Below are 72,089 nucleotides of genomic sequence, written 5' to 3'. Positions count from 1 at the left end.
TAAACTTGATTGAGGGCAACTGTATTCATCAAGCGAAATTCCTAAGATGGGATGCTCGGTTACCTTGCAAGATTCTCACAGACACATCATGATGTCGTGTTATTGTAGTTTTAATGAGAAAGATAACAACAATAACCATAGGAATAGCAAAACAAAAAAGAGAAAGAGAAAGCTGCACAGGTCAATCCTGCATTATGAAACAGATGAAAAATAAATATTTAGTGGAAAAATTAGCAAAGAAAATGGGATTCCATCGGGATTCGAACCCGAGACCTCCGGATGCTAGCCCCGTGCTCTACCGACTGAGCTATAGAAAGCCCTAGTTCCGTGTTCGTCCCAGAAACCCTAAATTCTCAATGCTCGGATGGCCAGAACCTATAGAAGTGTGTTTGTTTGTGACACACACGCACACACTTAACCCTGGCATATTCGAACCCGAAGGATAATTCAACTTGGTGATAAATGCGAGGAATCACCGAAGTGATGTAGCTTTTTGAGTATGTATCAAATGAAGACAGAATAAACTGACCAGAAAGAATAACATTTATTAGTGGAAAAATGAGCAAAGAAAATGGGATTCCATCGGGATTCGAACCCGAGACCTCCGGATGCCAGTCCAGTGCTCTACCGACTGAGCTATAGAAAGCCCTAGCTCAGTGTTCGTCCCAGAAACCCTAACGTCTCAATGCTCGGATGTTCAGAAGCTATATATAAAAAAAATAAATAATACACAGGGGCAGATCGATGTCGGGTGCATGAGGAAGGAACTTACTTCGTCTGGCGTAGGGGACATCATTTCGTATGTCACTCAAGTACTGCAGGTTGTCGTCTATGCACCGGGCGGATACCACGCCGAGGGGGCCGGTCTCCCCGTCCAGGATGTACGAACGGTCCCCAGTGGGTGACACTTGGGTCTTTGCCTTCTTAACCACATCTTTCAGACCTTTCGTCATAAACTTAGCCAAAAACGCGCAAAGAAACATGTAAATACAGAGAGAAAGAGGCCATAGTTTCATTCATTTATTCAATAATTTACGTTTGCATTTCAAACAGAAACATAGATATATTTGCAGATATTGAATGCATAGATTACATTGCCATGACATTGTAGGCCTACAATAAACGAAGTTTATAAGTTTGCACAATACTTTGGTAGAGAGGAATTCTAGAAATATGGTGGAATGCTAAACAGCAATGATTGTAGTGTAAACTGTCTGTAACAAGAAAAAAGTGCAAAGATTGAAGTCATAATAATCACGAGTTAAAATGGTATTCATCTCGTCACGTATGTTAAAAAGTGAACAAGTGAATGATGGCTGATAGTCATATGAAGGAAACAGCTAAAGAAACAAAAAATCCTGCATGATTGTTGTAAGAATTTTGAAAATACATTATCCAGAACCTCCATCTGGAATTTTCTATAAATTTCTCATTATAGTGACCTCGTTCAGTCTTACGCCTCAATCTCAGCACAACCTACATTCGCATGCATTCATGGCAATCTGTCGATGTAAACTTGTGCACATCGTCACATCACGTAGGGGCATGACCAATGAATGCATTGCACTCCAGATTTATATGGCGAAGACGGAAATAATGTCATTCTTGTTACAACGGGTCCCAATATTACCATCTATATATTTTCATATATTGATTTACTGTTGGACTGTATCGAAGTTTTGATATAACGAATGAAAAGTGTTGGTCTCCAGGACTTCTTTGAACTGCAGATTATTGATTTATCGACAAGGAATAGTTGTAGGTGAGAATTTGTCATGATTATAACAACTTCGGAACTCCATAAACTCACGTATAAGGACTTTCAAAAGAAAAAAAAAGTCATGCTCTTACCACGTGCTTACTGCGAATTAATATTCAGTATCATTCATCATATCACACTTTATAGTAATCGTAATCATAACATACAATAATAATATTTTAAATAATGCTTTAATATAAGTATCATTAAAATCATTTTAAGTGGTATAGTTTCACCGTCATCATAATCGTCAACTTTACCAATATTCCCATTGCAAATAACATCATCATGATCATTATCGGTACTAACAACACTTTTTTTTTAACTTTTTTTTTGGATGTTATAAGTGGGGCCGCTGGAAACCGTTCAATTTTACTGGAAAATGTTCCGAAATGTTGAATGCAACAATTATTCACGCTCTCGTCACAAGTCAATGTTGAAAAAAAAAAGAAGAAGAAAAAGAATGCAAATGGAAATTTCTGAAAGAACGTAAAAGGAATAATAAGCGTATGTAAAAACAGTGAACCTATCTGACAAAATGTTTGTGAACAAAAAAAAAAAAAGAAAATCAAAATTTCAAGTAAATCTTTGTCGTTTAATAATTACCACGATATCTGGCTGACAAAGATGTGGCTGTATAATCAACGATTTCTCCACAAATGGTCCAGTTTTAGATTCAGTTTACGTGTGTTAATGCCAATCCCGTTGCTGCATGATTGTCGTATTTTTTGTGTATTCCAATTCATCTTCAACACGATGCAAGAACCAGCAATTTTACCATTAAACAAATGCACATGTCTATCCATTCCACACAAATCTTATCAACAAGCGACAAAAATATATCTCATGGATAATTTGTTCTCGACTTACCTCTACAAATCGTACGTCATCGCTCATGAGCTCAACAACGCTGTCATAGTCCATTCCGTTCTCGGCGAAATGCTGCTTCAAAGCGGACATAGTTTCATAGCCATCTTGTGCTAAAGACATACATAAAGAATATACCATCAAATGTGATTCTTTCCGCATTGATTCTGCTAGGAGTATAGTAAGATTATTATTTTCGTCACAGGGGTGTTTTTTTTTTTTTTTAATTGAGAAACCACAAACACCTATCCTTTATTCTACCCACTTTGACTTTAATGGCACTTTGTCTTCAGTCGTTCTATTTACATGATTTCTGTTTCTGTCTTTTTCTGACGACCTACTTCGATTGTGTACATCACTTTTTCAGAGAGGCACGCCAATATACTATTCGATGCACTGAAAATGAGCGACCATTCAAACGAATCAATGTAACTTCCTTATCGATGAAATCTACTCTTTGTTTGTTGCATAGATTTAAGTTTATATTTTGTTTGCTACATAGATGTAAGTTTGCTCTGATTATTGTGTGATTATAATAGACCGTATAAAAAAAAACGAACAAAAAAAAAATAACACGGACATGATGATAATGCAAAGCAGTTTGAAACCAACCTCTTGGAATGCTTGAAAAAAACTTCTCCGCATGTGGATTCAGTTGTCCTACCACCACGTCCAGGTTACACGTTATCCCGAATATGACAATCAAAAGCAAAGGTAAGGAAAGTCCGGTCGTCGCTCTTGCAGCCATCTTGGAGTTTCCTGCACCGCTAACTAACTGTCGCATGACTGTGACAGAAGGAGAGACGCGGCTAGACCCGATACAGAATCTGACTCGCTCTGCTCAGAGAGCTCATTCACCTTCCTTCATCAATGCACCGACAGTTACTCTGGTCTTGTTATGTAATGCTGGGTAATCCTGGTTAACCATTTCTCTGCCAGGGACTTTGGACAGTGTGTACATCGCTCTTTTTTTTCTGTGCAAATCGGCACTCAAAGAACACAAAGGATTAACGAACTTATCCCTCCACAGTCTAGCGAGCAAAGGGGTGGTGGAAGCGCGGGCGGGGGGGGGGGGCGACAAGAAATAATTTCTCCTACCTTTGCTAAAGGTAACAAGTGACGAGTTATCGAAATCAGAGATGTAATACTGTACGTGTTTGAAAGGTGGTCTTCCTTCTGCATGTTTGTCAAGTTTTGAACTCAAGCGCTAACATGCTTTGCACGTTTGTCCGCTGCTTCTGATTTTGTCAGATTGGGGTACAGATTGGACAGATAATTAGGCCTATCATCTGCGATCGCACAAGCAAACAGTATTTCTTCTCCTTTAACTATACAAGATATCTTTGTTTTAACTTTGACGTAGGCATGCACTATATTTGTGAAGGCAAAATAAGGACAAAAGATAATAGTTTCGTTTGTCTGTTCCAATCAGAGTATCAATATTGCGCTCTGTCTTTGTGGGTGAGCACGTTCTTGTGTAATGTACAACACGTATAGGGCCTACATCTCTTGATTATCAATATTAAACATGTTCTACTTTGCCGTTTAATTAACAGGATTTCTACTGTCTAAAAGTTCATGAAGCAAGATATCCTTCTTCCACAGAATAATTATTTCATGGTCAAATAGGACAATCAATAGAAAAAAAAAAACCAATGTGAAGTATATGAAAGTTTCACCTTCAGTTGCTCTTTTAGCTCCTTTAAGATCAATCTATAATAAGACCTTTCTCATTATTTTTCTGATAGGAGCCTACAATTATAGAAGACAATGGGGAAGGGGTGGGATAGGAGTTACGATGAGAGACGGATGACGTCATCATCTCCTTATACAATGCTTTTTCCTCTCCTCTGATACGAGGATATGTCAAAATATCTGCCTTTAACCTTGTAACAATGACGAACAGCTAACGGTGTGCCAAATAGGTGCGTTCATTTGCTGATTGTTTTAAGTTGCGCTAGAGCAAATAGTAACCACGACAATCAACGTGCAGCAAATAGCCTGCTTCGATAAGAATGATAATCACTGTGTTCTCAAAGTGCAGAGCAGTCCGCAAAGAAAGATTGCGTCATTTTGAGGGTTGGTGAAATGAATGTTTTCATATAGCTGCAGTCCCTGTGACATTCGACATGTTCGACCTTCTTGATTCGGTTGAAGAAACTTTTGGTTCTGAATGCTGGCATGTCTGGTAATTCCTGAAGATGATGTTGGGTGTTTGTATGTCTTTCTCTTCATTTCGTCGTTTTAACCCTAACTAGGCCGGGCTATTTAGGTAGATCATAGAGCCGGGGGGGATCCCAGGCCCCCCCCCCCCCCTCCAGATCTCGGCCGTCGACCGCACGATCGCGACGAAAATTGGCACACACATTGCCTACGATGTAATCTAAAGTACTACGAAGTTAGATTTTTAAAAAAATATAATTTATGCTAAATTATGCTAATTTATGCATAATGATGCATGAAATCAGACAATTTGGTATAGATCACTAAATAAAGCTCAAAATGGGCACATTTTTGTGTAAATATTCTTTTTAGTGTCCTAAGCAAATATAAGAGAAAAAAATTGAGCCATCCGAAAAAATTTCTTAAGTATTTTATTGTTTTTTGAATTTCTTATGTATTTCCTTGTTTTTTCGACTTTATGTTTTTCATTGTTTTTTTTTATGAGACTTGTCCGCGACATTGTTCCGAACAAAAAAATATGTTATTAATTGATTTTAATCAATAAAACCCCAAAATAATCATGCTTTTATGAAATTTGACTGTAAGCACAGTTTCCATTGAAATTGTACACGAATTCACGTTTTTGAGCAATTTTTGGTCTGACATGCACGTACATATTTATGCGAAACGTCGGAACCGCGCGCCCGGGCATCGCAAATTTGGTGTCAAAAGATGCGGGAGACTCGCCAGAAAAAAGTCCTGAAACGTCGCGGCGATAGCTTTTCACGTTAGCGATATATCGCGCGGAACGTCGAGGGGGGGGGGGGGGCCTCGGAGGCCCCCCCCCCCCCCGGCGTAGTTAGGATTAAAGTAAACACGTTAAATGCGGAGTCAGTTAAATGCTTTTTAATCCACTGATTTACCAATGACAGAGTGTCAGTCATGACTGGTCATACGAATATAGGCCTGCATGCAGACCTATACAACTACTGCATCATTCCTCAATCACAACAAACCTTGCGAGGAGCAGTTCCCTGTTCTTTCATTTTTTTTTTTTTTTGCCGTAACTATTTTGTGTACAGAGAAAATAGTATTAGCGAACAAAAATGGGTGAATAAAACCTTAGTACTGCTCTAACTTTACTGTAAATGCCACTCAAGCATTCATAGGTATCCATTAGGTTATTTATAGGCCTACAAAATATCTAACATTTATTGCTAGCCGGCTCCAAGTGCTAAACAGAATTTTGCACAAATTATGTGCTCAAAATACTTTTTGTTGTTGAGATTTTAACATTTCCACTTTTCAGTCCTGGAGGATGGTGACAAGAAGATTTGAAAAAAACTAGAAATGTCGCTATGGCGACTGATGCCTCCGCCATAATGCATGATTCTCCCAATAGGTGTATAGTACAATGTCTTCACAATGTGTGATGACAGTTTCACATAACTGGCAAAGTATCGAAATAACAGGTTTGTCAGAAATATCTTGAATGTTCACTTTCCACGAACTGAGTTTGCTATAATTGTCTATTAAAGAGTGCAGGTACACATACTTGGGGAATTGAAAATTTTTACTTGACTTCTGACCGACCTTATTATAAGTTTATGCATTGAGTATAATTTTCAAGGTATGAAGAAAGAGTGTAATTACAGTACAAAATATATCTTTTTTTTTGCATTCAAACCTGACCTTTGACCCATAACCTTTGACCTTTGACCTTCTGGCTGGAAATTTCCAAGAGAATCTCCATTAAGTAATACATGTACATATATCAAATTTTAAAACTAATAATGCAATCATTGCATATACTAGTATATGAGGGAAATAGTAACATTTTGAGAAGTTGACCTTGACCTTTGCCCCCTGACTATTGACCCATGACCCCTAAATTCCCTAGATAATCCCTGCCAGTCAGTACATGCATATGTACCAAGTTCCATGAAGATACTATATGAACCATTTGCGAGAAAAGTGATATTGCAACATTTTCACCTAACCTTTGACCTTTTGACCTTTGACCTTATGACATGAAACTCTCTCTGGAGAATCTTTACGCAGTAGTACATGTCTACACTAAGTTTCAAGAAAACAACTGCGGGCATTGTATAGATATGTGGGAAATAGCAACATTTTTAGCATTTGACCTTGACCTTTTGACCTTTGACCTCTTGCCAATGTCACTAAAATCTACTCAACTAATTGTCCCATCATACATCATCCTTGGACCAAGTTTGGTGAAAGCTGCTTCATCCAGTTTTGAGTTATCACGTAAAAAGATAAATTTTAGGATTTGACCTTGATCTTTGACCTTTGACCTTTGTCCAATTTCAATGAAAAACTAATCAAGTAATTGTCCCATCATACATCATCCTCCAACAAAGTTTGGTGAAATTTGCTCCATCCAGTCTTGAGTAATCGCGTAAACAGATACAATTTCATGATTTGACCTTGACCTTTGACCTTTGACCTTTAGCCGATTTCACCCCAAATCTTATCAAATCATTGCCCCATCATACGTCATACTTGGACCAAGTTTGGTAAAATTCCAGTAAATATTACTGAAGTTATCGCGTAAACGAAAGCGGACGGACGTACGTACGGACGTACGAACGTACGGACGTACGGACGTACGGACGTACGGACTTAAGCCCCAGTCACATAATGCTCTGCGTCCGGCGTTACGTCCAAAAAAGTCATTTCTATTGCGGACTCCCGCGGATCCTTTGCCGTCACTAGAAAATTTATTCAAAACATACCGAGAAAAAGTGCGGGTGATACGGACAAATACGATCAGATGCGAATACTTGCGTCCATTTGCGGATATTCTTACGAATTGGCACATAATAGTTCTGAACACTTGCGGAGAGTTGCGGATATTTTCGTATAGTTAGGGATAGTTACAGATTGTTATAGATAATTATGGACAGTATTGTTTTCTGTGACGATCCCTGCTAAGTCAGTGTGTTATGACAGCAAGGTTATCACATAGTGGACTGTCTTACATTGTGCACTGGCATGACTGGGGAAAAGTGAAATTCAATTACGTACAATTTGTGAAAAAAAATCGTAATCCTTTAATTTGCTTTGCAATGATAAAAGATATATGAAATTTTGAACTTGAGGCTTAAATTTTATTTGTGCAACTCAAATATGAATAAACTTCATAAATGTAAAGAATACATAACATAATTATACCACAAATATAATACAATATAGATCGATAAGTTAAACATTAGAGTAAGAAAATTATTACTTACAGTCATGGAATAGACAAACTGTGGTTACGCTGTCGTTGTGCAGCGATATTCATGACTTATTGGGTTTTGTTAAGGAGATTTTTATAATAAAGTAATGCTTATTAAATTTCCAGAAAAAAAAAGACATCAAGACATTCAAACACCCCTCCCACACCCAAGCACAATATATATATATACAAAAATGTAATACACATTCCATGGAGCGTAAAGTGGGTAAGACTATAGAGAAATACCAAATTCGTTCTCATTTTTTCAAGTTGATTTACTTCCTTTCCATCAAACAAAACAATTAGAAATACAATGAAACACTCGAATACACAGATGTCATGAAATCAGTACCACAATGCGATGAACAGAATAACATTGTAAAAGAGATACAGGTAAATTATCAACAGAGATACAAATAACTGTTACGTCACTGTGGTGAATGCATAAACAATATTGCTGGAAATGGAGGGGACTGCTAAAAAACAGGGCTTGTAGAATGCAGTCCCCTCATACAGAAAAAAAAAATGTAATAGCAAAAAACAACAACAACAACAATTTCCCTTAACGGTAGTAAAAAAAAAGACAGACAGAGTAATACACACATACATGCACACATACCAACTCACATTAACAAACACAAAGAGGCTCTCTTGTAAGGAAAGATTGATGAGAGAATAGAAAGATAGTAAGGGAGGTAGGAAGTCCGAGGTGGACGGGGGGGGGGGGGGGAGAGGAGGAGAGGGAAATGGTGGGTCATAACCAGGGCACTGGAGGCAGAGGCTCGCTGATAAACAAAGAGTAGTGAGGTTACCGACGCACAGACGATTTTGAAAATCAAAAGTAAAAAAAAAAATAAATAAAAATAATTCATTTTGCTGCATACGATGTTTTTGAATAATTCTTTAACTTTAAAGAAAATGTATTAAGAATTAAAGCTTCTTTTACATTATTATCAAAAGAATTCCAGAATTTTGGTCCAGAAAAGGAGAATAAAGATTTTGCAAAAACCGTCCAAGTCAAAGGCAAATGATATTCATGGGATTGACGGGTTGGATATGCATGAACAGTTTCATTCTTTAAGAACATGGAATCAAACACAAGGGGGAGAGAATGGTTGGTGAGTTTATACATGAATTGTCCTAATTGCAAACGATAAAGGTCAAATTTTAAAAATATTATTTTCGTGAAATAAATTATAAGTATGACTTCTCCACGATTCGTGACAAATGATACGAAGAGCTTTTTTCTGTAATAATAGTATTCTTTCTGTATATTTAGAAAAAGTGTTTCCCCATGCGAGTATACCATAGTTTAAGTAAGGTAGTATCAAAGCAGAATATAACATAAAATGTAAATTTTTGGGAAGATAAAATTTAACTTTGTTTATAATATATATATTCCTTGAAATAACACGACAAACAGAATCAATATGCAAACCCCGGGTATAAGTTTATTGTCCAGAATCAAACCTAGAAATTTGATGGAAGAGACTTCGTCTATGACCGTGTCTTCCAGGAAAACGTTTCTCGGTAGATTTTCTAGCGAATTACTGAACAGCATGCATTTTTTCTTGCAGTTTTTTGCAAATTTATTGACAGTTTGTTCGCTCTTATCCAATGGAGTAACTTCGTTAATTCACAGTTTAAAGTATCATGTGTTAATCGATCAGAATCAGAATCAGATAAAACACATTATTATCATCCGCAAATAATAAGAAAGAGAGGATGTTTGAAGAATTTGACATATCATTGACATAGGGAATTTTGACATGGACATAGAGAATTTTATATAGTTATCGCTGTCACTCACCTTTCCCGGCCAGAAAAGTGAATGAAATGCTCTCACCCCATCCCCTACATAGAGAATTTTGACATACCATTGACATAGATAATTTTATATAGTTATCGCTGTCACTCACCTTTCCCGGCCAGAAAAGTGAATGAAATGCTCTCACCCCATCCCCTACATAGAGAATTTTGACATACCATTGACATAGAGAATTGGATATAGTTATCGCTGTCACACACCTTTCCCGGCCAGAAAAGTGAATGAAATGCTGTCACCCCTTCCCGTAATCAAAATATTGCCTTTTCGAAAAATATACATTCAAAGAGTGCATGAAAAAAAAAAAAAAGTTTAGCACCAAGGGTCAACCGATGTCATGAGTATATGGGTGCCACCTAAAATGACCATTTGTGGTAGAAATGTCATAATTTGACCATGCGGTTCTGCCTCTCCACTGCTCCGACTGTATTGTAGCATTCCTTCAGGTAAATGCGCTGCAGCTTGGCAACACGAGTTGTGTGGCTTCCAACGAGTCTCTGTGTTCCAATGCGAGTGGAAAACGGAAAACGTCGAAGGACGTAATCTTCCGCAGCATCCGTAACTGTCCGCAAATATACGTAAGCGGACGAAAGTGTCGATATACGTTAACTTGCGATTACTTTCGGATACTTACGGTGGACGTAAACGAACGCAAACGGACGGGAGGTAAAATTTTTTGCGGATGGTCTGCGTCCAGGCTACGGATAGTTACGTTCAGTTACGGATAATTACGTTTGTTTACGGTTACTTGCGAAAGTCTACATCCGTAGAATCCCTCTGCGAAATTTTGAACATTTCAAAATTTCGCAGGCTTGGCGCCGTCATTTTGCGTTTCTTTACGGATGAGTTACGGACAGTTACGTCTACATACGTCCCTGCGGATGCCTGCGTCCACGCTGCGTCCCCCTGCGTTCACTCATTCGTATCTATCCGCGGCGGACGTAACCCATCGCAAAGCACTGTGTGACTGGGGCATTACAGACGTACGGACGTACGGACGTACGGACGGACGGACGGACGGACAACCCGAAAACATAATGCCTCCGGCACCACTTCGTGGCGGAGGCATAAAAAAACAACCCACTGGAATATTCGAGTTAAAAATACACGTATGCCTACGCAATAAAATCAATGAGGATCTTTCAAATTGGCAACAAATATACACAAGTATTCAAAATCAGGGTCTAAATAATATTTTACCCAACATAAATAAAAAAAAAAAAATAATATTTTACCCAACCAAAGGGATTCTATATTTGATTTTTCATTTTGTACGCACACGTATGGCCAGTGCGTAGGGCCTGTAAAAATCTCTTAGTTTATCCAAGTTGCTAAAAATGTATTGTGTGGTACAATGAACTTCACTCTCTTTGTACCAGTTCTGTTGATTTATCATTTTCCGTCAGTTATGTGACATATCTGCTAGTTATTTGGATCTTATTTAGATATCGATATGAATATGAGCTACGTAAATAAATATGAGTCACACTCATCACATTTATCAGCTTGAAAAATCAATAGATGCAACTCACTAGAAGCTTTTGTTTCGATAAAGTTTTTAATGTGTTTTTTTTTTCTAAATCTTTTAAAGACAATTTACTCTCGAGGGGAAGGGAACTTTACTTACTGACCCCATTCATTCGATAGTGTGTCCTCAATCATATATCAACCAACAATTCATATAGCAATATGTATAAAGTTAGAAAGTGTAAAGGGATGTGTATAATTGCGTATTAATGACAGTTCAACCAAACCAACATGATAACTCCTAACATACTCTTTGGCCTCTTAAAGTTAGTGTTTCCTTTTTGTGTTCCTTTTTTTTCCGAAATAGTTTTAGTTCAAAAAGATCTAGACAAATGCGTTATCAGGACATTTTACATTTGTTTGTTGAGACATCGTATGGTATTAAAGGGATCGTATAGTTTTGGTTGAGACCTAATTTCAGGTTTTCAACATTTTTTTTTTTTTTTTTTTTTGGTGAGATCATGAGAAACCTCTTATGAAATATGAAAGAGCATGTAATTCTATGAGGAATTAAATGTTTATGTGATGAAAATTGGTTTTGAAACGGCTGAGATATCAAAAAAGAGCAATTCTAATAAAGTGTGGGACCCATACTTTATTACGATCGCTTTGTTTTACTTTTTTTTTGGATGTTCCAGTCATTCCAAACCCGATTTTCATCAAATAAATACCTCTTTAATAGAATGGTACGCATGTGTATTATTATCATAAGTGTTTTCTTGGTGTCCCGCATAAAACTAAAAGCCGTATTCTTATCTCCATCAATACTGTACCATCCCTTTAAGTACAAAAAAAAAAGAGAAAAAGGTCGAGTTGATTAGGAAGTCTTGAATTTTCCAAACATGACCTTCTCAAGACCCATTGTAGGGGCTTCGACCACCAGGGATAGTATGGCTGCTGAGATGTAGGAGAAGACGATGTTGCCAACGTATGTGTAGCTCTAAAGGGGAACAAATATGTCGAGCGAATGTTGGTGATACAGAGTTATGACTTCATATTGCAGTACAGAGGAGCTTGAGGCAGGATGGTGGGAAAATTTGAAAGGAAATCGACTTCTGAAAAATTTGGTTTATTGGGTATATTCTGCGGTCATTATTTACTCACAATCAATCTTCTTATATTATTGTCTGCTTAAAACATTAGGGAACCGAATTATGCATATAGTTTATATAATTGTTATGAGTATGTGTGTGTAAATCAAACACATTTGTTTCATTTTACTTCTTGACTGGCAGTGAATTGGACTGAAATTTCAAATACGTTTTCATTATAGTAAACATCCACCTAAATCCAATGACAGAGGGCATACACAAGCCTAAACTGTTGGGAGAAATCATTTAGATTTGCGCGACGAGCAGAATATCAAAAGACAGAAACAGTCAAATTATCAGCTAACATAATGGCTTGGGGAAATCTTGCTAAAACACAAATATAATGACCTTGTGATTACTGAGACTGTCGCGGAGAACTCCAAACGTAAAATCGATATTCGAAATTACTTTGCAATTTGGCATTTTGTTCCATTACATAAGATATATCTTAACATTCTCATTAAACGAGCAAAACTTCTAACAATCAGTAAGTGTCATCCGACAAGCTCGACACCCACGAGTCATACGGCCCATGAGCTCCACATTGGAAAAAAAAAGTCCAAAAGTCACTACAGCTAATGAATAAGACAGTCGATGTCGTGGACCTTAATTTTTCTTTCTAATGTCGAGCTGGTGGACTGCATTGCTCTGAAGCCTACTTAGGTTGAGCTCGTGGGTCTTGATCGCATAGGCCTGAATTCACGAAGGTGGTACAAATGAAACCATGGTTTAAACCATGGACAAAAACCATGGAGCGCTAAGTGTCGCATGGAATATTTCGTTACGAAATCAAGTAATTTCGTCGATGAAATGATTATTTTGTAACGATGTGACAACATTTTGTAATTAAATAAACATTTCGTCCACAAAATGATAATTTTGTTAACGAAACGGTCATTTTGACGACGAAATGACCAATTTCGTAACGAAATATTCTGTGCTACACTTGGCGCTCCGTGGTTTTTGTCCATGGTTTAAACGATGGTTTCATTTCGGGCCGTATAGTGTCCAAGTCGAAGGCCGTGTGACCCACGGGCTACTTGACTCATGGGCTTTCTTATATATGGGCTGCATTAATAACTCGTGGGTTGTATGACTCGTGGGCTGTATGACTCGTGGGTATCGAGCTCGTGACGAACACCCAAGAAAACAACCAAATGCTGAATGCATCATTTTGAAAAGTGGGCGCTCTCTATCTCATGGCTTGTGAATTTACATTCCCATAATCGGTCGTAAAAATTTATAATCCCTATACAGTGCACTCCCGTTAAAACGAAAACGGTTATAACGAAATTCCGGTTACAATAAAGTAAAATTTCTCGCCGCAACGTTATTCACTTTAAGTATTTTTAGTGTTTATTTGTTCAGCCATAATGGCATTTTGCTATAACGAAAGAAAACTACCGACATTTCTATAATCGGCGGTAGAAATCTATAATCCCTTTTCAGTGCACTCCCGTTAAAACGAACACGGTTATAACGAAATTCCGGTTACTATGGAGTAAAAATTCTGGCCGCAACGTTATTCACTCCATGTATTTTTAGTGTGTATTTGTTCAGTCATAATGACATTTTGCTATAAAGAGAAACAAAACTGCAGGTCCTGAGGACTTCGTTATAAGGGGAGGCCACTGTATCCCACTGGTAAGAAACATGAAATTTGAGGCGTCGGGGGAACTCACCAGTGACATGTAGTTGAAGTGGTAGAGGGTCTTATCAAAGACGACACCGCTGAAAATGATGACCGGATGGATCAGATAGGCGCAGTATGACATTTTTGCCAGGGGCACCCAGAATCCCCACTCTAAGAACACACCAATGAAACCTGGAAAGGCAAAAAAAATCGCGAATCAGTTGGACTTCTCAGAGTAGGCCTTATATGACGTGATACAGCCAAATGAATAGTCATTGAATTTATTTGAATTTGACTCAATTGATTTTTTTTTCTATCAGGCCAAATATGATACATTTCACTGAAATATTATGTAATATATATGAGTACAATATGCATACACATATAGATATAAGCATAGTACATTAAATAAACAAATATAACAATATAATTTAGAACAATTGAAACGTGTAGCTACAAAATTAAGTACAATAGTTCGAGAAAAAAAAAGGTATGATGAATATACATATAAATGATGGAATTAGGGCTTCGGCCCCTTTGCCCATTTTCTATAAGATCTAAGGGTGTAATAGTATGAAAAATGACGGAACCAACTATAAAAGCAATGCTTGTAAGTAGTAGTTGGTTCCTACAGTTGAATGCATGTGATATAGAAATGATAAAAGCAAAATTAGTAATTAGAATAAATCCCCCATACACTGCATTGTGTGAGCTACATAATTCCCAAATCAAAGAAAGAGTAGCAATCATGCATTGGAGTAGCAAGGATTTTGCAAATCCTGTGTACAGGTTGTTTGCGTAAAGAGAGACATACAATTCATTTAAGGTAGCATGATTCTTTATTTTTTTCCCCATACGATGTTAACTTTTCATGTTATCAACCTTTCCATTACTACAGTAATAATGGAAAGGTTGATAACATGAAAAGTTCTCGTACTGTAGTGCCTTTTCATAACTCACGCTGTTGCCTCATTATCATTGTTATATGACACAGGAATAGACAATACAGTACAATTTATTGAAAGTACGATACAAATGCTTTTACACATGAAAATGATATAAGCTGAACTGGGCTGCTAAAAACAGCTGCAGCAGGAACAACAACATCAGTATGGAATTTTTGTTGCTTTGAGTTGAAAGTATATCTGCCAAAGAACTAAAGACTTTACCTTCAAAGTACAAAAATCTGCCTTCTTCTTCTAAGCATATTGGATACAATTTTGAAAATCGATATATTCAAATTTATTCCATCATATAAATAGGGCAAAATATAATTTTTGCAGTGATACCTCATTTTTCTATATTATGACAAGGAATATTCTTAAAGTAACGGTCGAAAGTATCCAAGTTTTTAATTACTTTATTTGGTTTTTAAGCAGTCTTAATCACAAATGTATATCACAAACACACAAGACTGGAGTCAAATCATTTTGTCATCAAACTCTTTCATACTGTCGAGGAACCCACCTCCATATCCAGTCAGACAAGCAAAGATCATCCAGGCCACGCCCACACCCCAGGAAACTCGACTGAGCGTGAGGTAAAGAACCGACTCCCACTGCTCGATGTAACGGCTGGTACCACCCCAAACGCCGTAGATTACTCCGAACAGTGTTCCCAGTGCACAGAACCAGCCTAGAATGGCAACTGGCTGTTGTAAAAAAAATATATAGTTTCAAGTCGAATTGAGCAGAACACAAAGAGTAAATTGAAATATTGATGAATTGCAATGGGCCCTCTTGCACTGAAAAAAATAATGAAAAGTAAACGAGAATAAGTTAAATTAGGTATATAGGCCTATTGAATCATGCTATGCTATTGAATCTTTTCAAGAATTTATCGTTCGTTGCGCTTGATTTTCGCGTAAGTTCTTTTGAGTATAACGTGGTCGTATGAATTTATATCTGAACATTTAAAAGTTGATTCAAAAATTTTGTCATGCATATGAGTTTAGACTGACAGAAAAAAAAAATACACACGTTTTGATTTGATTTATTGGTTCCTGTATTATTGTTGTACATGCACATACATGTACATAATTATGTACACACACTATTGGTATCATATAGTCATATACATAGGTTGATTACAAAGTAGTTTTGTTTTCAATTGCTTTGCAATGTTTAACAAAACGTAGAAGCGAGGCAATCAAAAATACAAAAAGGTTATTTACTCGCAGTCCTTTTTAATACACAATACATTCGTGACTTTCAGAATGAAAAAAGAAGGGATGACATTGAAATTGCAATCTTCCATAAGTGCAAAGGTAAATAGAGGGGGGGGGGGTATCAAACCTCGTGCATGGATTTAGTGAAGTACGTAAATTAGACACATACTTCAGTAGAAGCCCGAGGAAAATAAAAAATACCTGCTCAATGCATTGTGCGATTGCATTTGGCGGTCGCTCAACGAAAAAAAATTCTACATTATTTGTGACTTCACAGTAGTATGAAGATACGGATAACAATACCCCCCCCCCCCTACCGCCTAACAAATCGTCAGTTTTTTTTTATAAAAGTTATCCGTTCCCTGCATCTGTTACTGATGAATTAAACTTTAAAATTATCGAACTTTGACTGCGACAAGTAATCTAATGGCATTTCGTTTCATTCAATGTAACACGACACCTTTTGTCTGTGCCTTATCTCGATATCTCCCTTTGTTTTTCCAGGAATGTACGGAGTATGTTAACTCGGACAAACGAAATTAGAGGAAAACATAGGCATAACTCGTCAATGTCAATCAACACGAGAAATGATGTTGAATGCTTACAATGGGCATCTTCACTCTTTTGTTTCGCAGAGAAAACAAGATGTATCCGGTTACCATGCCAACAAGGTAGGTTGGGATGCGGGTGTAGGGCTTGGCGTACGTCGTGTCCTTGAGTGGATTGTCACCGAGATTGTCGTTGTAAGGTCTGGCGTGAGAGTAAAAATGATTCCTGTTTGACTAACAGTTCGAGAAGATGCTTGAAAAGTGCTCGAATTTTGAAAAAAAAAACAACAACAACACATAAATATAAACATTGAATGGTCCCACATGTTCACAGTGTATTTGGTAGTGTATAAGTATAAAGCTGTGAAAGAAAGGAAAGTTCATAAAAGCTGAATGGTTTTGTGCCTATATTAAGTGAGTGAACAGTTTACCATTTTCACTATTTTCCCACATGCAATAGTTTTCGAATTAATCAATCAATAAATGGCGTGTCACCATGGTGATGTGTGTTAATGTACATCCTGGCAGTGAGAGTATGATTCTCAAAACTTCTATATGCCGGATTTTTTTAATGGATTCGAGCATCATCACGCAGGTCAGTTAAGTTTCTGAAAGTGAGCTATCGCAATGTTAAGCAATGCTATTATCATTTAAGGAGATCGATTACAGGCAAAACCGCAGGAACTCAGAGCATAATCCCTTCCGGGTTTGTTTTGTTTTTTTCAAACATTGTTTGCGCATGTAAGTTCTAATGACATAGCTTCACTGCGGCATACAATTGCAAACCGATTGACTACGTATACAGAAGTTTGGATATCTTTTTTCGCTTGTGATATTGCAGCTATGCAAAGGCTGCAATGTCCACAACTATCTTTGATCAGCTCCTTAAAATTATACCGGGGTTTAAGTTATTATTTACCATTTGCAGATGAAACAAAAACCTAGCATTAGTGCTTTAAAAATAGTTCTGAAATGTGTGTAATAGGGATAGACACAACCACTGCAAAAATTTGAATCCGTATAATTGTTAAATACACAAAATGTAAACAATAATTAAAGAAGTTATAATAAAAATGTTTCCAGACTAAAGTGTCTACAGTTATGGTTTATTGAGAGCAATAACTGATATCTCCTTACATTTTAGGCTTTATTGCGAAAGTTTTGGATGGTAGGATGTTTTGTCATAGAACAGACCTGCTCATATGCATAAAATGTGATATCTTGAACATGTTTTTAAATCCCTGCTCCCAAAGGTAAACAGGATCTTTAAAGAAATAACATTCGAGGGCTGCCCTGCGATATATAGAACTCTTGAAAAAACAGTTCAGGACTCTCAACGTGCTCTAGAGATGGCACCATTGCTTAAACTCTGATATCACCAAGCCGTCATAAATAGAAATGAAATAATTCGATGCTAGAAGGTTGCGTCCCCCACGCTGTCCCTTTCACGCAGTAACAGCACTTACGGTTGAGTGCCGTAAGGGTTGTAAGTGTATCCATAGTACCACGTCAGTGCAGCCAGTGACGACAGAGAGACTACCATCAATGAGGTGATTAGTGCGAGACCAGCTTTTCTGCTCCTGTAAATAACAACAAAGCAATTGCCAAATAGAGAAAGTACAGACACAGAGAAGTCGAGATAATTCCCCTTCCTCTCAACATCTCGGCTATGAGATATCGCCTTCTTGCTTTCGTGGATCGTAGAAGTTGAGAAGATGAGATCCAGGATCTCGTTTTCTCGCATCGCGGGACGAGGGTAGACGAGAAAACGATATCACACGACTTGTCTCTACGCCTTTTCGAACCCATACTCCCATTGTTCCTCTTTTCGTCTCCTTAGTCCAAGAAGTCCAGAAGACGAGATTTCACCACTCACCTTTTCGCCTCCTTGGTCCGAGAAGCCGAGAAGACAAGTTCTCTCTACTCCCCTTTTGGCCTGCTTGGTCAGGGAAGTCAGGAAGACGAGATTTCACTACTCGCATTTTCACTCCTTGGTCAGGGAAGTCAAGAAGACGAGATCTCACAACTCGCCTTTTTGACTCCTTGGTCCGAGAAGTCAAGAAGACGAGAACTCACTACTCGCCTTTTTTAATCCTTGGTCCAAGAAGTCAAGAAGACGAGATCTCATTACTTCACTTTTTGACTCCTTGGTCCCAGAAGTCAAGAAGAGGAGATCTCACCACTCTCCTTTTTGACTCCTTGGTCCAGGAAGTCAAGAAGACGAGATCTCCCTACCTTGTCTTTTCGACTCCTTGGTCAGGGAAGTCAAGAAGACGAGATCACACTACTTGCCTTTTTGACCACTTGGTCCGAGAAGTCGAGAAGACGTGATCTCACTACTCGCCTTTTTGAATCCTTGGTCCAAGAAGTCAAGAAGAGGAGATCTCACTATTTGTCTTTTTGACTCCTTGGTCCAAGAAGGCAAGAAGAGGAGATCTCACCACTCGCCTTTTTGATTCCTTGGTCAGGGAAGTCAAGAAGACGAGATCTCTCTACCTCGTCTTTTTGACTCCTTGGTCCGAGAAGTCAAGAAGACGAGATCTCACTACTTGCCTTTTTGACTCCTTGGTCAGGGAAGTCAAGAAGACGAGATCTCACTACTCGCCTTTTTGACTCCTTGGTCCAAGAAGTCAAGAAGACGAGATCTCACTACTTGCCTTTTTGACTCCTTGGTCAGGGAAGTCAAGAAGACGAGATCTCACTACTCGCCTTTTTGACTCCTTGCTCAGGGAAGTCAAGAAGACGAGATCTCACTACTTGCCTTTTTGACTCCTTGGTCAGGGAAGTCAAGAAGACGAGATCTCACTACTCGCCTTTTTGACTCCTTGGTCCAAGAAGTCAAGAAGACGAGATCTCACTACTTGCCTTTTTGACTCCTTGGTCAGGGAAGTCAAGAAGACGAGATCTCACTACTCGCCTTTTTGACTCCTTGCTCAGGGAAGTCAAGAAGACGAGATCTCACTACTTGCCTTTTTGACTCCTTGGTCAGGGAAGTCAAGAAGACGAGATCTCACTACTCGCCTTTTTGACTCCTTGGTCCAAGAAGTCAAGAAGACGAGATCTCACTACTTGCCTTTTTGACTCCTTGGTCAGGGAAGTCAAGAAGACGAGATCTCACTACTCACCTTTTTGACTCCTTGGTCCAAGAAGTCAAGAAGACGAGATCTCACTACTTGCCTTTTTGACTCCTTGCTCAGGGAAGTCAAGAAGACGAGATCTCACTACTTGCCTTTTTGACCCCTTGGTCAGGGAAGTCAAGAAGACGAGATCTCCCTTCTCGCCTTTTTGACTCCTTGGTCCAGGAAGTCAAGAAGAGGAGATCTCACTACTCGCATTTTTGACTCCTTGGTCAGGGAAGTCAAGAAGACGAGATCTCACAACTCGCCTTTTTGACTCCTTGGTCCGAAAAGTCAAGAAGACGAGATGTCAGTACCTCGTCTTTTTGACTCCTTGGTCAGGGAAGTCAAGACGACGAGATCTCACAACTCGCCTTTTTGACTCCTTGGGTCAAGAAGTCAAGAAGAGGAGATCTCACTACTCGCCTTTTTGACACCTTGGTCCAAGAAGTCAAGAAGACGAGATCTCACCACTCGCCTTTTTGACTCCTTGGGTCAAGAAGTCAAGAAGACGAGATCTCACTATTCGCCTTTTTGACTCCTTGGCCCAAGGAGTCAAGAAGACGAGATCTCACCACTCGTCTTTTTGACTCCTTGGTCAGGGAAATCAAGAAGACGAGATCTCACTACTTGCCTTTTCGACTCCTTGGTCAGGGAAGTCAAGAAGAGGAGATCTCACTATTTGCCTTTTTGACTCCTTGGTCCAAGAAGTCGAGAAGACGGGATCTCACTACTCGACTTTTCTCTTTCCCAGACTGCCTTGTAACAGAAGTGCGTTCCTTCACCACACTCACTAGAGGACAGGAAACGTTAATCGTATTTTGCTCGGGTACTCTATTTGTGTTTATGATTTACAGAGAATTACACTTATGTTACTTTTTACTAGTAAGTATTATGAAAGACAATAACAACTGTAAGTATTTTTGTATTTATAACGTATGATCACACATACACACACACACACACACACATTTTATTGATACTTAAATACCAGAAGGGTAAGGTTTCCATAGGAAATACCATGACGTACGCCATCATAAGCGATGTACTGCGTATTTAAAGGGATCATATAGTTTTGGTTGAGACCTAATTTCAGATTTCTAACATTTTTGGGTGAGATAATGCGAAACCTCTTATGAAACATGAAAGAGCATGTAATTCTATAAGGAATTCAAGGTTTATTTGATGCAAATTGGTTTTGAAATGGCTGAAATATCCAAAAAAGGGCGATTCTAATGAAGTGTGGGACCCACACTTTATTACGATCGCTTTGTTTTACTTTGTTTTTGGATGTTTCAGTCATTCCAAACCCAATTTTCATCAAATACACTTTGAATTCATCTTTAAATGGTATGCTCTGTACTATATCATACGTGTTTTCTTGGTATCTCGCAAAAAGTTAGAAGCCCAATTCTCACCTCCACCAATACTGTACTATCCCTTAAAAAACAAACAAACAAACAAACATAATTGCATGTGTGGGAATAGGGGAAACAGGGTGTTTATCCTGTCACTGGACTCACTTGTACAAGATGACGAGAATGATTGGGCTGATGATGAAGAACTGCATGTCATTGGCCAGGTACCAAGTCCATCCCATGCACTTTAGTCATCACGGCATGGCGAAACAAGAGAAGCAAAACAAAACAAACAAAACGTCTGACTGGCCGTTTGGGGAAGTAATAACGTCTGAATATACTTTGGTCTAAGATAACTGCAGTGCAGTGCAGTGCAGGCGGGACAAAATCTTGATCTCCTTTTTTCCTTCAGAAAGAAAACAAAATTGATTGTACACTTCAGCAAGATTTCAAGCAAATGTATAGTAACATTCGAAACAAAAATAATCGAATCAACAAGTAAACAAGCATAATAGGGTCATACCTTTGCTTTTCCTAAGAATTCAATATTACGGAGATGGACAATTGTGTATCACCTTCTTTAGCCAAGAACCTTGGAAAATGTTTAAAACACTTTGGGGCTTTCTTTGCCAATTGGGATTCAAAGCATTCTGAGGGTTACAAAGAGCGTTTATATAATATATTCAGACTTTGCGTAACATGTCGAGGTGTTAATGTTTATTCCACCAACAGTGACCAAATTCTCCTTCATTCTATTAATACGGTGACACTCAATCATAAATGAAAAGTAACTTGTAATTTATTAATTAAGTAATTTATTTCACTATGGCGAAAGTATATTAAACATTATCTGGTTCAAATTCCTGTTTAATATGCTCTCTGACATAATATTCCTTACACTGGATTAACTGTCAAATAATATGCCTATTTTGACAAGCCTCCAAGCAATCAACAACAAGCTCTCGATTCATGACTCTAATGATATTGACGCGCGTCCTCCCGGGTTGGATGACTTGAACTCTCAAGAATGAGAATAGTTGTGTCACGCAAGTGCAGAGCAGCATTTCATTTATTTTTTGAAATATTTGTTCATAAATAAGTATTGACATCGTAGTACCATGCGTGATGCGTCCTAAATCAGAAGCTCGCTTTTATGATCCGTACATTTATCAATCGTCATCAAACACCAGGACGGTCAAGAGCTTATACAATTATTGTTCAATCTCAAAGCTCGAAACTTAACAATTTCACACCTTCCTTGATCACATATTTCTATCTGATTTGATCAAATTTTAAATTTTGTGCTGGCAAAACCTTGCTTTTTCTACCACACTAATTTCTGATCGTTCCGGGATTCCCCCTTGTCATCGTAGGGTAAAACTTACGGCTATGTTCAGATCGTATGGCCAAGGATAAAAGTTGTTAATGTAGAGCGGGTGGGTCCACCACACGTTGACGCAGGCGTTTCTCATGTAGTCGTGAAATCCCTGGTTGTGGGGCCCTTCGGCGAAGTGAGGCATGAGCAGCACGAAAATGCCCATGGCAGCCATGTAGACAGGGGTCAGGCGCCACCAACGGTGGAAATAGAAGACGCCCCAGCTGAAGGTGCTCTGTAGTTTCTTACTGTCGATCGCTTTCAACGTGAAGAAGGTCACGAGGAACCCACTACGAAACGTCCATTTTAGAGAGGAAAGAGAACTCGATTTTAAAGCTTTGAGGAAAAGCACTTTTTGCAGAAAAATGACAGGTATATAACTTTCACACGATATCGACATCATTATTTTTTTTTCCTTTTTGGGGGGCTTTGTTTTTAGAGCAAGACCTCTTTTTAAAGGCTTTGTTTAATAACATTCCGTTTATTGTGTAACCAACACGTTCTGCTAGATTGCTCAAAGCGGTTTTTTTCCCCTTCATTTTTCTCCAATTTTCGGTAGTTTCCATTGGCAATCAATTAAAGACCAGATATTAGTGAAGGTGGTGACAAAAATGAAGATGGACCGATTGCTATTCATTCTCATCACCGGAGATTTGATGATTTCCATTCGATGCTTCTTCTGTAATTAATTTTGTGCAATCGACTTTCTGGTTGAATCTTCAAAGTCCATTTCCAATTTCAAAATTATTAGCAGTACGAGTTCATTGGAATCGTTGCATGTGCAAGACTGGAAAATAGCTGCAACTGAAAATTTATGAGCGTAAATAAATTCTCATTTTTAACAATTTTCGATGATATATTTTGTATAGAAAAATTATAATGTCGTTTTGAACAACATTGATGTAGTAAGCAAATTAATATCAAATAACGACAAATAAATAAATAGAGATATGCAAAGGTAGATGAATTGATGAATATAGATATTGGTCCATAATATGGCTATTGTTACCCTGCATCACAAAACCAACAAATAGTTACCAGACATTGGTTTTCAGTTAGGGGCAGAATCTAAAAGAACAGACTCTAAGCTTTATAATGATGCGTATCTCAATTGAAATGGACTCTCCTAACCTATCTAAATATTGGAAAGAAAGCACACACTCTCGCTGACTCTAGAAAAGTTTGAACCGAGAAAAGAGTCTCTCAAGTACAGGGTCTATCCAAGCGCTGTAACTCTTCACCAAACCGTGCTGTGCGATGAATGGGACAAAAAAAAAAAAAAAAAAAAAAAACAGGGTGTAAACCACGGGAGCAACAACAATGAAGAGATTATTAGATTAGGTTGAAATTAAAGACGCTCCATTAATACGTTCTGTCCATGATTAATGCCAAATATGAAAGCAGTAGCGTTATCCCTTCTAGAGTTACTAGACTTGAAAGTGAAAAGTGTTCAAAGGGTTTTAAAGAAAATAATGAAAATGGCCTCTAAGACATTACCTGATCTCACTACTCTCCATAATTTTTTTTTTTTTAAACAAACTGCTGGTAATGCACTTTCCCACTCATTTTCTGATCCGAAACTTAAGAACAATATACAATTGTAGAAGAAGGGTAGCTCTTTCAGAAAATATGAAAACCCCAATGTTGACTTGGGGTGCGACTTTTTGTTCGTTTTGTGATGCACGGTCATATATATTTAACCAAAAAATAATAATTTACAATATTCAAAGAACGATATATTTGCTTCACAATTACGATTGCGTTTTTTCTTGAATTTGCCTCTTTAGCTATAATATCAGTTACCAAGCATCTTCCAATAAACTGACGTGGAATCCAAGCTTAAAGTTATTCAAAGAATTCCGCTATTGATGCTTACAAGGTTCACACGTAGAAAAGTTATTGAATTGTAAATAATAATAATAATAATAATAATGTAAATAATAACAGTAATAATAGTGATAATATTATTACTAATAACAATAATAGTAATAATAATAATAATAATAATAATAATAATAATAGAAATAATAATCATAATAATAAAACGACCACATCAAAGAAAATAAAACTATACATACCTCAAAACGAAAAACGTGTCCACGGAGAAGGTTGAGTTTGTAATGGCCAAAAATCCGAAGCTGTATGCGATCTCATAAGTTTGGAGTGGGTTCGCTTTTAGTAGAATAAAAAAGAAAGAAAAAAATGCGATGGTTCTCATTCTCTACGCCATTTCACTTAGTGTCACAGTAATGATGTGGGATTTTGTATGAATTCACTATCTCAAATTCCCCTGACAATAGAACCAATTGAATTAGAATGAATTGGAAATAGGTTAAAACGATTATCATGACATGGGAAGATGTGTCTTTGCATCGCTGTCCTAAAGTTACCATTATTATTATTATTAAGTTATTCTCAGTCAAGTCATCATTTCTTTGAATATGAAACAATTATTATGAATTTATTTATTTTTTCTTTTTTTTTAACATAAGTCCTCCTTATAATTATGTTCCTGTCAGTGTTCCGCATATTTATATCGAAATGTCTATTCTCTCTTTCTCCTGCATTCTTATCAATATGATTATGTATAAAAATGTTTGCATTATGTTCAATCCTTTATGTTATGTCATGTTCAATCTCTTAATGTAAATAAAACTGTATATATGTTATTTAGTAGTTATGTTATCCATTTGCCTGGCGATATAAAAATGAATAATGATTGTTTGATTCAAGTTGAATCGTTTAAATTTTTAGGTCTTCATATTGACCATGAATTAACATGGAAACATCATATAGATTATTTATTTAAGATGCTTTCGAGAAATACTGGGATTTTGAAGCTAAAACATTTTTTTTCCCACGTATATTTTGAAAAATCTATATTCAAAGCTTATTTTACCCTATCTCTGTTACGGAATACTTGCCTGGGGAAACTGTGCCAAATTATACATTGATAAAATTTTCAAACTACAAAAACGGGCTATTCGTTCAGTTAATCTAGCCGATTATTATTGTCACACGAATTATTTCTTCTTTGAAAACAGACTCCTTAAGGTTGCTGACTTGTTTTTATACAACGTAGGCACATTTATGTTTCAGTTATCAGCCAACGACTTGCCTGACGTATTTACTCATACGTTGCCGTCCATGCAACCCCACAAGACAAAGAGATTCATTAACCTTCCACGTACTCGCACACTCCTTGCTCAAAAAACAATTGTTTTTACCGGACCTAAATTCTGGAATGATCTTCCCGCCGATTTAGTCAATTGTTCTAGTATGTTTACATAAAAAAAAATGAAATCAATGTTAATAAATGAATATAATCAGCCTGATTAGAATTTTTATAATATGTTATATGCGCGGTAACCTCGTTCACTGTATACTTCTGGTTTATGCTCTCATTGTCAATCACTGCATTCATACCTGTATTAACATTTTGAACTCATTATGAAGTTGATTATAGATAATGTGCACGTATATACTTGTGTATCTATATGCCATATTTTCACTCACTTGTTGTTCTTTGGGTTCTTGTTTGTTTGTTTTTTTCTTTTTCTTCTTTTTCTTCTGTTGTATTTCTTTTTCCCTTTGTACTTTCCCTTTGTACTTTGATATTTTAGCTTTCATATCGTTTCGTCATTATTACTTTGTGTCCTATCTCCATTGATTGCATAGCAAATTTACACCGGTATTTTTTCATGGAACCTGCGTTTACAAGCCCGATTTGTAACATCTTTTGTATCTCGCTTGGTTTGTATTCTTTTTTGGATGTATTTTGATGTCAAGTGAAATATGAAAATAAACGGGCTGGAACTGTTCAATGTGTCTCGAGTGCAAGACCAGTGCAGTTTCAGTTATTCAATTCAATTAAAAAAAATCCAGGTTGTATTTCATCACTTATTTTACATCATTGAATCCAGATTGCTTGAGTCCACGATGGCACATGCTGTAGTTTTTTCCCCCTTTTTTCTTTGTTTTTTTCTTCCTTTTCCCCTACCCAATTAGTTTGATGTCAGTTGAAATCGGTTCGTTGTTTTTTGTTTTATATTACTGTCTTGTGTGTTTTCTGAGGGTCCCATATCGTACAAGCTCTGCTTCTTAGTGGGACCCTCCACTTCCATCCTCATCATTAGTTGACGTTTTATTCACCAAGATATAATTGCGTTTTTTTTCTTCATCTGCTTTTCATTTCCATATGTACTTTGTCAAATCACATTTTGCAATTATTACAAATATCCTATACGTATGCAATGTATATAATTTCTTTGTTTATTTGATGGAACTGAAAATAAATTTGAATCTTGAATCTTGAATCTTGTCACTTTAAATTACTTTTGCTTTGTGATATCCTGGATTTACACTATAGCTCGACACTAACTTTTATTTTTGGTGGCCCGATCGGGCCACCAAAATCATTAATTTTTAATTTTTTGGTGGCCCGAAAGTAAAATCTGGTGGCCCCCCAAAAAAAAAATCAAGAAAAAAATAAGAAATACTAAATCGGTCCTACTGAACATAGAAAATTAACTATTAAGTATTACTAAAGTGATACATGTACCCATGTCTAAAATAAATGAAGAGAAAATTCAATCATCTTACCGTTATTCTGAGTTCTAAGATTTAGCAAATAGGCTTATAGATTATTATAAAAGTTGATGCCTATTTAGGTGGTAAAAACTTACGTTTGAAACGATAGAGTGGGAGCATTTGCAGACATTTGTGAACATCCGACATCTGTTTTGGCATTATAAAGAGCTGGAAGTTACCGTTATTCATTTCTGATTGTAAAAGCAATTATCCAACATTTACTAGTATTTTAACACCGTACGGAGCCGAATGTTACTATTAATTATTTTCTTTTCAAATGTAAAATCAAAGAACTGACATTCATTTTAGCATCTTACGGAGCTGAATGTTATCCTTATTCATTTCTGAACGTCAAAGCAAGCATCCCCAATTTATTTTAGCATCTAACTGAGCCGATTGATACCGTTAATCATTTCCAAATATAAAAGCAATAATCTGTTATTCATTTTAGCATCGTACGGAGCAGAATATTACCATTACTCATTTTAAAATTAAATAAGCAAATATCCAACATTTGTTTTATTATCGTACGGAGCCGAATGTTACTGCTGTCCACTTCCGAAAGTGAAATGAATTATCTGACAATTCAGCATTGTACGGAGCCGAATTTTACTGTTTTTCATTTTTGAACGTCATGGCAGACATCAGACATTAAATATTTTACCATCAAACGCAGCTGAAAGTTACTGTTATTCATTTTGAAATGTAATAGCAAATATCCGACATTCATTTTAGCATCGCATGGAGCAGAATATTACTGCTATTCACTTCCGAACGTAAAAGCAATCATCGGACATTTATTTTAGCATCTTCCTTAGCCGAATGTTATTGCTATTTAGTTTCGAAAGTAAAAGAAAACATCCGACATTTATTTAATCATCATTCGGGGTTGAATATCATCGTTATTCATTTCCGAACGTCAAAGGGCAAGGGATCATTCGACATTCATTTTAGCATCTTCCACAGCTGATCTGTTATTGCTATTTACTTCAAACCTTAACGTAAACATCTGGTATTTATTTTACTATCTATATGGAGTTGAATATTATTGTTGTTCATTTCTGAACGTCAGAGCAAAATTAATATCCGACATCTATTTTAGCATCTTCCGGAGCTGAATGTTGTTGCTATATATATTCGAACGTAAAAGCAAATATTCACCTGAACGTGAACATCCGGTAATTATTTTACTATTTATATAGAGTTGAATATCATGTTTATTCATTCCCGAACGTCAAAGGGATCATTCGACACTTACTTTAGTATCTTCTGGAGCTGAATGTTGTTGGTATTTACTTTCCAACGTAAAAGTAAACATCCGGCATTTATTTTCTCATCGTACGGAGTTGAATATTATTAGTATTCATTTCCGAACGTCAAAGCTAACATTCCACATTTATTTCAGCATCTTCTGGAGCTGAATGTTATCCTTATTCATTTCCGAACGCAAAACCAAACATCCGACACTTCTTTTAGTATCATACGGAACCGAATATTACCGTTATTCATTTCCAAAATAAAAAGCAAACATCTGGCATTTTGATTTTCTCATCGTACGGAGTTGAATGTTGTTAGTATTCATTTCCGAACGCAAAATCAAACATCCGACACTTATCTTAGTATCATACGGAGTCGAATATTACCGTTATTCATTTCGAAAATAAAAAAGCAAACATCTGACATTTATTTTAACATCTTACGGAGCCGATTGTTACCGCTGTCCATCTACAAAAGTAAAGGCAATTATCCGACTTTTTGGTGGCCCGATTGGGCCACCAAAATCTTCATTTCTGAAATTTGGGTGGCCCGACGCGCGTTTTTGGTGGCCCTGGGCCACCGGGTCACCGTTAGTGTCGAGCCTTTTTTTACAGTCTGAAACATACACGTTTGTATTCTCGTACATTTTGTTCACTTGGTGCACATTGGTGCATGTACAGTGATACCTTGTACCATGCAGCAGCAGGCATTCAGTATAGAGCGTATTATTGCACCAATTATTGTCATCATCATCAAGTTCGTTCGTTCGTTGGTTTTTATTCTGCTTCTCAAATCAAGTCAAACTAAATTACATGGGTTGTGACAAATTTAGACAAAACATAACCAAACGACAAAGGAGCAATGCAAAAGTGCATTGTATATCACATGCATGAAAATGCCATTGTTAAACATTTATGTTTCCTTATGTTTCCATATAGATATAGGTGCCTACAGAAAAGGCAGTAGTAACATTTGAAGCAGGAGACCATCTACAGCATCTAGGCATGGCTTGACTGGGCTGATGCCCTCATTGGAAATGCGACTAAGGTTTCCCTTCTTGGGAAATGTAGCTCATGTTTACCTCTTTGGGAACGTACGCGGGCTGAAGTTTGCCTGCAAGCAAAGAAACTGTAAGTAAACAAATTTTACGTTTAAACAAGAATGGAAATGAGCCAATTGAAATGCTCACCGAAGTATCCGTAGTAGAACTGACAGGTATGCCCGAGTATGACCCACCACATGCTCAAGACCCGAATACCGTTCAGGGCCGCCAGTGTGCTGGAGGATTTCTTGGCACTGAGCATCTTGGGAAGGTTTGTTAACGCCGAGAAGGACATCAGAATTCCATCAAGTATAGCTTGATTGGTATAGAAGAAAAAAAAAAAGACGTTTAAGCTGTTTAAAGGGATAGTATAGTTTTGGTGGAGATGAGAATTGGACTGGTAACTTTTTCGAGATACCCAAAAAACCACTTATGAAATAATACAGAGCATTATGTTATTCTATGAGGAATTCAAAGTTTATAGGATGAAAATCGGCGTCGGAATGGCTGAGACATACAAAAACAAATTAACAACAAAACGATCCTTTCAAAAGGTGGATCCTACCTTGTATTGGAATTGCTCTGTTTTGGATAGCTCAGCCATTTCAAAACCATTTTTCATCAAATAAACGATGCATCTCACTTGGAATTACATGTTCTTTCATATTTCATAGGAGGTTTCCCATTATCTCACAAAGAAAATAAGTAAAAACCTGAAGTTAGGTCTGAACAACAACTATACGTTCCCTTCAAGATCTCAATTCTGATATGGAACGTCATGGCTCTTATTTGCAAACCAGTATCTCTGACGCTTACCGAACTTTGTAGGCATTTGGGTGTTGGAATCACTGGGCCATAATGTGTCAAAGTATTATTATGCTCCTCTGATACCTTGAACCGGATTTGCAATGTTTTTTGTTTGTTTGATTGTTTGTCTGTTTGTTTGTTTTTTACACAGTTGGTATATTTCTGTTTTAGACCACCTCACCTCCCCGTTCTAAACCATTCATCTCCCAGCGTCCATAGCACTGTTTTCCAAATGTCAATATTCATTTTTAGTACTAAATACTACAAACAGACTTTCAACTTTCAACGTCATGGAATCAGAAGTAGAAGTTCGGCGCTTTTCTTCAAATATAACATATTATGTATCATTTTAGGAAATTGCATTTTCGCTGAATTAAGTGTACGATTCGGCATATGTAGCGGCAGTTATATCCTGGAAAAATCTAAAAAGTTTTCGAAGAGTACCCGAAGTACAATGTTTCCGCCATTTTTCCCCATATTTTTTCCTTGGGATACACACCAAAATATTTTCAGCCTACAGTCAGATTTCCATTCAAAGTGAAGTTGTTGTTGCTGTTAGGTTTTTTTTTTCGCATTACTGTCCGTTATGGACGCAATGGGATGCTATCAACTTTTACATTAATTGCTTTCTATTAATTTTACTTCAATGTTCAGAAATCATTGCATTAATTTGAACATTTCCTTTTTGCTATTCAGTCTGCACTGTTTATCTTGTGAAATAGGAACATTTACCCTTGCCTAGATTTCCAACGCAGATGGAAATGTAATGTTTATCCTAAAATTCAGCTCACCCCAACCAAGATTGACTTTTGGCTTTTTCTCCTGAACCTCTCCTCGTTCGGCGACCTCAAGGGATGCGGGTTTGTGAGATAGGTTCTTTTCGTCGTGGTGAAAGCCCCCGTTCACCAACCCGCCATTTTTCACCTCGGCTGCGTGTTTGATTGTTTCCGGGTCATCAACCGACGAATCGACTATCTTCTTCTCGTCCATCGTCTCTTCGTAGATGTTCTCCTCCACTCCTTTGATCGGCGTCCGGAGGACCTTGTTCTTGAGAACGCGCTTGTGAAAGAAGAACTCGTAGGAAGAGCCGACCATTACTAAAGCTACCATAAACGCCATGATTGAACTGTAGAATACGAGAGAACGTTCATGACATGACTCGATTATACATTTTTTTTTTGTTCAGTTTTCCGATATGTAAAAAGGGCAATTACCCCCCTTGGAAATTACCCCCTCCCCTTCTCCTTCCCCTTCCCCTAACCATAATCACTATCCTCAACCTAATCCTAAACCTAACCCAAACTCTAACCCTAAACTTGACCCTAGTCTTTATTCTAACCATTTAATTAAACCAGTATCTAACCGGGGGTGGGGGGGGGGAGGGGGGTAACTGCCCTGATACAATGTGAACATTATGTTACATTTCGTTGACTGGAAGTAGAATTCGTTGAGTTCAATAATTAATTATTGAATACTGTTGATATCAATACTCGTAAACAACGTGATTTCCTACTTAAAGTACAGTTCTCATTAGGGATAATGTCATTGTCTTCATTGTCACCAATATCAATGCACTAAAGTCTAGTCAAGAGGGCTCTAGGGAGAAAACGTATTTTTCGTGTGTGCGAAACTTGATTCGAACATTGCACTTCTCCTTGTCAAGACTTCAACTCGTCAGCCATCATGCCATGGTACAAATATACTTCATAAGATAAGTTTCTAGATATTTTTGCCATTGGATATGTTCGTCACGTTTCATCGATATCTCATCACAAACTCACTGTGTTGTGACTGCCACAGAGGTCATGAAAATCATGCAACGTGTAGCAAGCCGTTTTGGACAAGCAAGACCGATGGCAAGCTTTTCTCAAAGTCGATGAAATTACCGCTAGATTTCTATCTTTTTTATCATTGGTTTAAAAAAATCATCATTTTCCAAAAATTTAGGCTAAATGCTGTCTACATTCAGACTTGAATATTGCACTTATAACATTTCTATACGAATTCCTCATCAATCTAGTAAAGTACAGTGCACTCCCGTCATAAAGAACACGGTTATAACGAAATTCCAGTTTAATACAACGAAGTAAAACAATCACTCCGCACCATTACCCGCTCTGGGTTTTTTTAATCATTTAATTTGTTCGGGTACAACCAAATTTTATTTTAACGACAGAAAACTGCAGGTCCCGAGAACTTCGTTATATTGGGAGTCAACTGTATAAGGGAGACGGAGGCACGTGTATGACGGAGGCACGTGTATGAGTGACTGTAATACCCCATTCGAAATCAAACGGGTTGGGGGGGGGGGGGGCTTTTCTTACAGGAAAGCGATATCCCAGTCCCGCCAGGGCTGCGAATTAGGTGAGTTGCATTCGCTTACGACGAACATCGATTCTCTCGCTCCCAGCACAAACCACCCTGCGATGATCAAACGAAAAGAAAAATGGAAACTCAACATCAACAGCACAGTAGTATAACATAAGCAAGATATAGGACTTACTTTTTTCTTAGTATACAATGTGACATAGTCAATAATTCGCTTGGGCTGTTGGAGATTTGTGAAAGTTTCTCCGAAACATGGAGAAATTGCAATGTTTTAATTCCATATAAATCCTGTCGAATTTTCAGTTGGTTTGCTTTCTACATTTTGCTTTCTCATTTTATCAAAGGTAAGTGTTAAAATCAAAATGTCAAAATTTCGAATAATGCTGAATTTCTTACAGATATGTACATAATTCAGGCATGGAGCATGCACATCGATAGCCCTACAGCTCTTCTTGCAAAACTGTCTGTATTCATTGTAAGCAACCTATTAGGGAAAACTGGAATTGTTAGGAAGCTCGTTCTAATCAATCCGGACACAATGAATTGATTTCGACTTGGATTGCTGCGGACAAATATAAAATATGATGCAAGAGGCGCGAGTATAGAAAATCTCTGAATTCACAAAAGAGGATTTGCCAAAACCAAAAACAATGACAACTTACAGATATTCATGCAATATCATTTTCAGTTATTCATTTTGTCCAGAAAAAAAAAAAATGTCAAGAGGAAAATTTCCCCTTTTGCAATTAAGTCAGTATTAAACTCTACTTCCGTTTTTTTTTCTTCAAAATATCATTTGCATACGAAATTTTCTGAGGATGCTTGTCCATACTGACATTTTCCAAAGTGCACAGAAATTATTCTCTGTAAAATGGAATTACAGATATAATCGAGGGACACTGCTTGAAGAGATAATAAGATTGTAATTTGAAGTTTGCACAACTGAGTACTGACAAAAAAAAAATCAAGCAAGTATCTATTCAATTATGCGGACTGCAATGAAAATTCTGACACACAACTGTAAGTAATCAAACGTCTTTGTCAAGACAGTCACTTGCAATTGTTGTTTTATTGCATGTTGCATACATGCAGAGAAGTGATCTTTTACTCACAGATGGCATAGACAGCCTGTATTTCGTCTTGGGTACATGTACTCGGTGTGCATATACCCCACCCGACCATCTGTGAAAAACGAGACGATTATTGAACATGGTAGTACATTCATTAATTAATGCATACTTTATTTCGACCACTTTCGTTCTTAATCACAATGTAATATTACTTGAAGGTTTCTCAATTATTGTATATTCTTTTCATTCTACGGTGTTCTGTTTGCCTTTGTTCTCCGTTATGAAAGGAAGCGAAATGTTTTATGTTTCGCCGAAAAGAGAAATAAACTTTGAAATTTAAAAAAAGAATGAAGTGGCGATCACCATCAAATCATGTCAGATTTGTGTTTTTCTGTTCGGTTAATCACGTTTTCAACTGTTTTGATTTTGGCGGTATACATTACAAATCTTCACCATTGTTGTCAATTATACGACGATATCGTCGGTCTTCATCGCGTCCATTTAGGCGACACTTCAAATACCAAAGCTGATGGTTCTTCGCTCCTCCCTATTTGCCTATTCTGAGTAGTGTTGGCATACACCAGCGTAGTAGTCTTTGCAAAAGATATCACAGTATCTCAGAGAGATTTTTGTGGATTCCCGAACCCTACTGCTGCCGACAAATAATTGCGCTAAATAAGTCGATGTATATGTCTCATAGTTATTAGGGGGTCAAAAGGTCTAGGGAGCTCATCGTTCCTCCCCCACCTATCCCAGCGTTATAAAGAATATCTGGTTCCTTATCTTCATCTACTTATCGGTTCTGGAGGATTCGGTATTTTTGTCAAAGTATGACGCAATAATGTATTTCACCTGCCACAAAACAGTTGTGACAAACGGGTTAAGTTATACTGACCAAGCTTTATTTTTTTTCTATGCAAATAGCGTCACGTAATTACAGTCTGAAAAGTTATTTCTATACGCAAGTGAGCAAAATATGTCAGCCGGCAGCCGGCAGCTTTCAGTATAATGCGGATTCAGGCGGATTCAACAAATGCAGATAAATTGGAGATACACATCATCACACCAAGTGTTATGAAAATCGAATAAATCGTTCAAAGGCTATGAAACTTTGATCTAAGTAGCAGAAGACGTGGAATAAAAGTAAAAGCATGTGTGTGTGTGTGTGTGTTTGTGTATGTGTGTGTTTATTTATGTGTGTGTGTGTGTGTGTGTGTGTGTGTGTGTGCGTGTGCGTATGTGCGTGTGTGTGGTCAGTTTCCAACAAGGGAGGAGAGCAGTTGCAATCTTACACATTTCATTTGTAAGAGGGAGACAAATTGAAGAAAATTCAAAACCTCAAAGGAGTAGTGTGTTCATGAGTTTTGAAAAAGGAGCGCATTTTAACCCATTTAATATTGAATCATGTAATCTCCATAGACTTCATACACTAGCCACCAGGTTCCCATATGGAACGGTTTAAGTGGAATTTGCGATAACAATGATTATACGAGAAGTGTTAGCAATTGAAGGAATATTAGAAGAACAAATAAGAACTAAGAAAAAAGTTCTGCACTCGTGTATCGCATGTTTGGCGTCACAATCTTTCTCACCCAAAGCTTCATTTTAAATGAGCAAATGAAATGGATACGACATCTCATACCGTAATTCAGTATAAATGATTATTGAAAATGAATTGTATTGAATTGAATTGAATTGAATGGAATCGAAGTGAAATGATTTTAATTTAATTGAATTGAAATAAATTTGAAGAATTTGTTAGTTGTCATACCAAACTAGTCTTTTATCAGAGACGGAATCTCACACTAAGTACGCACTTAGTAATTCCAATGAATGAAAAATAAAAAATGTTATGTGTCCTTGTTGACTTCGGGAAGAAGAGTGAGGTCAAAGTTCAAAAGAATTTAAGTTGTTTTGATTAAAACAACCTAACAGTGGAGAGCTATGTATCTTCGCAGCACAAAAACTTTTTGTAAATATGGAAGTACACAAACTGAAATCTTTCCTGTGAATAAAGGCAAAGAAACTTTTAAGTCTTTTTCGACTTTTGCCCCCACCCTCCCCCCCCCCAGAAAAAAAAAAAAATCCGGAGGGGGAGGGGTTACCTCATAATTAAATCATGAGGTAACCCCTCCCCCTCCCCCTTAAATTTTAAGGTCTGTACTTAAATATGGAAAGAAATCGCCGTTACAATTATCTTTGTTTTACAGATAGACTGTAATAATTGAAGAGTTTGTTTGCAAAAACCGATAAGTCCATTTATGAAGATTTTGAAGTACTGTCTCAGTCATAAAGTGTTAATAATACCTTTTAAATGATATATTGGTCACTACATATAAAGTAGATATTTGAAGTTATGGTCAAAAGAAGCAAAAATTTTCTTATTATTCTCTTTATTTTTCTTGACCTTTAATCGCAAATATCTCCATTTGGCAAATATGGACTTATCGGTTTTTGCGAACAAACTCTTCGTATGTTTACAAGATGTAGGTAACATCGCCTAGCTCGGCGTGTACATACCGGTAAGCCATACGCGTAGATGTAACTGTAACAGTACTGGCCGTCGAAGGCGGGAACACCGGAAGTTTTGTTCTCCTTGTTTGACTCGCATAGCCACGAGTCCCCGAAGTCCTGGAAACCAAGTGTATACAGGCTCTGCTCTGAAGGCAGCTGTCCGCGAGACCTGTACACTAATGAGAGACAGAAAGAGGGTAGAACAGCAAAACACATAGGGATGATGGGGAAAGAGAGATGCATGGAAAGAGAGAGAGATAGATAGATAGATAGATAGATAGATAGATAGATAGATTAAATAGATAGATAGATACATACATACATACATACATACATACATTGACAGATAGATAGGATAGAATAGATACATAGATAGATAGGGAGATAGATATTTTGTCATTGAGAGATAGAGAGACAGAGAGAGAGAGAGAGAGAGAGAGAGAGGTACACACAGACACACAATAAAAACAAGAGACAGAGAAGAAAAGAGAGAGATAGAGAGAGAGAGACAGAAAGGAATCGTGGATGGGAGAGAAAGAGAAACGTTTTTGTATTTTTTTTCTAAACATGATTGAGGGTGTTTGTATTCATCAAGCGAAAGTCCTACGCTGGAATAGTTTTAATGAGAAAGATAACAACAATAACAATAGGAATAGCACAACAAATAAGAGAAAGAGAATATATATATACAGGTCAATCCTGCATTATAGAATAGATTAAAAAAATAACATAAAGAAAGGCAGATCGATGTCGGTGCAAGAGGAAGAAACTTACTTCTTCTGGCGTAGGGGACATTATTCCGTATGTCACTCAAGTACTGCAGGTTGTCGTCAATGCACCGGGCGGATACCACGCCCAGGGGACCGGTCTCCTCATCCAGGATGTACGAATGGTCTCCAGTGGGTGATACTTGGATCTTTGCTTTCTTTACCACATCTCTCAGGCCGTTCGTCATAAACTTAGACAAGAAAGCGCAAAGGAACACGTAAAAACAGAAGAAAAGAGACCATAGTTTTATTCATTTATTAATTAATTTACGTTTGCATTTCTAACAGAAACATGGATATCTTTGCAGAAGATATTTAACCCATAAATTACATTGCAATAAAGGCCATCAATAAAGGAAGTTCATAAGTTTGCAAAATGCTTTAAATTTGGTATAGATGAATTCTATACATACCGAGGAATGCTTAAAAACAATGATTGTAATGCGCATTCCCACCCCCACACGTAATACAGTTAAAATCCTTGATATACGTAAAGAGCGGATACCACGTCTTCTTTTTTAATGTAAACTGTCAGTAACACAAAATATGTAAAGACTGAAGTACAATCACGAGTTAAATGACATTCATCTCGTCGACATTTGTTTTAAAAGTGCACAATAATGATTACTGATAGCCATTTGAAGGAAACTGGCAAAAAAAAAGTAAACCTGTGTGATTATTGTAAGAATTTTGAGAGAACAGATATTCAGAAGTCCAGAGTCTGGAATTTTCGATAAATCTCTGTAGCACCTCGTCTAATCTCACACGTCTCAATCTCAGTATATCCTATAGTCACATGCATTCATAGCAATCTGGCTTAAGTGCACATCGTTACATTATGTAGGGGCAATACCAATGAATTCATTGCACTCCAGATTGTAGGACGAAGACTGAAATAATGACATTCTCGTAACAACGGAATATACTTTATTCAGGTCCCAAATATTACCATCTGTATATCAGTATATCTTCATAAATTGTTTCATTGTTGGACTATAACGAAATGTTGATATAACAAATGAAAAGTGTTGGTTCCCAGGACTTCTTTGAACAAGAGGATTATTATATTGGTTTATCGACATTGATAGGTGTTGGTAATAATTGGTCATGATTGAAACTTCGGAACTCCATTATGTGTGCTCACTTAAGGACTTCCAAAAGAAAGATTAACTTGTTATGTTCTAACTGCGAATTGATAATCATGATTATTCATCATGTCACACTAAATAGTAATCGTAATCACGACATGCAATAGTAATATCAAAAGATGCTAGATTAACGTATCATCATAATCATTTTAAGTGGTGCAGTATCACCGTCATCATAATCGTCAACTGTACCAATATAATCATTGCAAACAACATCATCATGATCATCATCGGTAGTAACAACACTTTTTTTTAATGCTAAAAGTGGAACCCTCCAGTTTTGCCGGAAAATGTTCCGAAATATTGGATGGAACAATATTATTCACTCTCTCGTAGCAAATCACTTTAGAAAAAAAAAAGGATAACGCAAATGAAAACTTCTGAAAGGACGTACAAGGAAAAATAAACGTATAATGCATAAAACCGTGAACCTATCTGAAAAAGGTTTTGTGAAAAAAAAAAACAAGTCTAATTTTCAAGTAAATCTTTGTCGTTTAATAATTACTTTCCACGATATCTGGCTGACAAAGATGCGGCTGTAATTAACGATTTCTCTACGAATGTTCCAGTTTTAGTTTTAATTAGTTTTGATGCCAATCCCGTTGCTGCATGATTGTCGATTTTTTTTTGTGTGTATTCCCATTCATCTTCAACACGATGCAAGAACCAACAATTTCATCATGAAACAAGTGCATATGTCCATCCATTCAAACTATTGTCGATTGTGCATTATCAACAAGCAACAAAATATGTCCCATGGATAATTTATTCCTGACTTACCTCTACAAATCGTACGTCATCGCTCATGAGCTCAGCAACGCTGTCATAGTCCATTCCGTTCTCGGCGAAATGCTGCTTCAGAGCGGACATAGTTTCATAGCCATCTTGCGCTAAAGACATACGTGAAGAATGTACCATCAAATTGTGATTCTTTCTGCATTGATGCTTGTTGAAGTATTGTAAGATTATTATTTTCGTCACATGGATGTTTTGTTGTTGTGTTTGTTGTTCTTGATGATGTTATTTAACCATCGATACCTATGCTTTATTTTACCCACGTTGGCTTTCATGGCATTTTGTCTTCAGTCGTTCTATTTACATGACTTCTGTTTCTGTCTTTTTCTGACGACATGCTTCGATATTGTACATTTTTTTTTTTCAGAGAGGCTTGCCAGTACTATTCGATGCATTGAAAACGAGCGACCATTCAAACGAATCAATGTAACTTCCTTATCGATGAATTTTACACTTTCATTTGCTGCATAGATGTAAGTTTGTGTTTTGTTTTCTGAATATAGATGTAAGTTTGCTCCAATTATTGTATGATTATGATAGATCCTGTAAAAAAAACAACAACAACAGCGACGAACAAACAAACAAACAAACAAAACTGAAAAAAAAAATACCGGACATGATAATAATTCAAAGCAGTTTGAAACCAACCTTTGGGAATACTTGAGAAAAACTTGTCCGCATGTGGATTCAGTTGTCCTACCACCACGTCCAGGTTACACGCTATCCCGAATATGACAATCAAAAGCAAAGGTAAGGAAAGTCCGGAAGTCGCTCTTGCAGCCATCTTGAAGTTTCCTGCACCGCCAACAGTTAAACTGTTGCATGACTGTTGCAGAAGGAGAGACGCGGCTAGACCCGATACAGAATCTGGCTCGCTCTGCTCAGAGAGCTTATTCACCTTCCTGTACATCAATGCAAATACGGCTACTCCGGTCTTTTTATGTAACGCTCGGTAATCCTGGTTAACCCTTTCTATGCCAGGGACTTTGGACAGTCAATCGCTCTAGGTTTTTCTGTGCTAATCGTCACTCAAAATACACAAAGGATTAAGGAACATCTCTCTACAGCATGGTGAGGGAAAAAGGTGGTGGAGGCGGGAGGGGGGGGGGGGGCAAGAAATGTTCTCTCCAACCATATCACAAAAGGTAACAAATGACAAGTTATCAAAATCAGAGGTATAATACTCTGTTTGAGAGGTTGTCTTCGTTCTCCATGTTTGTCAAGTTTTGAAGAGAAATACTCACATGCATTGCACGTTTGTCCGCTGCCTCCTTTTACCAGATATGGGGTAGAGATGGGACAGATAATTATCATTTGCGATCACACAAGCAAACAGTATTTCTCCTCCTTTAACCATACAAGATATCTTTGTTTTAACTTTGACGTAGGCATGCACTATATTTGTGAAGGCAAAATAATGACAAAGATAATAGTTTCGTTCGTCTTAACGTTCCAACCAGTGAGTCAATGTTGCTCTCCGTCTATGCGGATGAGCAGGTTATAGAACCCGTATAGAACCTACATCTCTTGTATACTCATGTTGAACATGTTCTACTTTTGCCGTTTAATTAACACTGAGGATTTCTACTGTCTAAAAGTTCATGAAGCAAGACATCATTCTTCCACGGAATATTCATTTCATTGTCGAATAGGATAATCAGTAGAGAGGAAAAAACATATGTGAAATACATGAAAGTTTCACCTTCAGTTGCTCTCTTCAGCTCCTTTCATATCCATCTATAGTAAGACCATTGTCGTTATTTTCCCCATAGACTTAATATCGAAGACCCATTTAAGGCATTATTTATCATTTGCAGATGAAACAAAAACCCAGCTTTAGTGCTTACAAATAGTACTAGGATGTGAGATAGGAATAGAAACAACGAATGTATCTTTCTTTAATTCATTATGATATGACTTGACAGGTGTAAAAAAATATGAACAAAACTGGAGACAAATGTTTCTACACAAAACTGTCTACAGTAATACTTTATTGAGAAAAATAGTGATATCCCGTTTTATTTTAGGCTTCATTGAATTCATTCAATTATTTTACATGAAAGGATATTTTGTGATACAATTACTGATACACACATCTGCATCAAAATAAATGTAACGTCTCTAACATTTTTTTTTTAAATCAATGCTCCAAATGGTAAACACTACCTTTAACGAGAGCGACGGGGAAAGGGTAGGAGTTACTATGAGAGATGGATGATATAAAATGCGTTTTCCTCTGCTTCAACTCTGATACGGCGATAATGAGTATGTCAAATCTACTATGCATGGTATCTGCCTTTAACCTTGTAACAATGTGAAGAACTAACAGTGTGCCAAATAGGTGCGTTCATTTGCTGATTGTCTTAAGTTGCACTCGAGCAAAATAGTAACCACGACAATCAACGTGCAGCAATTAGCCTGCTTCAATAAGAATGGTGATCACGTGTTCTCAAAGTGCAGTGGTCACATGAGCTTTAAGGGCTTAAAATCGTTTCATTGCGTAACTTCGAAACAAACCGTACACGGCAAGGAAAGATTGCGTCATTTTGAGGGTTGGTAGAAAGGGATGTTTTCCTAGCTCTCCTTGTGACATTCGACCTTCTTGAATCTGTTGAAGAAAATTTGGGCTCTGAATGCTGGCTTGGGTGGTCATTCCTGAAAATGATGTTGGGCGTGTGTATGTCTTTCTCTTCATTTCTTCGTTTAAAAGTAAACAGTTAAATGCGGAGTCAATAACTGCTTTAATCCATTGATAAAAAAAAAAATACAGTGTAGTGTCAAATTAATGTAGGGCCTACATGTAGGCCTATGCGTCATTCCTCATATTACAACAAACCTAGCAGGTCCCTGTTCTTTCAAATTTTTTTCAGCAACTATTTTGTGCATACAGAAAATAGTAAAGGCGAACGAAAACATTGATCAATAAAACCTTACTGCTCTAACGTTACTGTAAATGTCACTCAACACTTAAAGGTATCCATTAGGTGATTTATCTACTAGTGATAGGCCTAAAAAAAAAATATATATATCTAACATCTATTGCTAACCGGCCCCAACTGCTAAACAGAATTTTGCACAAATAGTGCGCAAAATGATTTTCTTACTTTATGAGATCTCAACGTTCCTTTTTTTTTTCAGTCCTCGAGCATTGTGACAAGAAAGATGTGAAGAAATACCAACTCACTGGAATACTGAGTCGAGTTTAAAATACAAGTAGACCTATGCAGTTAAAGCAATGAGGATCTTTCAAATTGGCAACAGACGTACGCGGTATTCAAAATCTAGGTCTTTAATTCTCCAACTAAAGGGATTTTATTTTGGATTTCTCATTTTGTACGCACGTGTATGGCCAGTGCGTAGGGCTTACAATTTTGTGCCTATGAAAATCTCTTTGAATCAAACTTACTGAAAATGTATTGCATTGTAACAGTGGGTTTCATCTTTTCTTTTCTTTTTTTTTTGTAGGCCTACCAGTCCTGTTGATGTCTAATTTTCTGGAAGTCATGTTACATTTCTGCTGGTTATATTTTTACCTATTTAAATATCAATAAACACATTGCACTGTGCACTCTTCCTCCCTTCCGTTTATGTTCCGAATTTCGATTTTTACCTTACGTGCACAGTTTTGTTTGAGCAGTTCCATTCCCACGTTTGTATATAACGTCAGCCCATTATTTTGTTTTGTTTTGTTTGTCTTGCTACATTTACATAATATAGTTCATTTGTTTGTTTGTTTTTATATCTGTTCTGAGTAGTATATACATGTACCCGTTCGCACCTCGTGGAGCAGTGGAGCTGTGGAGCGGTGGAGCTCCACAGCAAATGAATATTAATGAGCTCATGAATAGTAATGATCATGAATATGTATGAATATGTATTTATGTAAGTGTACATGCATTATGTATGAGTGTGAGATATAATGGGTGTGGCAATAGCAATAATGAATTGTGGAGCAGTGGAGCTCTATGACCTAGCATATCATATTGGTGAGCTTAATTTATGAATATGTATGATTATGCAATTATGTTAACATTGTATAAACTATGCGTACGCGGTGGAGCTATGGAGTTGTGGAGCGGGAGTGACTCTCTTGCAACATGGCTAGTGTGGAGTGTATGTTGTGGAGTCTATGATTTTTGCATGTATACAGTTGATGCGAATATAATTATGCAAATGCGTATGACAGTAAGGTGCGAAGAAATGAACATTATCAATAATAAATTGTGGAGCTGTGGAGCTTCAAGATGACCTAACGTATGAATATTAATGAGCTTAACCATGAATATGTATGATTATGTATTTATGTAAATACACATGAATTATGTATAAGCTGTGGAGCTATAGAGATGTGGAGCTGTGGATGTGTGGAGAGTGACTCTTTGCAACTGATGGTATGCCTGGTGTGGAGTGTAACTTTGTTGTGGAGTCGTATGATTTTACACGATGATATGAAAGGGTAAATTAAATCAGCATCATATGCAAAGATTAAATGTATGACACAGATACGTTTAGCTTGTGAATGGGCGTGACAGTAACGCAAGTGGGCTTAAGTACATTTCATACTACTGTGGAGATGTGGAGACTTACATTTTTTTTTTTTTTTTTGCAACGGATTGTATGGCTTACAGTGTGGAGTGCATATTGTGCAGTCTAGTTTTTTTTTTTTTTTTTTTTTTTTTTTTTGCTATGTTTTTTTTTTGTGTGTTTGTTTGTTTGGTTTTTTTTTATCTGGCACGATGATACGAAAGGTTGATACAAAGTAAATGCAAATGCATATACCGGTAACGTATGAAGGATTAGGCATCATCTATAGTGAATTGTGGAGTAGTGGAGCTCCAAGACGACTAATATATAAATACTGATAAGCTTTATTCATGAATATGTAAATATATAAATTATGTTTGGGCTAAGGGGCTGTGGAGCTGTGGAGCTCTGGAGCTATGGAGCTGTGAAGGGGTCTCTTTTTTTCCAATTGATTGTATGGCTGGTGTTGAGTGTATGTTGTGGAGTCGTATGATTTTTGAGCGATGATACGAAAGGTTGATATGAATATAGGTATGCAAATTCTTAGGATAAGGATAAGTCATCACCAAAAGCGAATTATGGAGCAGCGGAGCTCCAACAAGATGACCTAGCATATGGATATTAATGTATGCAATTGCTTATCAATAATGTATGATTGTAAGATTAAGCACGCTCAGGTGAGACTTGTGGAGCTGTGGAGAGCGAGCCTCTTGATACGATTTCTATGGTTATTGCGAAGTTAGGTTGTAGAGTCGTATGCTTGCACGATAATACATACAGAAAATTTCATATCATTACCGGTATTCGTGTAAATGTGTAAACACGACGTAGGATCATAAGTCGTGAAGCAGTGAAGTTCCAAGATGATGCAAAATGTATGAACATTCATGAGTTGACATCGCATGAACTTGAGGGCTTATGTGGAGTTTATGGTGTGATGGGGTTGTGCGCGTTTATATATGATGCAAGATTTTATATGAATTTGCATGACGTAATCTCATGGTGTGAATAAATGACATCAAAGGTGAGAATGGATTAGGATAGCAATATTCCTTTTTTCGTCGTTTCATCGTTTTATCGTTTCATCATTTCATCGTTTCATCTATTATTTCATCGTTTCATCATTTCATCATTTCATCATTTCATCATTTCATCGTTTCATCATTTCATCATTTCATCATTTCATCATTTCATCATTTCATCATTTCATCGTTTCATCATTTCATCATTTCATCATTTCATCGTTTCATCATTTCATCGTTTCATCATTTCATCGTTTCATCGTTTCATCATTCCATCGTTTCATCATTTCATCGTTTCATCATGTAATCATTTCATCATTTCATCATTTCATCGTTTCATCATTTCATCGTTTCATCATTATTCATCATTTCATCGTGTAATCATTAACATTTGTCATTTCATCATTTCGTTAGTTTATCACGTTCATCATTGTATCGTACTAAATTGTGAAAGAGATTTAAGTCAGTTTTCTACACAATGTTGGAAAAGCAAACATGTTGAAACACAAACTTGTATATAGTGTTTACAAGTGTGAAGTAACAGATAGTGTTTTGAACAATAATTACGGAGTCGTATGTTTACCCGATAATACGGAAATGTGATATCATTGAAGGTATATTCATGTTTAAATGTGTACACACGATTTTCGCAAGATAACGATCGAGTACCCCCTGAGCAGTGGAGTTCCATCATGGTGGATGACGCATGAAAGAGTGCTCATAGATGCGACTGTGACATGTGGGTTCTTTATCATGGTCACGACATCGTACATTGACCCAATGAGGTTTATATGCATGGTGTGATCAATAACTTATCTATTTCTTAATATAACGAATAGGGGTTCAAACAACTCGAAGTCTTTCAAATATATTCGTGAAAGAATACGCAGGAAAAAAATTACAAGAAAAAAAAATGAGTGATTGATGTAATCGACGTTTTGATATTTCCCATGTTCATGATACAATTTCTTTCTTTTGTTTCACTCTAATTAAAAGTCGCACCTAGCTTCAATAGCTTACAAAAAAAAAATGTATTTTTTAATATCGTGTTATGTATAGTTGAACTTGATGAACAAAAAGATATTTCACAACAACATTTTGACATCGTAGTGTTTTCTCTCATGCATAACAAGCTGGTACTTGTATTTTTTTTACAATTTTCTCTCTCCCTCTCCTGTTGTCTTTCTCTCTCTCTCTCTCTCTCAAAAAAAAAAGAAATCCGCAAACCATATGGTCATTAACATGCAATCATGTTTCGAGACGCAAGCATATCAGACGTTATACAATGATATTGAAGACATAAAAATTATTTGTTAATTTTGTTTAAGAATGTGTTGCACAACATTTTAACTTTTTTTTTCGGTTTCGTTAAAGTTCAGCATTTTGAATAAACAAGAACAAGAACAACAACAGAAGTCGCACACTAGTACATAGATTTAAACAAAATGGCGAAATGACAAAATGGCGAAATGACGAAACGGCGAAACGGAGAGTTGACGAATATGAGTACAATTATTCTTGCCTTTAGAGGACCACGATTGAATTTTACTCTTATAATCGTCCATACGCGCATACTCTACACAGCTACGCAAGGAGAAATAAATACACATTTAGTCTTTCGGTATCATATACACCTTCAATGCTTTGATAAACAAACAAACAAACAAAGTTAATACAAACTATTTACATATTGAATAGTAGAAATGTGGGAAATGAAGAATATTGATAAATAAGTAACATATTACGATGTTATACATACAAAGAACCATCGAAACTGTGTAAACTGTAGCTAAAGAACCTCCAAGGGAAAAGAAATACGCAAAACATAGTAGTCATGAAATGGTAACACGAACATATTAGTCTGGTTTTGGGCAGCATTATCGAATATTAGAATCGAGACACTAACCATGAACCGATAAACAGATTTCACCTGTTGAGACTCGTCTGCATGAGTCATAACTCTTACGTAAGAAAGGCCAATGCGGAATTCTCCAGTTGAATGACGTCATTATTATTAATTTAAGTATCGCTGGCGAGTGATTAGCTATTGCTTGCGTTATTCGGGCTAATATTCTTTGACAAAAAAAAAAAAAAATGTATAGTGAACTAACTATGTTGAGTAGACCAATAGTCAGAAACAATCGCGTTCAACGGACTTGTGTTGTTTTGTTTTGTTATTCATCTTGTCATTTTCTTGTTTTCTTCTCTTGTTGTTGTTGTTGTTTTCGCTGTTGAGACTGCGATTCTGCACGTAATTTAGTGTTGTTAAATTCAGTATTAGTTCATCACATCGAATAGAAAACAAATGTACAAAGCGATTGATATTCTACAGCAACACTCCACCAACTAAGGTCTGCGTTTGAATTTAGATATAAACTCAATATTTGCCCACTTCCAATCGAGGACTTTCAGTTTACACAATAGACAATGAAGAAAGCTGCTGAGTAGTTTGTTACATGATTTAGACCCTACCAACAATATTACTTGCGAAATCTAGTCGAATCCAAGTGAAATTGAAAAAAAAAAAATCTTAGAAAAAGATAAGGCCAATTTCTTACACACGTGCTCCGTATTAAACAGTTGAGAAAATCAAACATAAATTATATGCATATTATGCAACGCCCTGCTGTGTACATAAGTTTATGCAACTAACGTGGATATACACTGAATTGATAACACGGAATTATAAATATCTCTATTGCAAAGCTCAGTAAAAACACAGCACCATATCAAATAAAATGAAACCCATGTGTTGTTGTTGTTGGGTGTGTTTTTTTTTTTGACAAAATTCAAACCACTACCTAAATGTTTGTCAATCCATATTCATGATGTGTACGTTCATACAATAACGTGCATTGTACCAAGCATCTAAATCTAAATCAAAGGAGACCTCCGAAAGATTTTCTGAGTTTTACATTTGAACAACTATTAATCAGGTATACTGAGTACAGAGTTTCAAAATTTATAGTGACTGGGATGAAGAATAATATTGTTTTCAAAATTTACAACAAATGACAATGTACAAAGACGATGAAATGACAGCCTCACCATAAGAATACATGACTTGGGGCTCAAGGAAGCAGAAGAAAAGAAGAAGGCATGTATAGATTCTACACTTGTGAACTTGTTAATCAAGCGGTACTGGAATTACACTGCTACATTTCTGAAATATGTGAGGCTCCTATGATATCAACACTGTTCATTGTAATTTCTTTAAGATTTTAAGATTATTGGTTTCTCTCCTGCTCAAAGGCCACAATAAAGTCCAGAAGTTATACATGGAGCTGTTGATTTATGTACTACATGATGTAAAATTATGAATAACGTCTCGAATGCCCCTTCAAATTCAAACATTTTTAACATGTTGATGACTATACGCTCATTCCGCGGTGTATGTAATCTGATCCTGTGCAAGATTTATATGTACAATGAATAACAACTAGACCAGCAATAAACATATACAGGTAAACAGACATTCTCTAGTAACTCGCTTCAACCGTAGATACAAAAAAGCCAAAATCATAATCTTTTGAGATGCAAACAGTAATTTGCATGAAAATTACAACAATCTTTGCAGTATTACATTCATAATGATATCATAACTGAGTGTACGATGAAGGCATCTGTATCATTTTTTTTTTCTCTCGTTAGACTACCGGGAGGAAAACGTATGAATGGAAAATAATTGTATGCAATGACTGATGATACTGCGTATTTTCTACTCAGATATCTAAATACGTCGTGGAGATGTTGTCATCCAAGATTTTACGCTTTGGATAGAAATAAGTGAAGGCATTTCTTGTTTGCGAGTATGTAGAGACACCATTGTTCACAACACGAAATCCTAAATTGGTTCCACCGCCCGACACTCTTGAATGGAGAACCTCTAGGTAAGTGTTTTTGTTGATGTCATTTTGTCTCTTACTGACGCCTTTGCAACTGAATTTGTCTGTTGGGCCAAAACAGTAGTACGTCTTGCTACAAAGAGCAACTATTCCGTCACCCTCCCATTCCACTTTGAACAAACCCGGAGTTCGTTTATCATACATAGCATTTTCCACACAGTCTTTTCGAGGAAACCAGTTGCCTTTGTCTTCTTCGTATTGTTCTTTCATGTTCGGTTTTATCACATCCTCAAAATCTTTCGAAGAGATGGCGATATACGCAGAATCCGTATCCATTTCACACATCTGAAAATCAGAAGGATCAACATACTTCACGAGGAAATCATAATAAAACTGCAACATTCGAAGTTTTGCCATTTGGTACACGGCGTGTCCAATTTCAACCGGAAGATCCATTTTGATTTTTTTGTTTGGCCATGTCCACTTCATAGCAGTCTTTTCCGATAGGATTGAGATCCCGAAACAGAGTGCTATTGACTTGTTTTTGTGCCTTATTTTCATCGCACACATTCACATTGCGATGTTTTTCCTTGTTTGTAATTGTCTTCCCGTAGGAGGAGTTTCCGATCAGTTTCATTGTATCAGCAATGATGCTCTTGCACGGATCGCTATCCCCCGCACGACGTGCGTCTGACACAGCTTCCCCAAATGTTTTAAAGCAAGCATTTGGTTTGTATTCTACAAATTGTGAGATGTTGGTAACAATGAGACCGTGTTCAAGGTACCAACGAAGAAGAGGGGTATACAACAAAATGTTCTTCCCGAACATACTTCCAATGAGGCTACGTCGAGGTGTCTGCATAATGCCATGTTTTTCTCCGTAGTTCCGCATTACATCTCCGATATCCTCCCGCGATATGTTTGTATTCTTAAAGATAGGGCACATCTCTGAGAAATAGTCTTTAAACTTGTCTGGCACGTGTATGTCGCATACAACAAACCCAAAGAGGTGTCCTTCCTGCATAGCGGAGAGAAGTTGTGCTTGTGACGCTCCATGGCGAAGCTTGGTTTGGGGAAAATGTTCTGAGAGAAACGCACTGAGCGTAGAGTCGTGCTTGCGCATATCTCGATATTCACATTCCCAAATGGAAATGTACCGATATCCCATTTGTTGAATGTATTTCATTTTCTCCTCAGTCTTTTGACGTAATTCTTCCATAGGTTTCCCCAGTCTTTTGTTTAGTGTTTCCCCTTTGGTCAGATGACAAGAATGCCCGTGGAAATAGCACCCATTGAATTCAAAGACCTGATTAGTCTCCGCGCAGAAGCCATCTACGGGGAATTGGAGAGGGCCGATTCTTTTTTCGGAGTGATTGCCATTGTGTCGGATTTTAATGTCTCTTCTAAAACTTTCATACTGGAGCCATTCTTGCGCAATAGGATGTCTGCTCTCCGGTTTGAAATTGTTTTCCGCTCTTCGTCTCACATAGTGTCTAGCAACGGCGTAAATCCATACTGAGGAGTGGGGGGGATGGTCACCATCATCACGATTACAAGCCCATAACCGGACCGGCGCAGCCTTTTTTTTTTTTTTTTGGGGGGGGGGGGGGGGGGGAGAAGCTTTGTGCCCCCCTCCCCCCCCCCACACACACTTTACAGGGATCGGATGCCCCACTCTTTTGCATGAAATATAAAGTGGGAGAAAAGTGGCAGCAACAACATAAAGACTTTTTGTTCTTGTTGCTTTTTTTTTTTTTTTTTTTTGCTTGTCAGACGACTTTCGGCGGAAAATCAGACCTTAAAAGTATGAAAACATTTTTTTTTTTTTTTTTTTTTTTTTTGGGGGGGGGGGAAATATCTGTGACAGGGAGCGGAACGACCGAACGGGGGAAGGGTGTGTTTATGGGGGGGGGGGGGGGGTATCCCTCTCCCACACAAGGAAGATTTTGCATTTTCAGGCCTGTAATTCAGCGATCTGGTGCTCACTTGTGGTGAAAATTTTGTTTTCTTTTCTTTAAAAAAACAATAAGAAAATGAAATATTCACAATTTATCATTGAATGACAAAATCGTGGTATTTCAGCTCTTGCTGTGCGACATCACTGTGAAGGCCTAATAAATAATGGGGCCTATCATCGGCGTAGACAGGATTTGATCTAGGAGGAGCGGTTATGTGAGGGAACGAATCAAGCGAGGGGGGAGGGTAACGGTAGGGGGGTTTCCCCCTCCTACGGTGAAATCTCTTTGCGTTGAAAATTTTGACATTTTTCAGTCCAAAAACTGCCGTTTGAAGCTATATTCTTCGCTTTGGAAATTAAAGGGGGCACACCAGGCGCAGCTGCTGTCAATCACTGGCAGCAACATCAGGAGAATGGCATAATGATTAAATGCGAGCGAGCTTCAAAATTTTGACATTTGACAGTCCAAAAACTGCCGTTTGTAGCTATATTATTTTTCGCTTTGGAAATTAAGGGGGCGCACCCGGCGAAAACTGCTGGCAATTACTGGCAGCAACATCAGGAGAATGGAATAATAATTAAATGCGAGCGAGCGAAGCGAGCGAGCTTCAAAAATTTGACATTTTACAGTCCCCAAACTGCCGTTTGTAGCTATATTTTTCGCTTTGGAAATTAAGGGGGGCGCACCTGCTCACAATCACTGGCAGCAACGTCAGGAAAATGGCATAGCGATTAAATGCGAGCGAGCGGAGCGAGTGAGCTTGAAAATTTTGACATTTTACAGTCTAAAAACTGCCGTTTGGTTGTTTTTTTCGCTTTGGAAATTTAGGGGGCACACCGAGTGCAACTGCCGGCAATTACCGGCAGCAACATCAGGAGAATGGCATAGCGGTTAAATGCGAGCGAGCGAGCTTGAAAATTTTGACATTTTACAGTCCAAAGACTGCCGTTTGTGGCTGTATTTTTTCGCTTTGGAAATTATGGGGGCACACCGGGCGCAACTGCCGGCAATCGGGCAGCAACATCAGAATGGCATAACGATTAAATACGAGCGAGCGAAGCGAGTGAGCTTGAAAATTTTGATATTTTACAGTCCCACATGTCCTTTGTGGCTGTACTAGTATTTTTTCGCTTTGGAAATTAAGGGGGGGGGGGCGCACCGGGCGAAAACTGCTGGCAATTACTGGCAGCAACATCAGGAGAATGGCATAATGATTAAATGCGAGCGAGCGAAGCGAATGAGCTTGAAAATTTTGACATTTTCCAGTCCCAAAAACTGTCGTTTGTGGCTGTATTTTTTCGCTTTGGAAATTAAGGGGGCGCACCGGGCAAAAACTGTTGGCAATTACAGGCAGCAACATCAGGAGAATGGCGTAATGATTAAATGCGAGCGAGCGAAGCGAGCGAGCTTCAAAATTTTGACATTTGACAGTCCAAAAACTGCCGTTTGTAGCTATATTATTTTTCGCTTTGGAAATTAAGGGGGCGCACCCGGCGAAAACTGCTGGCAATTACTGGCAGCAACATCAGGAGAATGGAATAATAATTAAATGCGAGCGAGCGAAGCGAGCGAGCTTCAAAAATTTGACATTTTACAGTCCCCAAACTGCCGTTTGTAGCTATATTTTTCGCTTTGGAAATTAAGGGGGGCGCACCTGCTCACAATCACTGGCAGCAACATCAGGAGAATGGCATAGCGATTAAATGCGAGCGAGCGGAGCGAGCGAGCTTGAAAATTTTGACATTTTACAGTCTAAAAACTGCCGTTTGGTTGTTTTTTTCGCTTTGGAAATTTAGGGGGCACACCGAGTGCAACTGCCGGCAATTACTGGCAGCAACATCAGGAGAATGGCATAGCGGTTCAATGCGAGCGAGCGAGATTGAAAATTTTGACATTTTACAGTCCAAAGACTGCCGTTTGTGGCTGTATTTTTTCGCTTTGGAAATTAAGGGGGCACACCGGGCGCAACTGACGGCAATTACTGGCAGCAACATCAGGAGAATGGCATACTGATTAAATGCTAGCGAGCGAAGAGAGTGAGCTTGAAAATTTTGACATTTTCCAGTCCTAAAAAACTGTCGTACTTTGTGGCTGTATTTTTTCGCTTTGGAAATTAAGGGGGCGCACCGGGCAAAAACTGTTGGCAATTACAGGCAGCAACATTAGGAGAATGGCATAATGATTAAATGCGAGCGAGCGAAGCGAGCGAGCTTCAAAATTTTGACATTTGACAGTCCAAAAACTGCCGTTTGTAGCTATATTTTTCGCTTTGGAAATTAAGTGGGCGCACCGGGCGAAAACTGCTGGCAATTACTGGCAGCAACATCAGGAGAATGGAATAATAATTAAATGCGAGCGAGCGAAGCGAGCGAGCTTCAAAAATTTGACATTTTACAGTCCCCAAACTGCCGTTTGTAGCTATATTTTTCGCTTTGGAAATTAAGGGGGGCGCACCTGCTCACAATCACTGGCAGCAACATCAGGTGAATGGCATAGCGATTAAATGCGAGCGAGCGGAGCGAGCGAGCTTGAAAATTTTGACATTTTACAGTCTAAAAACTGCCGTTTGGTTGTTTTTTTCGCTTTGGAAATTTAGGGGGCACACCGAGTGCAACTGCCGGCAATTACTGGCAGCAACATCAGGAGAATGGCATAGCGGTTCAATGCGAGCGAGCGAGATTGAAAATTTTGACATTTTACAGTCCAAAGACTGCCGTTTGTGGCTGTATTTTTTCGCTTTGGAAATTAAGGGGGCACACCGGGCGCAACTGACGGCAATTACTGGCAGCAACATCAGGAGAATGGCATACTGATTAAATGCTAGCGAGCGAAGAGAGTGAGCTTGAAAATTTTGACATTTTCCAGTCCTAAAAAACTGTCGTACTTTGTGGCTGTATTTTTTCGCTTTGGAAATTAAGGGGGCGCACCGGGCAAAAACTGTTGGCAATTACAGGCAGCAACATCAGGAGAATGGCGTAATGATTAAATGCGAGCGAGCGAAGCGAGCGAGCTTCAAAATTTTGACATTTGACAGTCCAAAAACTGCCGTTTGTAGCTATATTTTTCGCTTTGGAAATTAAGGGGGCGCACCGGGCGAAAACTGCTGGCAATTACTGGCAGCAACATCAGGAGAATGGAATAATAATTAAATGCGAGCGAGCGAAGCGAGCGAGCTTCAAAAATTTGACATTTTACAGTCCCCAAACTGCCGTTTGTAGCTGTATTTTTCGCTTTGGAAATTAAGGGGGGCGCACCTGCTCACAATCACTGGCAGCAACATCAGGAGAATGGCATAGCGATTAAATGCGAGCGAGCGGAGCGAGTGAGCTTGAAAATTTTGACATTTTACAGTCTAAAAACTGCCGTTTGTAGCTATACTTTTTCGCTTTGGAAATTTAGGGGGCACACCGAGTGCAACTGCCGGCAATTACTGGCAGCAACATCAGGAGAATGGCATACTGATTAAATGCTAGCGAGCGAAGAGAGTGAGTTTGAAAATTTTGACATTTTCCAGTCCTAAATACTGTCGTTTGTAGCTATATTTTCGCTTTGGAAATTAAGGGGGGCGCACCGGGTGCACCTGCTGTCAATCACTGGCAGCAACATCAGGAGAATGGCATAGCGGTTAATGCGAGCGAGCGGAGCGAGCGAGCTTTAAAATTTTAACATTCTACACTCCAAAAACTGCCGTTTGTAGCTATATTTTTCGCTTTTGTTTGTCCCACTTTTATTTGAGAACCATCCCCCCCCCCATCGACGCCTCTATACATATTAGGTTGCTTTTGTTAAGTGAAAGATCTGCTGCACACTCTATGTCTATGTCAAAAGTGTACAAAGTTTATCCCTTATCCTGTATAGCGGACCTTTTGCATGTTCATGATTGCAATACAACGATCTGGTGCATGTATAGTTCTGGCGATATTTGGACAATTTTCCATTAAGAAAGTTCGAGATTTGTCCTCATCTCGGGAATTGCTTGGGGGATAATGATTTGTCTGTCTAAACACTTCCTTTGGGGCGGGGCAAATGCCCTTTGCCCCCCCCCCCCCCCCCATATAGATTCGACGTCCCTGATCTTCCCTTGGTATGCCCATAGATGTATCCTGACTGAGTCATCAGTCACTGTCGTTTCTCAGGAATGATTCAGGAAATGGAGGGGATTCAATTATGGCGATAAAGTTGTTGTTATTGTTTGTTTGTATGTTTTCGTACATATTTTGCAGATGGTCCCCAGTTACTCGCGTCATAGCATGTTTACATGTAGACCTATATACTATTTGACGCTGTCAACGCCTGAGCCATACCTTACAGTGTATGTCGATGTTACTTTCTTCGCGAGCGAGCGAAGCGAGCGAGCGCTTGAGAAAATTATACATTTTCCTACAAGATAGAATACTGTTCAGCTCTGTTACCTGTCTGAAGGCCGGCGTACAAACGTCATGCAATATGCCAAAATTGATACAATCACATTTCTGCTTCCTCCATTTTTCCCCTCAAAATTCAGGGGGGGGGGGATGATTGTACAGGCCATCCCCCCCTCCTCCATTTCAGGGGGGGATATATCCCCCCCATCCCCCCCCCCGGGATTTACGCCCATGGTGTCTAGTAGGCATGTCTTGCATGATTGCCCATAGATACAGAGCGTTCGCTTCAAAGCCAACCACTTTCTAACACGTTTTAACTCCCCGAATCTTCGTCACGTTCTTTTCATGATGGCGGTGAAAAATAATCGATGGACCCCCGACTAAATTTTCGCGAAAAGTGTAGAATAGGTCTTTATCCTTCTCTGAGAACAAACCGAAATGTGCGTCGGGACTACATTTCATCAGATATTTCATGGTAAGTCCCGGAACAGAAATCCCGTCCTTAAATAAATCAATACCTCTATGCTCGTAGAAAGCACGCATCTTTTCTACAGCCTCAATGAATGGGGTTACATCGCGATTATTATACCAGACGAGGTAGTTACGGAAAGTGGACATCTGGGGGGTGTTTCATGAAACTTTTTGTCAGTGATTTACACCGACAACTGTTAAAAGCTACTGAAATCCTTGCGTCTGATTGGCTGATAGCAGATTTGTCGGTGAAAACCTCCGACGAACTCGTTGATGAAACGCCCCCCTGGTTGTCTTTCCACTCACGCTGACATTGCTTGTATTGTTCAGGGGTCAATGCAGTGCGATGAAGAGTGTCATTAAATGCTTCTATGGGTGGAAGTTGTGGTTCATTCAACTTAGCGAGAGAGTCTACCCATTCGTACGGAAAATACCCCTTTGTTTCCTTGCATCCATAGGCCTTCATGAATGAATCTAAAGAGAATCCTGGGGCAAGAAAGTTCAAAATGTCGACGAATTGTAGGTGCTGAGTTTTGATAGCCATGTGATTGTGGTTTCTCTTTACTAGGTAGTTGATAGGATCCTTTTCGAGAAGGGTTGGGTATAGAAACTCCTTGATGACATTAATGTCGTATTTACCCGAGTTAAATCCGACAACTGGCAACTCTTGTAAATAGTTTAAGACTTTTTGTCGCAGTCTCGTTAAGTATTTGGGTACAGGAGATATTTCCCCATCAGTCAAGAATCTACTTCGTATCTCCTCAGCTTTGACGTCAATCTTGTCCAGGACGTCTTGATAAAGTGGTTCCAGAAGTTGGAAAGATCGTTGGCTGACTTCTATTAAGTACGCCACCATAGTGTCGATTAATGTCTGGGGATTTCCATCCGACACCATGCAATAAGCCTCGTTGTAACCTGGTACATTTGAGTTCACGCTAACACTCAAAGGTATGTGTCGAGATGTATACTGTAGGCTACCGTCAGATTTGCATTCACTTTCATTAGATTTTTCAAGATAGCTCTCTATGTCAAATGTAGCAAAATATGGGAAAAATCTCCTACTTCCCTCTACGAAAATTCCCTCAGCCTCTAGTTCCTCCCATATTGTGGCTGAGTTGTGAAATGTTGCAAGCCCCTTAGGAAAAACGTGTTTGGTGGCTGTTGCGCTGCAGAGTTTTTCATGTCGGTGAAGTGATTTTCGAGATTTCCACAATTTGTTGCATTGTCTACATTGATAGTTACGGCAATACCTCTCGATGTCAATGATACAACTGAAGTGACTGTCGTGAAGATTAACGTACAGTGTCTCGGCAAACTTATCCAGACCTCGACGAATGAGTGTAGCAGCCACTGTCTGTTCACTGCTGAATAAATCTTTTTCAGTTTCAGTCGAACTAACAGTAGGGGTACAGACATCGTTGATTTCCTTTCCACAATCTCCACCTATTGATTCATCACCTACAGGCACTAACTGATAAACAATTATATTAATTTGAAAGAATTCTTCGATGTCACTCAGTTCGCTGAGTTTAACACCTGGGAATTTGTTTATTTCTTCATTTGGTTTGTAACTCTTTAACAATTCTTTCGTTGTTGTTTCCAGACATTTTGAACTACAACCACGAAGAAGAGCAATACATCGATAGAGGCACAAATTGTCGTCGTACGTTTTACCAGTCATTCGGTTCTTGACCAATGATACGATCGCTTTGTTATCTAGCACGTACAGTGGGAGCTCCATTCCCCTACCGATGGGATGATCAATGAGGGAAAATACGTAGAATGTGACGTTCGTGATATGTTGAATCACCCATTTGGAATCTGGGCGCAGGGACCTGGCATATTCAAGAACATCTTCGTGAATGAATGTGTTAATGAAACCTTCAAACGAAGCGTGATTTGTGATAACGTATGGTTCGTTGAAAATTGTGTTTCTACTCGCGTAATAGTACCTACACTCTTCCGTTTCATTGTTAAACAAAACAAATCCATACGAAGCGTTAATTTTAAAGGCAGTGGACTGTAGTTCAAACACTTTTCGAGCCTTTTCTTTCAAGATGGTGTTGTCGAGTGATTGGAGGTGAAAATTGTACCATCTATGTACTCGTCCTTGTGATTGCCCGTCCTTGATATTGTACCAGTGTTCCTTGTACATTCTGGCGACACATCCCTCCGGGTCCACGTGCGGGGGCAGCTTGATATCCGTACTGAGGTCGGACTGTTGGTCAGACTGAGGGCACCGTGCTAGAAACAAACGAACAAACAATGGTCTTAATTCGTGCCTAAGAGACTGTAGAGTCGGTGATTATATTGACACTCATCATTATAACATTCAAATGAAAACTACTTACAATCAATTGATAATCTAATTACACAAAAAAAAATACGCATTTATCATTCAGTCATTTTATTTTATTTCACTTCCGATCGATGAAAGTATACACTATGACAATTGCATATAAACGAAATAAAGTACAACGTGACTTTTACATCTCAGAATGAGATTTAAATGTATGTCATTTGTTTACAATGAGACAATAATAATAATAATGATAATAATAACTATTTCTTATTGAGCTCTTCTACAGGAAAATAATAATGATAGAAGAAAATGATAATACTAGATGAAGAAATGCATGGACAAACATGTAACTGAATAGATCATGACAAATAAAGAGTCGGAAATGGAGGCGACTGCTAAAAAGATGTCTCCTCCAATTTAAGTTATCTATTCACTTGTTTCATTTCGTGACTCCTATTCGTGTCCGTATCATCGTGTTAACGAACACTTCCTATTTTGTGTATAGTCATTTGGTCATGTATAACAATTTGATTTGAATTATGTAGAATATAATTCTGAAATGAGAATTGCTTTTACTGTTCTTTTATTTCTACGCAATGTTACAGATTATCATTGGGATATTTCAAACTACGTAAGTACGTCCATTGTAATTTCTATCATGCTCTATAGACGTGGAAACAGAGGGGGTATATTTAGCTTAAAAAATACGAAAAAGGTGATTCCATTGTAAAAGAAGACTGTGTTAAACCTCATTTCGATTGAACATAATGGACTATACTTCATCTGACATTGTGTTCACTGAAAGTCCTTGACGGAAAGTGGGCAAATGTTATGAGTTTATATTTAAACTTGAACGAGTATACCTTAAAATTTTTGGATGTTTCTGTAGGATATCAATCGCTTTTGTCGTTTGCTTTCCATTCGATGTGATGAAATTTCGTTTTATTCCACAGCACTAAATTACGTGCAGAATCACAGTCTCAACAGCGAAAACAACAACAACAACAGAACAAAACTAGAAAATGACAAGATGAAAAACAATAAAAAACAAAACAAGTCCGTTGAACGCGATTGTTTCTGACTTTTGGTCTACTGCACATACTTAATTCACTATACATTCTTTGTCAAAGAATATTATGCCCGCATAACACAAGCTATTGCTAATCACCCGCCAGCGATACTTAAATTAACAATGACGTCATTAGACTGGGGAATTCTGCAATCGGTCATTCTTACGTAAGAGTTATGACTCATGCAGACGAGTCTCAACAGGTGAAATCTGTTTGTCGGTTCATGGTCAGGGTCTCTCTTCTAATAGTCGATAATGCTGCGCAAAACCAGACTAATATTTTTGTGTTACCATTTCATGACTATGTTTTGCGTATTTCTTTTCCCTTGGAGGTTCTTTAGCTACAGTATACATAGCTTCGACGGTTGTATATATAGCGAATATATACGCCATATGGTCAGCGAATGTTCATTTTCTTGATTAACGGTTCTCTACGTTGTATTTGTGACAAAATTAATATTGACATCGTAATATGTTACTTATTTATCAATATTCTTCATTTCAACATTTCTACTATTCAATGTGTAAATAGTTTGTACTAACTTTTTTCTTGTTCTTGTTTATTCAACATGCTGAACTTTAACGAAACCGGAAAAAAAAAATGTTAAAATGTTGTGCAACACATTCTTAAACAAAATTAACAAATAATTTTTATGTCTTCAATATCATTGTGTAACGTCTGATATGCTTGCGTCTCGAAACATGATTGCATGTTAATGACCATATGGTTTGCGGATTTCTTTTTTTTTTTGAGAGAGAGAGAGAGAGAGAGAAAGACAACAAGAGAGGGAGAGAGAAAATTGTACAAGATACAAGTACCAGCTTGTTATGCATGAGAGAAAACACTACGATGTCAAAATGTTGTTGTGAAATATCTTTTTGTTCATCAAGTTCAACTATACATAACACGATATTAAAAAATACATTTTTTTGTAAGCTATTGAAGCTAGGTGCGACTTTTAATTAGAGTGAAACAAAAGAAAGAAATTGTATCATGAACATGGGAAATATCAAAACGTCGATTACATCAATCACTTATTTTTTTTTTCTTGTAATTTTTTTCCTGCGTATTCTTTCACGAATATATTTGAAAGACTTCGAGTTGTTTGAACCCCTATTCGTTATATTAAGAAATAGATAAGTTATTGATCACACCATGCATATAAACCTCATTGGGTCAATGTACGATGTCGTGACCATGATAAAGAACCCACATGTCACAGTCGCATCTATGAGCACTCTTTCATGCGTCATCCACCATGATGGAACTCCACTGCTCAGTGGGTACTCGATCGTTATCTTGCGAAAATCGTGTGTACACATTTAAACATGAATATACCTTCAATGATATCACATTTCCGTATTATGGGGTAAACATACGACTCCGCAATTATTGTTCACAACACTATCTGTTACTTCACACTTGTAAACACTATATACAAGTTTGTGTTTCAACATGTTTGCTTTTCCAACATTGTGTAGAAAACTGACTTAAATCTCTTTCACAATTTAGTACGATACAATGATGAACGTGATAAACTAACGAAATGATGAAATGACAAATGTTAATGATTACACGATGAAATGATGAATAATGATGAAACGATGAAATGATGAAATGATGAAACGATGAAATGATGAAATGATTACATGATGAAACGATGAAATGATGAAACGATGGAATGATGAAACGATGAAACGATGAAATGATGAAACGATGAAATGATGAAACGATGAAATGATGAAATGATGAAATGATGAAACGATGAAATGATGAAATGATGAAACGATGAAATAATAGATGAAACGATGAAATGATGAAACGATAAAACGATGAAACGACGAAAAAAGGAATATTGCTATCCTAATCCATTCTCACCTTTGATGTCATTTATTCACACCATGAGATTACGTCATGCAAATTCATATAAAATCTTGCATCATATATAAACGCGCACAGCCCCATCACACCATAAACTCCACATAAACCCTCAAGTTCATGCGATGTCAACTCATGAATATTCATACATTTTGCATCATCTTGGAACTTCACTGCTTCACGACTTATGATCCTACGTCGTGTTTACACATTTACACGAATACCGGTAATGATATGAAATTTTCTGTATGTATTATCGTGCAAGCATACGACTCTACAACCTAACTTCGCAATAACCATAGAAATCGTATCAAGAGGTTCGCTCTCCACAGCTCCACAAGTCTCACCTGAGCGTGCTTAATCTTACAATCATACATTAATATTCATATGCTAGGTCATCTTGTTGGAGCTCCGCTGCTCCATAATTCGCTTTTGGTGATGACTTATCCTTATCCTAAGAATTTGCATACCTATATTCATATCAACCTTTCGTATCATCGCTCAAAATCATACGACTCCACAACATACACTCAACACCAGCCATACAATCAATTGGAAAAAAAGAGACCCCTTCACAGCTCCATAGCTCCACAGCTCCACAGCCCCTTAGCCCAAACATAATTTATATATTTACATATTCATGAATAAAGCTTATCAGTATTCATATATTAGTCGTCTTGGAGCTCCACTACTCCACAATTCACTATAGATGATGCTTAATCCTTCATACGTTACCGGTATATGCATTTGCATTTACTTTGTATCAACCTTTCGTATCATCGTGCCAGAAAAAAACAAACAAACAAACAAACACACAAAAAAAACATAGCAAAAAAAAAACAAACAAACAAACAAAAAAAACTAGACTCCACAATATGCACTCCACACTGTAAGCCATACAATCCGTTGCAAGAAAAAAAAAAATGTAAGTCTCCACAGCTCCACAATAGTATGAAATGTACTTAAGCCCACTTGCGTTACTGTCACGCCCATTCACAAGCTAAACGTATCTGTGTCATACATTTAATCTTGCATATGATGCTGATTTAATTTACCCTTTCATATCATCGTGTAAAATCATACGACTCCACCACAAAGTTACACTCCACACCAGGCATACCTTCAGTTGCAAAGAGTCACTCTCCACACCTCCACAGCTCCACAGCTCCATAGCTCCACAGCTTATACATAATTCATGTGTATTTACTTAAATACATAATCATACATATTCATGGTTAAGCTCATTAATATTCATACGTTAGGTCATCTTGAAGCTCCACAGCTCCACAATTTATTATTGATAATGTTCATTTCTTCGCACCTTACTTTTATACGCATTTGCATAATTATATTCGCATCAACTATATACGTGCAAAAATCATAGACTCCACAACATACACTCCACACTAGCCATGTTGCAAGAGAGTCACTCCCGCTCCACAACTCCATAGCTCCACCGCGTACGCATAGTTTATACAATGTTAACATAATTGCATAATCATACATATTCATAAATTAAGCTCACCAACATGATATGCTAGGTCATAGAGCTCCACTGCTCCACAATTCATTATTGCTATTGCCACACCCATTATATCTCACACTCATACATAATGCATGTACACTTACATAAATACATATGAAGGGTTTGTTTGCAAAAACCGATAAGTCCATTTTTGAAGATTTTCAATTTCGGTCTCTGTCATAAAGCACAAATTAATACCTTTTAAATGATATATTGGTCAATACATATAAAGGTACATTTATGAAATTATGGTCAAAAGAAGCAAAAATTTTCTTATTATTCCCTTTGTTTTTCTTGACCTTTAATCGTAAATATCTCCGTTTGGCAAATATGGACTTATCGGTTTTTGCAAACAAACTCTTCATATTCATACATATTCATGATCATTACTATTCATGAGCTCATTAATATTCATTTGCTGTGGAGCTCCACCGCTCCACAGCTCCACTGCTCCACGAGGTGCGAACGGGTACATGTATATACTACTGTTCTGTTCTTGACTTCCTTTTTTTTAAAGGTTATCGATATGATGGATTAGAAGAGTCGTAGTTGGTTTTAGCGCGGTTAATCTACCCCGTCAGTTTTATTAACCCCTCTCAAGGATCGGATTGGACTTAAATCTCTCAAGCCTGAGAAATCTGCCCCACGCACAGAGCCGGAATGTCCAGACGATGTGCAAATCCCTGGAAAAAAAAAAAAATCAAGTGGGAGGAGAGTTTCACTCACAAGCCTCGCATGGAAAGTAACTATATACAGTTCGACCTCGATTATCCGGCCTCCTTTTATCCGGAAATCTCTATTATCCGGACGCGTTCACGCAGTGAAGGACTATTTTTTTCATCCAAAAATTGAGAAAAAACAGTGACTTTCATGGATCTATTTCACTAATTTCATAAGATGTGCATGATAGGTTTCTCAATATCTAACGAGGTAAAACATGTATGATTTTCACATAAAGATAATACTTTATTTTTGTGAAGAAGGGACTACAATTTTGCGCAGGCTAGCATAGATTACACCACCGTTTGCGGGGTACGCTACCTGCCTAGCTGCTGCCAGTGCACTGGGACGGCAGCTTGGACGGCAGCTATATACATTAACAGTGTGTCTCCCATATCCGGCCAATTCGCTTATCCGGATGAGCGCCGGTCCCGACATGGCCGGATAATCGAGGTTGAACTGTAATAGGTCAGGAGCAAAGAGATATCTCTTTGGTCAGGAGGGACCAACGCAACTGCACTCTGTTATAAACCAAAAATAAGAAAACTACAGAAACCCAAACGTAGATGGCGTCAATACACAGAGTTCAACAGCGAGCACAACAGAAGAGCGAAATGGCGGAAAGCAAAGTTGGAAAGTTGACCCTTCTCCCTGCAGTGAGAATTCGCACAATTATGAAGAGTTCACCCGAGATTAGTGCCATTAGCCAAGAGTCATTATATCTCATTACCAGAGCGACGGTAAGTTTCTTCATTCTGTGATCGTTTGTCGTAGGATTAAGTTCCTAGACCAGGTTACACCAAGAACTGCCATATTGTAGTCCCACTCATTAGGTCTGCTGTAAGTTTGAAAGGACACCACTTTCCCACCGCCGCACCGGGTGTAAACGTTAACGTTAGAACGATAGATCTCCACAACTAACCATAGAGTATACAGGACGCAAATGTAAGAACATCTCCAAGCAGTAGCAAGCATTATGATCGTATATACTTCTGATACTGTGTTGTCGTTTTCAAGAGTATGATAAATGAAAGGGAACTTTTTTTTTTTTTTTTTTTTTTTTTTTTTCTCACTAAAACTAAGGGTAGGGTAAGGGCACCAGTATCGTTATTCGGTCAGGCACCGGTATTCGGTCACTTATCACTAGTCACCAGCCAGTAAGTTCAACTATCACAACACACGCAAATCACACTAATTCACATACTTGCACACTCATTCACAACAGGAAACTCCCTTAGCCCCCTCCAAAAATCCATCCAAAATCCCAAATTTTACCGTCAAAAGTGCAGAATCGGCGCTACTTTCCAAAAGCGCGCGCGGATAAGGCCCAATTTTAAGAGTACGGGTCGCCAAAAAAGCGCTAAAAATCGAGAAATACGCCATTCTCTCGCGGGATTTTTCGCTTATTGCAAGCTTGGAGTGTAATGGTATCCTCAAAAACGCAAAAGAAAAATAATATGTCCGTACGTGCCGATACAGTGTCCCAATGTACGTAGAGTCTACAAGGGTTGAATGCAGGTGCCGAGGCCCCAGTATTCGGTCACCAACGGTCGCCGCAACTTCCCCGATGCAATTTTGTGCCAACAAGGTAGCGCGCGCGCGTTTTTCAGCTGCCTTGAACACGCATTGACTTTGAACGCGCACATCGCGTGACCGAATACTGGAGCTGATGACCGTATACTGAGGAATTTTCAAGGTGAAATATTTCACGATTTTGTGCAATTCTGTGAGATATTTAATGAAATTAAAGTTGAGATTAAAGAAATTTGATATATTTCACATACATTGCTGTAGATATGATGTATGTATGTATTATTTTAGTTTGAAAAATATTGCAAAAAAGCTTAAGTGACCGAATACTGGGGATGTTACCCTAAGGCAGACAAAATAGACTCTAACGTTAACGGTTAAGTCATATCACAATCAATTCACAGATGCTGTCTAGAGTAGGGCCTACTATAAAGAACCCCAATTTTCGGCCGGCCTCCAAAATCCGGACACTTACCACTTATCACAAGCCAGCAAATTCTGCTGTCACAACACACGCATATCACATCGTTTCACATACTGGCACAGTCACTCGTTCACCACAGGAAAGTGCCCGAGTCACCTAAAAAAAAATCCACTAAAATCCCAAATTTTGCCATCAAAAACGCAGAATCACTGCAACTTTTCCAAAGCGTGCACGAATTAGGTCCTGTGTACACTATGGTGTAAAGCATCTTGTCGGCGAAAAAACGCTAAAAATTGAAAAATTACACTGTCTGTTGCGAGATTTTTCGCTTATCGCAAATTCAGAGTGTGATGGTATCCTCAAAAACTCAAAAGAAGAACAAAATCTCCGTACTATGTGCCGATGCAGTGAATACACATGTAAATTGTATGTACAGGGGCTGAATGCAAGTGCAGAGTCCCCAAAATTCGGACATGAACGGGCGCGGCAACGTCTCCGATGCAACCTTGTGCCAACAAGGTATGGCGCACATGGATTTTTCAGCGGCCTTGTATGCATATTGACATTGCGCGCGTGTCCGAATTTAGGAGAGGCTGTCCAAACTATGGGGAATTGACAAGGTGATAATAATTGGGGATTCTGTGAAATGTTATGATCTATTTAACAAAATCAATATTGGGAAAAAGTAGGTTTATATATTTAACATACATTATTATAGATCTATAATTTATTATTTGAGTTGAACAAATATTGCAAAAAAGCTTAAGTGTCCAAAAATTGGGGCTTTTACTCTATATGACTAATGATAATCACGACGTAGGCACACTGCAGAACTAACGTGTTTAGAGTAGAGTCTAACTTGGTTAGTGTAACCGCACCATCGACCCCAACACATACAAATTTGTACCTATGCCGGGGTTAAGTCTAGTGCACTTTCACAGTATTTAGTTACGTAGACCCAACTCTAACATACCATACATGTATGTAAACATGGTATTTTGGTAAGTAACCAGAGAAAGGTAGAATCTACGCGGTGTATTAACTGCACTGACCGGGCGGAACACACAGCATTTGGATTGCAGGGTTAATAATTAACTTCCAAGTGTGAAACGATGCATCATTTAGAGTGATAATGTACCAGTAAAACAATATATCTGCCTCTACTCGGTACTTGTTCGGTGCCTTCTTGTAAACTGTGTCATATCATTGGTACATGTAGGTATTACCTATTACAGTATTAGTATTACTAACAATTAGGGTCGATGGCCCGGCCCCTTACCATGCTTACTGCAGACAGATCAATCCACTCTGCTGTGCACTGTGCGGACTGTGTGATGTGTAATTGAATCTAGTATTGTGCAAATATAAGTTCTGCAGTTTGAATGCGACTGCTAAGTCTTGTACTTACAGGTGGGCAGATTTCGAAGGCTGTTTAATCCAATAAAGTTGATGTACATGTACATGTAGGACAAATCAGTTGCAGTAGAATCAAGTGACACTGTGACAAATTCATTTGAATATATTCTGAAGGATGATTGCATGTTTGACTACGTGTACCTTAACCCATTCCTACACTGTACATGTAATGGGTCCTTACTTGTCTAATTTACGTTTTCCCAGTGTAATACGGTGTAGCGTTGTTCTTTTGCAATAACTCTGGTATGAATCCATACTGTACATCATGTAGCAATCAAGGTGGAGCTCACTATTATGTTGACATTTGCTGACCCCATTTGGTTTCCCTTACAAGTACTATGTAATGTATGAGCTTGTGAGCACTCCACGCATGCTGTAGTTACTGTATGTCTCACATCTGATCAATAATCAATGTATATCATATTGTTTGATGGCATGCACAGTTGACCATGGAAAAGGGAGGCATATGTGCTACTTGACTAGTTATGCACAGGCAGAAATTTATGGATGGGCAAAAAGAATCTCACTTGAGGGTACAGTATTTGAGGTTCTCAGAGAATTGCGGGAGGAACACAAATAATTATTTTGACTCTTGGTGACAGCGATTCACGCCTTATTTGTCTTTGTATATTTGTCTTTGTATATTGACCATTTTGAGATCTCTCATTCAAGTAGTTTTTGCCCACTGAATGCCATCATCAGTTGTCACTTGTTTATTTTCAGGAGCTGTTTGTAGGTTGCCTCGCCCAGGAATCGCTGAAAAGAAATGGCACACCAAAGAATCTGGCCTATGGGGATCTTGCCAATGTTGTCAATGATCAGGAGGAGTTTCAGTTTCTTGCAGGTGAATTTCCAGTCATCCATTATGTAAATAGATTTTGTGTAGAAACAATTTGTAATATATTTAGTACTGGTATTTGATACTTTGCTCAAGATCTATTTCATTGTGGTACCTTAGCGGTATTTATTTCTGGCACACCTGAGAATAGTGAATTTGTTGCCACTATTCATTTTGTATTGTATATATTGCACAGATAAGCATACTTTTGATTGAATATGACATACAGTGTATGGTCCTGTTTCAGATCAATGGTGTAACTTTGAAAATGACTACTTATTGAACTATAAAAAATAGATACAGAGTCGTATTGCCTTTTTGCTTTGATGGCTTGAAAGAGCGCCAAAATTGGTACCTCCCATGGCATAACAAACTTTTGTGGTCAATCCATTTCCTTGTCAGGGAGGGATATGTGGTATATCAAGTAAGTGTAATACACTGTATATACCAAATTTATGAAGAGAAAGAAGTTTAGAAACTTTAGAAGACAAAACTGGGTACAACAACACTGAAGAGTGACAAGCCAGCACAGTGACCCCGTTTACAGTGCGAGGCCCTCCTTCATTATTTCAGTGTAAACGCGCAAAAGGCCAAATGCGAGGCCAAAATTGGCCGCGCATTTGGCCACGCTCTGGAGGTGGTCTCGGCCGCGGCTCGGCCGTGGCCGAACCCGGCCTCTTCTTGGTGTAAACGCAAACTGGGCCAAATGCGCGGCCAATTTTAGTCTGGCTTCCAGACCCTCTGCCCGTACTATTTCGCTATTCACGATATTAACCCCCTCGACGTCGAAAACTAGTATAGTTTAAGGTGGTTTTGTCCTGCAAAGGATTTTTCCTTCGGCAAAGGCCTTTGCCCGAACGGCGACTTCGTCACCATGGAATCCAGTTGGCAAAGGGTCTGAAAACCAGGCTATACCAAATTGCGTTTGTGTACAAGCAGAGCGCCACTACGACAAAATATTGAAAGGGTTGAATTAAAAGGGCGGCCGAGCCTGGCAGTGTAAACGGACAAAATTGAGGCTGGGCTCGGCCGCGGCTCGGCCCAGCCCCGCGCTGTAAACAGGGTCAGTGTCTCTGCTTCACATGTAAGAGGTTGGTGATATGAGAAGGTGGCTGTGCCAGTGTTTGTTGTTATGTCTTTTCCTTTAACAGGCCAGGCACTCACAGAATGCTACAAATATGTAGTCCCTTGTGTAATGCAGATAAACTGTTGCACACAAAAGATCCCGCTCTCTTAAGCAGAGTTTGGAATTCTCTGGTGGTGTAGTGTGCTCATCTTTCATACTAGCAAACAGGCGAGCAATACAATGTACCTCATCTTCATGGTGTGGTGCATAAGATATTTTTGAGTCATTGATGGTATCAACTAATTGATGCTATCAACATTTCGTCGTCGGTCACACGAACCGACGAATCACTCGATTTTGGGTCAAATTTTCGATTTTGAGATTTTCAATCATTTCGATAGTAGATATTCCATACTACATATTCTGAAATTCTCAGTGTGTAATTCGGTGTAATTTTTACGTATTTATCACTTTTGTAGAAGTATGTAATTCCATTTGTGAAAATTTTTTGTTTTCCCCATAGACGCGTGTGTTAAACAATCAGGCGATTCGACAGTTTGGTGACCGCGCGTACTGTACGCACGGTCACCGAAGCGACGAATCAGTGCGCATTGACTTGCCTGTAATTTTTGAGATTCAACAGTTCATTGACCGCGCGCACAGTGCGCGTACTATGTAATACTTGTGTTGACAATGACAACGCTCAATGTACATGTACATATGGACACACATGGAAAATGACAACGTTCTTTGCAGACCGAAAATACATTGTACATGCATGCAGCTCTTCGACGATTTCCCGCTTATTTGTTAACAATACAATTTGATAAAAACTTCACAAGTTAGAGTAAGAATTGAAGTCTGATGTACTACAAAAATAATTGGAAATTATCGACATGAAAGTGTAGCAACCATAAGTCAAAAATGGGTTAACTTCAAACGCGATTTTCTCGAATTGTCATTCTTACGCAAACCTGAGGGATTCGTCGGTTCGTGTGACCGGCGACGATTTAATACAATATGAATATTTTATTCAGGACTCAACAAGCTAGTAACAACTTAGCAGAGATTTCTCTTTATCCTATCGCTGTGCTTCCTTATCTCGCTAGACGTGGTGCCGAAGAAGATCCGCGTCTCGGAGTACCTGGAGATGATGAAGCTGCAGGAACAACAGCAACAGGCCGAGGGTGACGAACGGTGACACCCTTACTGTGGAAATCCCCCCCCCCCCCCCCCACCACACACACTCCAGGTCGGAGTGTGCTTGGTACAGCGTACCCTTGGAAGGAACATTCTTTCAACTTTGTCATACCTCCATCTGTGCACAATGGCTCAGTGAGCTGGGCAGTAGATCATTATGCCTTGGATATTTGTCAGTCTGCATTGACTTGCCATAATGGCAGCTGTATCAATGTACCGGTGTTCTCATGCAGATATCTCCCAAGATTCCACCAACATTTCAACTGGAGAGAGCAAATGGCATGTGGACAGAATGTGTCACTTTTCTTTTCTTTTGTTTGTTTGTTTGTTTTTGTTTTTTTGAATGATTCATATTTGCGTTCAAACTGCCTGTTTTTTTTTTCTTTTTTTTCAGGACTTGCAGAATCGCCTTGTCATAAGAGGATTTTGTTATATCTGGCCTCTTTATATTGAGATTCCACTGTAGAGGCAAAGGCTCTTTCACTTTAGGTGTATTATGTTTACATCTGACACTAGAGGGAGACATTCGGATTGTGTGTGGGAAGATTGTACTGCACAGAGACAATGCAGTCTACATGCAGAAGCCACTTTTGTCGGCAAACATGCATGTACAATACAATTGTAGTTTCAGTGAAATAAATGAAAGTGCTATTCATCGATATGACTGATTGTGAGGTCATGCATCAGGGAAGGATTTTCCTTCTTGAAATGAAACACATAGCAATCTCAGTCGATGGACATAATTTATATTTTGAATAAATAGGTATACAATTTTATGGAATGAAATTTACTGCACAAATGTAAATTTTACATAACAAATAAATCCAACATAAGAAATGAATGAGAATTTATAATAGAAGAGAAATAATTGTTCAGTTTTTGTTACACTAGATGCCCAAATGATTATTATAGTGCTTGTCAGTGAGTGTTTTCTGTTTGTGAGGTGCAAACATACAATTTGACTTTTTAATTTCCCAATGATAGGGCATGCATCACTGGTCCAGAAAATACAATGTGATAATCAAATGTCACTACCTGTACATCTTATGTTTCACACGTTGTTTCTTTTCCCCTTTTACTGTTACAATATGACTTTATAGAAGAAATACACAAAGATGAGATGTTAGCATTTACAATGATTGACATTTGACATCTTTCATGCATTTTCACAGAGAAAAGTGGACTTTGCTACTGATTTTGAGGAAACTATCCTTCCACAGTGTATTTACTAACCTGAGAAGCTTCAAGCTCATTAATGTTTTTCTACCTTCAGTTTTGTATCGTTCACATAGTCTAAGTTCAATTCCATGCTGTGTGCAAATACAAACAAGAAGCTCAATACATTCAAAGGCTAATGAGCTGTTACCTGAAATGTTTAATAAGAGAATGATACATTTTGTATCAGAACTGGTATTCAACTTCTCGCATGTTGCATTCTGGGTAAAATGAATCGATATTGCATATGATCTCCTTGATACTTTAAGTTTTTTGAAAACTTCTAATATATGTATGTATTTATTACACGGGCAAGAGAATATAATTGTTTTCCTGATTTTGGCAATGCTTTTGCAAAATTGAGATGTAAAACGTGCAGGTATTTCCATGATTGCTCATTTGAATCAACCTGATTGTAACACGTGAACACTGTCAGCCTTGAAGTGTTGTACATAATCCTTTCATTGTCGTTGCTGCCTGTGAGTGATTTGGTTTTCTTTTCTATTTTTTTTTCTTTTCTTTTTCGATCACACACTGTAGTCAAACCAAGCATATGCTCGCCATTGTTCGAGCATAGATCAGGCAAAATTTGCATAAATAATAAACCCCATTCCAGTTGTTTATATTTTTCTTCGTCCGCAATGTACACACCATTTTGTGATTGAATGGGCAAAGTCTGTTGTCTCTTGTCCTGCGTGCATGTGATTAGGGTTTGATAAAATACAGCTGTACCGACTGATCTGTATACGTGTGCCAACATGATCTGTGTATACATGTACAATGTATTGCGTCACAATGACTCTTCGTATTCTGAAAGGCGGGGGGGGGGGGGGGGTTGTGCGTGTGTGTGTGTGTGTGTGTGCATTTTGTGTGTGTCTCAAGTATGGATAACATGGGCAAGATCTGATTTATAGCGTATATCTTTTGGGGAAAGCAATGGTGAAGTTTGTTCATGACATACCGTCAGAGTCAAGTAGATATAGAGGCTGTTATGAATTTTATAGAGATGTATCGATACTGAATGCTATTTCTATGACGCATGTAGTCACTCACGCCCTCACACATATATTTATTATAATAACAAAATTAATGTGTATACAATGTTATGATATGCTCATTCTGGTTGTGCAGTTGCTCCGCGTGATGACCTCAACAATTGTTTTTCTTCGTTTCTTGGTACAACGTATTCATTTTTTCGGTTAAACTGGAAAGTACACGACTATTCATAGCATAAGGTTCTACTGATATAATGTAATACACATACCTGTCCATCATACGAACCTACATACATGGACACACACACACACACAGACAGCCTCGCCCACATGGACACACACTCGCATAATAGTTTACCACATGCCTACAATCGCGTACATGCATACGTGCAGACATGCAATATACCTATTCATAACCGATAACTCAAGCATAATATTTGATGTAGATATCAGCACAATGAGCTTGGTCAAACATGTAATCACAATGTAGTTTGACGGCCGGCGGAGGTCCAACGAATCCGTTTGTACATTATGTACACATCGAATACAGGCAGTTAAAGGACAAGTTCACCTTCATAGACATGACTGTGGGTTGAGTGAATGCAGCAATATTAGTAGAACACATCATTGAGAGTTTGAGGACAATCTGACAATCCGTTCAAAAGTTATGAATTTTTGAAGTTTCTGCTCACTCAAGGCTGGATGAGAAGACTACTATAGCTTGTGATGTCA

The 72,089-nt window shown here is 38.1% G+C and overlaps 3 protein-coding genes and 1 pseudogene across 3 annotated transcripts in view; 1 reads left to right on the top strand and 3 right to left on the bottom strand.

Moving 5' to 3' along the window:
• Window positions 1-825, bottom strand: part of LOC140239704 (nose resistant to fluoxetine protein 6-like) — an 18,182-nt gene extending 17,357 nt beyond the window's left edge. Inside the window, exon 1 of the mRNA XM_072319528.1 lies at window positions 773-825. Within this exon, the coding sequence (XP_072175629.1) occupies window position 773 (1 nt within the window). The 5' untranslated portion in view covers window positions 774-825. The remainder of the gene's footprint in view (window positions 1-772) is intronic.
• An 11,380-nt stretch (window positions 826-12,205) lies between these two features.
• Window positions 12,206-39,069, bottom strand: LOC140239703 (O-acyltransferase like protein-like). The gene is made up of 15 exons (XM_072319527.1): window positions 38,980-39,069; window positions 37,059-37,242; window positions 36,291-36,460; window positions 33,813-33,882; window positions 32,697-32,793; window positions 31,164-31,498; window positions 29,713-29,880; window positions 24,755-24,848; window positions 22,687-22,966; window positions 21,467-21,546; window positions 18,294-18,407; window positions 16,881-17,029; window positions 15,580-15,759; window positions 14,162-14,304; window positions 12,206-12,328 (listed from the first exon to the last, which is right to left on the bottom strand). Exons 1-15 carry the CDS (start codon window positions 39,067-39,069, stop codon window positions 12,206-12,208), a joined length of 2,277 nt encoding a protein of 758 aa, XP_072175628.1.
• A 9,193-nt stretch (window positions 39,070-48,262) lies between these two features.
• LOC140239501 (uncharacterized) lies at window positions 48,263-49,022 on the bottom strand (annotated as a pseudogene).
• Window positions 49,023-63,272: 14,250 nt separating this feature from the next.
• LOC140239954 (chromatin accessibility complex protein 1-like) lies at window positions 63,273-70,987 on the top strand. Its single transcript, XM_072319769.1, has 3 exons — window positions 63,273-63,413; window positions 66,767-66,887; window positions 69,057-70,987. The coding sequence occupies exons 1-3, from the start codon at window positions 63,288-63,290 to the stop codon at window positions 69,146-69,148; spliced, it is 339 nt and encodes a 112-aa protein (XP_072175870.1). The 5' UTR covers window positions 63,273-63,287; the 3' UTR covers window positions 69,149-70,987.
• Window positions 70,988-72,089: the final 1,102 nt, after the last annotated feature.

The sequence above is a fragment of the Diadema setosum genome, chromosome 16 (assembly GCF_964275005.1).
Source record: "Diadema setosum chromosome 16, eeDiaSeto1, whole genome shotgun sequence".
Taxonomy (NCBI): Eukaryota; Metazoa; Echinodermata; class Echinoidea; order Diadematoida; family Diadematidae; genus Diadema; species Diadema setosum.
The sequence above is the reverse complement of the archived record's forward strand: the minus strand, read 5'-3'. Positions and strand labels throughout refer to the sequence as shown.

What these genes read in the sequence shown, in the direction of transcription:
- LOC140239703 (XM_072319527.1), bottom strand. Translation starts at nt 39,069, where the DNA reads ATGTCCGCTCTGAAGCAGCATTTCGCCGAGAACGGAATGGACTATGAC. An exon ending in GACACGTTTTTCGTTTTGAG is followed by an intron (nt 22,967 to 24,754) that starts GTATGTATAGTT and finishes GACGTTTCGTAG; the next exon opens with TGGGTTCCTCGTGACCTTCT. An exon ending in AACCCTTACGGCACTCAACC is followed by an intron (nt 17,030 to 18,293) that starts GTAAGTGCTGTT and finishes CTCTCACGCCAG; the next exon opens with ACCTTACAACGACAATCTCG.
- LOC140239954 (XM_072319769.1), top strand. Translation starts at nt 63,288, where the DNA reads ATGGCGGAAAGCAAAGTTGGAAAGTTGACCCTTCTCCCTGCAGTGAGA. An exon ending in ATCTCATTACCAGAGCGACG is followed by an intron (nt 63,414 to 66,766) that starts GTAAGTTTCTTC and finishes GTTTATTTTCAG; the next exon opens with GAGCTGTTTGTAGGTTGCCT. An exon ending in GGAGTTTCAGTTTCTTGCAG is followed by an intron (nt 66,888 to 69,056) that starts GTGAATTTCCAG and finishes TTATCTCGCTAG; the next exon opens with ACGTGGTGCCGAAGAAGATC.